At 41.6% G+C, this 72,089-nt stretch overlaps 1 protein-coding gene and 1 pseudogene across 2 annotated transcripts; one reads left to right on the top strand and one right to left on the bottom strand.

Moving 5' to 3' along the window:
- The first annotated feature begins 38,117 nt into the window (after nucleotides 1-38,117).
- Nucleotides 38,118-69,686, top strand: LOC147431388 (protein ROOT HAIR SPECIFIC 17-like). Of its 2 annotated transcripts, XM_086494008.1 has the most exons (11): nucleotides 38,118-38,869; nucleotides 38,958-39,371; nucleotides 39,462-39,518; nucleotides 39,610-39,700; nucleotides 39,819-39,895; nucleotides 40,308-40,396; nucleotides 60,388-60,574; nucleotides 60,674-60,855; nucleotides 66,946-67,048; nucleotides 67,261-67,592; nucleotides 68,456-69,686. In XM_086494008.1, exons 2-11 carry the CDS (start codon nucleotides 39,159-39,161, stop codon nucleotides 68,868-68,870), a joined length of 1,746 nt encoding a protein of 581 aa, XP_086350134.1. In that variant the 5' UTR covers nucleotides 38,118-38,869; nucleotides 38,958-39,158; the 3' UTR covers nucleotides 68,871-69,686. The 2 variants fall into 2 exon arrangements, with proteins under 2 accessions (XP_086350134.1, XP_086350133.1); XM_086494007.1 differs by having other exon boundaries at nucleotides 38,118-39,371.
- On the bottom strand, nucleotides 60,865-62,761 carry LOC147431389 (uncharacterized; annotated as a pseudogene).
- Nucleotides 69,687-72,089: the final 2,403 nt, after the last annotated feature.

The raw sequence follows: 72,089 nt of genomic DNA, 5'->3' as shown, positions 1-72,089 counted from the left end.
ATATGTTGAGTATGCACATTAGCACAAAGCAACCCAATTAAAAGGGTTATCTCTCTACTTGGAATTTACTTACTGAAAGACAAAGCATGTTGTGACTAAGTTTAGTCCCTTCATGTTTAAGACAGGTTCTCAACCTCAAAAACCAATATGGTAGGGTTGTTTACTCATGAGGAATGATAACAAGTCAAGGACTTAATCTTTGTTGATGACTTATGTCAACATGTTACTTTCATGGAAAGTGAGAAGAGATATTCTTTTAGACACCTCTTAAATGTGCTAACTCCTTTAAAATTCTCTAGTGAATTTTAAATAGATTTTACATACTATGTTGGATATAGACAGGGTTACACAAAATGGTTGCAAAGGGACAGCAATGTGAAAAATCAAGATATTATTCTTGATGTCATTGAACCTCCTATTGAATCGTGTTTTGGTCAAATAAACAGTTGGATCCATGAAGGATGCCACTGCAAAAAACATTAGTGTTCTTATGAAGATATAACCACTTCTGTTTTTTAGGACGAAAATTCTTCTCCAAGGGGGAGTAATGCCAGGCCTAGGGTAAGACCGGGCAGGCCAAGGGCCAAGACGGACATGCAATAAAGGGGGTCCTATTCTTAGCATGGTCAAAGGCCTATATAGGGCATGGTTGGGTGGTGAGTTGCATGTTCTAGTCCCCAACCCTCATAGTTAAACCTTAAGACATGTGCTAGAAAAGCTCTTGGGATGCAAGTATGCGTACACAATGAGCTCTATTTAAAGTAGCCTGAAAACTATGATCACATGCACAATGCTTGCATAGACCCAACTTGGTTCATAATCGTGCTTTGATACCAATGAAAGGCCTAGGTTCCTACTACATGCTCATCTCCACCCAGTCATACTCCTTTTATAGATCCTTGGCCCTCTTGCAAGAGACCCCTTCACATGCATGAGTAGTTTAAGGTCTTGCTCTCCCTAGTCCTACCATAGGCCTGACAACACACATGTCAAAGTGTATATGATGCACCATTGAGAAATGACATACATACATCTCCTACTCTTGCAATTTTAAAAGTCAAACCATTTGCCAAGTGCTCTCAACCAAGACTCCCACTAGAGAAAGTGTTAAACCACTCACAACATCACACAAACCACTCACAACATGGTGTGATGTGGAAGATTTCATCCTCATCGAGCAACCAATGGAAAGATATATAACATGTGCTAAACATATAAGCAAGAGGAGCGCTAGAGGTAGATGTGACATCATTGTCACTGGCATATGAAGCCACCGCTCTAGCATGTGTCAAAACCATCTTTGCATCTCGCATGCATCACTACCATTGCATCATATGTCGGAAGAAATGATGTCTAATGTGTCATGTGTGACTAAATGCCAACATCTTATAAATCAGTAATAATAAGACCGTCGTCTCACATGAGTTGTCACTATCAACTCATCTTATAAATTGGCAATAATGAGATCGTCGTCTCTCATGAGTTGTCACTATCGACTCATCACACATGACGTCAAATCATTGAATATGCATATGCATCAAAGTGTATGGTGATGAAATCAAAACTATGGCAAGAAATCCTGGGAAAATTTTGGCAAGATCTCCCCTATAAATTGAGCAAAATCTCACTCAAAATCTCAACCATAAAGCACATCAAAAATTCCAAAGTGGGAGATCACCTTGACCACTACACAGCCATAAACTTGATCAACACGTCAATCTAATGCTCACATATGAGACCTGTAGCTCAATGTATGGCTCTACCAAAAGGTAACAGAAGTAATAGGCCAAGTAGAAAACTGTGTGTAATGAAGCATCGAGTGTTAATGCAAGCATAACGAGTAGCAAAGACTCAAGATTGGGGTAAACAACTCTCACTTTATCATAAAATGAACGGCCATACACATAAGTAGATAGCAAGTGCAATGCTAACTATGCATCCCACAAATAGTATTGCATCCCACAAATAGTACTGCAAGATAATAGCAAAACAATTAAGTCCTAATATAATCAATGGGTGGTTCGTTATGGATGACACCAAAACTTTGAGTAGTGGTTATGTTGGATGGAATGAGTCAATAGTTGCTTGTGGTATGGCCACATGAAATGCATTGGTAAATGATAGATGAAAATTATAGTGCATCTACATAGTTTTACTTAAAAAACACTTTTCTCTAGTATGATACGTGTGGCCTTTTATTTTTCTCTGTACATTCTCTTTTCTCTAGTATGATACGTGTGGCCTTTTATTTTTCTCTTACAACACAAACTTGATCTCTGTCAATATGCTTAGCATCCCCATGTGACTCTATTTTGAAGGACTTCATCAATGTGCTTGACTCTCCAAAGACCCTCTACATGATAGGTAGGCTTTTGCTTTGCAAAAGAGCGCACACCATGTTAGTGGTACAGGAATTGTGTAGATAAATCCTACATTGAAACCCCTTCCTTTCCTAAGATCTTTCTATGGAGTGTTAGGGCCATCTACAATCTTGTCAACTAATTGGCTAAGCCAAAAATACATTGCAACTATATTCTTGTCCAAGTGATTTTCATTCGGCCGCCAATGTTGAATGTCAAAATTTGAGAAAAAAGATAGGGTGTGACCCAATACTAAATGGCCTTGTTTACTACGAGAGAGAGACACATAAATGTCAACACCCTCTCACAGTAAACAAGGCCAAAGCTCACTATGGCCTACATAAGGCTATTTAGAGGAATTCAGCAATAAAAGGCTTCTCTGTGAGAGAGGAAACAAGAAAGTGACACTAATATTTTAAACATTTGTTATCATAATAAAATATTATGTTTTTTGAAAAGAATTTTAACAAAGAACTATTTAGATTACAATGTATTTCAAAAGCTTAAAAGTTAATGATTGAAAATAAACAAATCAAGAGAAAGCAAGGTGAGAGTTCACTATGGCCTACATAAGGCTATTTTGGGAAATTTAATAATAAGAAACTTTTTTGTGAGAGGAAAAATAAGAAAGTAGCACTAATATTTTAAAACATTTGTTATCATAATAAAATATTACGTTTTTTGAAAACAAGTGTAACAATGAATTATTTAGATTATAATATATTCCAAAAGCATAAAAAATAATGACTAAGAAAACACTTGGAAGTTGAAATTTTGGAAGCATTGTAATAGATTGAGAAAAAACAAGGTAAAGTATTCACAGAGGCCTTCAAAAGGCAAAAAGGTGACTACGGAGGGGTCATGAGAGTTTAAAAAAAGGTGACTATTGAGGGGTCATGAGAGTTAAAATACCATTTTAAAAAGGTAAAAGCTCATAGTGATCTTCACCAAAGAGAGAGAGAGAGAGAGAGAGAGGGGGGGTACCGTTTAAAAGAAACCTTTTATTTAGTTCTTAACATAAAATTGTGGAATTTAATTTACTTCTTAAGCAGTGTTCGAAAAAACCCGGAGCTTAGTGTATTTTTAACCGGCTAGATTTGCAAAATCCTGGCTAGATTATGATATGGCCTTGACAAACACCTGTAAATATTTACAAGTTCTATTGTAAAAACTGACAAATCTTTAATATTTTGAGCTAAAAACCGGCAAACTTTCAAGTGTGCCCTTAATTGGTTAGGAAAAATGCTTTTGGCAAACCCTGCTCTTAAGATTAAAATGATTTATGGTATAAAAAAATCAAAAATTTTAAAAAATTTATTATGTTCAAATCATTTGTTGCACCCTTTCCAAAATAAAGTAAATGTAGCATTGGGAAAAATCATGTGAAAGGCTTTCTCTTCAATGCTCTTCAAAGCTTTCAAGACTTTTAATGCTCCTTTGAGGGACACTTGTCAAACACCAAGAATTGGACTACCTTCATCCATATGGATAATAAGGCCTTTAGAGGCCACAAAGGTGAAAAATGATGAGAAAGATTGTGATTTGTGTGTGACTTAAAAATCAATGCTCTTCTTAAAGAGAGAGGTACAAAAATGTCAACACCCTCTTACAATGGCCTTCAAAAAATAGGGAAAACAAAAGTTTGTTGCCATGTGGCACTAGTCACAAGCTTTATCTATTGGTCCACAATTGCACCCAAAATCCAACCCTTTACTAAGACATTATGTAGTCCAAGAATGTGAGGAATCATGAAGGTTTGCTAAAGTTAGGGGGAAAGAGAGTGATCGGGAGTAGGTCTTAATGAGTGCCTACAATCACATGACATTTTTGTTGTGTTTCAACATAAAATTATATTGTTCAAATACACACATAATCACAAATGCCTTGTATGTTAAGATGGGTCATTTAAACAACAAGGTGAAATGATCACATTGGCATTCTGAAATAAAATGAAAAAGAAATAAAATAAAAACAATAAAATAAAGAGGCTAGTTAACAAACTAAAGCAAGATAATATTTTAACGATTAATAAGAGAAGATAGGTCTAGTAAGCATAAGAAATTATCAAAAAAATTCCCATCACATTAAATGTGATATAATCTTTGTTTCCACTTTAGTGTTTTTTAATCACAATTGGATTAGATACAATATGACATTTTCTTCATTTTAGTATTTTAAAAGTTCTCTCCATATTGGTGCTAATGTCAGGCATTAAAATCATAAGATGTAGGAAAAGATGAAGCTTTTTGGTAACGTTTTCTATTTTTGTATGATGCTCTCTCTCTCTCTCTCTCTCTCTCTCTCTCTCTCACACACACACACACACACACACACTCAATTAAGAATTTCTTATCCACGATCACTTTCAGGTGCCTTATTCCTTGCTTGCATCCTTCTTGCACATGGAGTCTTTATAGAGGGTATTCCAAACTCCTCATGTAAACTCTGCTCGGAACCACTGTTGTCACCATCATCATGACATGTACACAAATTCAGCACCTTAAGGGCGTCGTCAACTTTTTCTTTTCCTTTTCTTGATACATTTGAAGAGCCACTACATGGATTCACACCATGACCTACACTAGGTGACCCTTGTGGCCCACTCAAAACCTGTGAATACACAACTGTATTTTTGCAGCCACATTCTCTCTTATACCAGTCCCTAAAGCATCCTTCACATCAGCATACCAACTTGCCATTGCATCAAAGAATACATCTTTGCTCATCCTAACTTTACTTGTGATAGGATTATTGTAACTTTTAATGCACTAGTAACTTGTGTGTAGCGGAAAATGATAACATAGTGAGCATTTCATTAAGAACAAGTTCCTAATGAGCATAGAGAGAGTACTTGTTTGGAGAAAGCAACATAGCAATTACACCTAGCTAGTTTGGCATAGACAGTACTTAAAAGAAAGAGAAATAGAACAATTGACAACAGTTGAGGACCGGATTTACATGGAGCTGGTCCCCCCTCCAAAAAGGCTTTGTATTATAGCTTCTCCCATCAAGGGATACTTTTGTACAATACAATCTTTGTGTTCCTTGACAAAACTTGTTGGTGCAATGAAGATGGAAGCTTCGTGCACCAATTTATGCTTGAAAAATACACCTGGTGGACCTAGCCTCAGTCCCAAGACCTCACATACCTTCAAAGATGGTGAGAGCTAGCAGGGAATGAGGAAAGATGAAGAGGAAGAAGATATATCTTACGATAAAGAAGTATTCTCCTCACATAATTACTCTTATAGTATAACTTAGCTTAGTAATTAGCATGATAGAAGAGATGAGCATGCCATTGAAGCTTGGCTCTTGGTTGGATTTGCATTCCAAAGCCAAGAGTTGTTGGTGTAGGCCTCTACTTCTCAATGCTTAGAGAAGGAGATGAAGTTCTTGCTCCACACATGAGTTGTGTGTGTGTAGAGTAAATTAGCTAGCCTAAAAATGCCAACTCTCTCTCTTCTTGGTCGATGTTAAGGCGGTTACGCCGCTAGCAGAAGCTAAATAGCGAGAACTCAACCAACAACAGAATTTGTCAGACGAGGACGGAGCTTGACCCGCAGGCGCATGGAAACAACTAGGTGGGTGTCAAATCACCTACTCGACCTTCTAATGACAATCACTACTAAGGAAATCAAATCTAAGCTCTAGAATACGCAAGTGACTGAAATCCGTACTACGAACGAATGCTATACGAAACAGGATCTAGAATCATTGAATCGATCTAAAACTCAAGGGGAAGTCTATACACTAGGTAAGAACAACACCCTAAAGACTTGAACTGTAACATCAACCTATAACCACTCCGTGCGGTAAACGCGTATGAAGACAGGCCGAAAAATACAGGTGATCGAAACTTGACCCCGATGGTACCAATGTGTAGCTCTACTCGTTGTGGTTCTATAGATATGCTGCACGCTCCATTCCGACACACGAGTTGGAAGAAAACTCACACCGAAGCTCGTAGGAACTTACCACACATAGAAGCCGATAGCGCGCACTCTTGGTATCTGTGCGTAGCTCTCGCCGTTGCTAACACAATGGCGGTGTCGCTTCTCCAATGGCGGCTCCGTAGCTCGCGTAGCAAGTAGATAAGACTCTCTCTCTCTCTCTCTCACTCTCTCTCAGACACAGTCACGGCGCTCAAAAAACTCACTTTGATTAATAATCTGAATCTCCTTAGGTTACAAAAACTTTGACTTATATACCTCAGCCTTGGAGGTGAGAACATCTCTAACTAATTACATCAGCAAGTGAAATTACTTCGGGATTACAAGCTGGAAACTCAATTGAGTCCCGTTACTTAATGAATGGCTCAAATCAAAATTAATGTCGGAAAGACATTTATTACAATCAATGGTTACAAAATGATGAGTGTGAGCAAAAATGTGGGTGTGATCCTCTGCTGGCTCAACACTCCCCCCCTCCGCGTTCATGTCGTCCCTGACATGACTTTTATGCTTGGTCAATAAAGTCCTATCGTCTTGAGCATCTGCAAATGTGATTCGTATCGTAGGTTGCCGATGGTCAAGGTTGGGCCGAATATTTTGCTTTTGTGGGTGAAAAAGCCGGTGTAGAAAGCTTCTTCGAATGTTTGCATGTGGAAGCTAGGCAAAAACATAATCCTTTGGTATAGGAGATGTAACACTGCAATGAGCTGTGGAGTGATCTGTACTTCTACTTTCTCTCCATCCATGGCTGTCAATGTGGCTTTTCCATCCTTCTGAATGGATGTTGCCAACTCGTACACTCTTCTTGTATCCACACCTGATGGTCTCGAGGTAAAGAAACTGTGCAAGTCTGCCCTTTCCAGGTACCTGCTAATGTCTCCTGACCTGCTATAATCTACCAATTCCTGTGGGATCATCGGTACATCCACCGCTTGCCCTTGAGGATCTCTGAAAGTCCCCTGGTAGATCTTTATTCCCTCTTTCTCCAATACTGCTTCCTCCACCCAAGATTTGGTTGGCTTGAGGGTTTCTGCTGGAATGTCAAATGGTTTCGCTTCTGCAATAGCATCTTTGATTGTCGGTCTTTTTCTCTTCGTTGCCGATGACTTGGTGGACTCAATGGATCCTGTAACTCCAATTTCAGAAGTTAGCGTCTTTTTAGTACTGAAAGCCGAAATGAAGCTTTTAACTATCCAAATGACTTGAAAATTGAAACATGAGCTATTCAGGGCCTAAGGATGCAAGGTAGGTAAAAAAATATGCAAAATGGGCTCAAAATCATGCTGGAGACATCATACGCGTATGATGTCTTTTGTGTCAAAATGACTTCATATTGGTTGTGCTTGTAGCTGATAGTGTATACATGAGTATCATATGCTTGGATTTGAGTTTGGATACCATTTGGTCAAGTTTTGGCCAGTTTAGTCCAGTTCCGGCTCTTGGCAAAATTTTGAAAGGGATTTGGATTTTATGATCCAAATTGGATAAAACTTGGTGGTTCACTTTCAAATGGCATGTAGATCACTTCTGTTTGGTGGTTGAAGCCCTGAGGTGCCAAAATCACATAGTGAGACATCATACGCGTATGATGTCTTTTAGTGTATTTTTGGACCAAATTTCTCTATAAGCTTGGATTTGGCTTTAGATAGGCTTATTCACTGGATTTATGAAGTTTGGATAGATTTTGGGCTAAAAATGGATCTGGAGACATCATACGCGTATGATGTCTTTTTCATCAATTTTGCATGGGATTGGTTCTGTGGACTCCCCATGTACTAGTGAAGGGCTGTTTCTACTCAAATCTTGGTTTGGACTTGAGTATGTTGGATTTGGGCCAAAAATAGGCTTTAGGTGAAGGATTTTCCCTCAATTGGGCTAATGGGGTGATCCTCTTGACCAAATGGTTCCAAATTTCATATGTAGCATGTATTAGATATATATAATGGATGTATGATGACAAATGAGCAGTTTTGGCTTTGTAAGTGCAAATAGACATCATACGCGTATGATGTCTTTTGTGTCAAAATGGTGCTTTTTGGTTCCAGATAACTTGTAGATGTGTTTAACAACAATCCTACAAAGTTTCAATGAGTTTGGAGTTACTTTGACAAAATTAGGACCAAAAATCAATTTTATGGCCTACTTTGCGTCTTTTTGGTTTTCCTTGGGTTTTCTAACTCCAATTATCATGATACTTGGTTCATAGGATGTGATTAACATGTGGAATGAGGCTATGCACCCAAATGTTGAAATGGATGTGAAATTCATGCTGTGAGACATTATACGCGTATGATGTCTTTTCTTGAAATGTTGGTCTTTTTGTGCAAAGAATGCTTTGTGCTAGTGCCCTGAGCCCTGCTAACTAGTTTTCAACTTAAAAAGTCATCAGTTTAGCTAAAAAGCCCCCTTATAGGCATTTCAGTCTCCGAAGTCGTCTTTTTGCCTTGGAGTTGAATTTCTTCAACTTTTCTTCTCGAGAGTTGCATTTCCAGCTCATTGGATATGTTGTGAAGCCATCTATTTGGATGAACTTGACTTTGGCTTTCCGTTCTCCATCTTTCTCCTTTTGGTTGCCCGAAAGCGTCTTTTTCACCATCGGTAAGTGAATCAGCTTTCTTTTGGGTTTTGCTTGCAAACATAAGTCATCCATGTATATTTGAAGCTGCTTGTGAAGTTTCATTTCATTCGGTCGTCAATTTCAACCGTTATGCCAACATGACGCTTTGTGTGTCCGCAGCCGAATCGGTTGTTCCGACCTACTTTTGGTGGTCCAAACCTAGAGATACTCTATGGTTGCATTGTCCTTGATGTGGTTGAACTTCCTGTGAAGTTTCGTGTCGTTTCGACAATTTTTTCCTGTCTGCCTCTTGCAGGCTCTGTTGACCTAGGGTTTTTCCAGTCGTTCTTTCTCGAGCTTTGAATGTTAGAAACCCATCTTCTATACTAGGGTAACCCACCTATAAGTTCTTGCAAGGTTTGGTTAGGCGGTTGTGCCACTACCTAGCATTCTACCGCATTCCCTGTCTGCTCTTGTTTCTTGGTTTTGGTCAGTTTTCGCGACAAAAGTTAATGATAAGCATCAAAAGCTTATGGCAACGAGTCTACCTCTCATGTCTGGTGTCCTCTGAGCTCTCGTAGCAGTCGTAGAAGGTTGTAGAAGGTTGGATGCTCCTGTGTGCTCTTTGCTCTCTCCAAGAAGGTAATAGTGGAAATGAGCTTGAAAGTGATGTGAAAAATACTTAACTTCGGACTTCCCGGATCACTTGTTACCAAATTTGACATGTGCTCCTATCTCGTCGTGAAATGCACTTTAGGATTTGAAATTTCTCGATTTGGACTCCGTTTGACCTGTTTCTGAGAAATCTGTCCACTTTGCCAAAATTCTGTCATTTCGGGCTTTCCGCAACTTTTCTCGAATTGTACTCAATTTAGCATGGGTTGCCCTTGTCATTAGGATCATCACCATCTATTCTTTTCTTTTTTCTGATCTCGTTTCACCTGCTTTTTTATTTTTCTTTTACTTTTATGAAGAAAATCATAAAAAATAAAGGAAAATAGCAAATTGAAGCCAAAAAATTTCCAAACATACACAATAAATAGCTGGTAACCCTGTGTATATGAATATACACTTATTTGTGATTTCTGGACTTGGATTACCACTTTTTTCCACTTTTTAGCTCCAAACACACTCTTATTTAGTGATATTTACACATCTAGAGACCCAAATTCATCATTTGATCTCTTCTTGTTGCAAAACAAGGTATATAAGGGCATAAATATTATCAATATCCGCAATCAAACATAAAAATTGCAAAATCATGCAAGACACTGCCCTTGTAATATAATTTTTGTTTTTCTTTGTTTTTTTTCGCTTGTAGCTGCTTTGTAGCTCCTGTATACCTATATACCTTGTAGCTCCTGTATACCTATATACCTCCCCCCCTCCTAGTCTGAGTTCTCCTGGACGACTATGAAATGTCTGTGGGCGAAGCATTGTAGTTGTTTTGGTCATAAGTTCACAATGCAATTGTAGAGCGATGATACAACAGTCTTTCCAATAAAGCTGCTCTTTGTTTGATTGAAGGATTGGTGGTCGGGTTTTGGGTTGGTTTTGGCACTTCGGTAGTAGAATCAGTAGATGGATTCTTCTTTACCTTGTTGTTCTTTTTCACAATCCAAATCTGCTTCCGCTTCGCTTGTGCTTGCCACAAACTCTTTGCGACCCAAACCTGGTTTGTTCTTTGTGTTGATTTCCTCGCCTTGCAATACCTAGGAGTTTCCGTGGATTGTACTGAAGGGAGTTCCTGTTTACAAATCCTTGGGATCCAAATTTGCTTGCTATAGCTTTGCGCCATCATGAACTTCTTTGGAATCCAGATCTGTTTCACTGTCCTTGATTGTCTGGAATCACTCTGCTGTCTGGTATTGAAGACTCTGTTTTCCACCTTTGTGTTCTCTGGCACAACCTTTTTTGGTCTCCATACCAACGTTGACTCTGTTTTTTTCCAAGGTTGAGCCGTTATATTATTGCTTGTCTTCCTTATCCAATGTTGAGAGTTCCTCGTCGAAGAGCAATCCAGTTGTATAGAAACTTTTGGTTGCCATTGCTTCTTCTTTTTCTCTGGTTGTTGTTTACCTTTGTTCTTGGATTCTTCCTTTGAAGTTGGCTCTGCTCCTTTGGTGAACTTAACTGATTGACTTTCACCTTCGTATTTGATAAGCACTGATTTAGAACTCCAGTCAATCATTGCATTGTATTGCTTATGCCATGGTTGTCCTAGCAATAATGGATGTTGTGTAGCTTGGTCTTCAACCACGTAAAACATATGAGGATACACATACTGGTTAATCTGTATATGTAAAACTGTGCATCCGACAGTTTTGATTGAATTCTCAGATTAACTCTTTAACTCTTGCTTGGCAGTTTTTAATTTAGTGTCATTTGTCAATTGTCTATACAAACTGAGTGAAAGTAGGTTAGTTTGAGCTCCTGAATCCAATAGTGCTCTGGCTTTGATTTGGTTGGTTCCTACTTTGCATTCAATGATGGGTTCTTCTTTGTCATTATCCATTTCTGTTATACTGACTGTGTTTATTCGTATTGCTCCTTCATTGCGTTGTTTCTGACGCAGTAGTCTTCTTTTCTCCATTCTTTCCTTTGCCTCAGCTTGCGCTTTCTCCACAATCTTTTTCTTTTTCTGGACACGCAGCTTTTCTTGATGTATTTTGAGAAGCATGTCTTGGGTTAGCGGCAAAAGATACTTTTTCACTCTGCATCTACTAATCCAATTAGGCATTTCTTCTCCATCTAATGTAGCAAGCTTGACGGCTCCACTTGGTGATAGATCTTTAATCACCAGAGGTCCCATCCCTCGCTTTTTAAGCTTCTTAGCATGTTGTTTCAGAGTGTAAACTAGGACATAGTCCCCAACCTTAAACTCTTTAGTCCGCACATGCTTATCAAAAAATTCCTTTTGTCGCCTTTTTTGAGCGTAGATAGAAGCTACTGCTTTTAGGCGAAGCTCGTCTAGCTTTTCCAGGTCATCTATTCTATCAGAAAGCTCGTGCCCTGTCCACTCTAGATCCTTAGCCACCCTTAAGGTTGAAATCAAGAATTCTATTGGTAAGATAGCATTTAGCCCAAAAACCATGTTATATGGGGTCGTTCCTATTGATGTTTTATATGCTACCCTATATGCCCATAATATTGAATGCAACTTCTGATCCCAGTCAGTTCTCAATTCAGATACAATCTTCGTAAGGACCGTGCATATGGTTTTGTTTGTTGCTTCAGCTTGTCCGTTTGCTTGTGGATGATACGGTGCTGATTTCCTATGGATTACCATGAATTCATCTAGAAGGATCTCTATCACTTCATTTATAAAATGTGTGCCTCGATCACTCACAATTTCTATTGGCAATCCATATCGTACAAAGACGTATTCATATAGAAATTGTGCCGTGGTCCTGGCATCTACTTTTTGAGTTGCCTTTGCTTCGACCCACTTTGTTAGATAGTCTGTAGCCACAACGATGTATTGTGCATGAGTCTTATATGCAGGAGGTGAAATGGGTCCGACATAATCAATCCCCCATTTTGCAAAAGCTCTTGCCCCCATCATTGGTCTAAGCGGCATATCATCTCTTTTAAGTGGTACTTTGGTCCGCTGAAAGTCATCACACCGTTTAACGTATTCCTCAGCGTCCATATGTAATGTTGGCCACCATATTCCTGCGGCTAAGACAAGTTTTGTTGTCTTATCACCTGAGAAATGGCCTCCACCTACTCCTCCATGAGCTTGCTCCAGGATTATCACATACTCAGACTCTGATGCGCAAATCCTAAGCTGGTTGTCTTTACCTCTCTTATAGAGTTGATCTCCTATTAAAGCGTAATCTCTAGCTTCTGTCTCTACAGATTTCTGACGAGCTTTTGACGTTCCTTCTGGGAAAGTTCTATTTGTGAGATATTCAACAATATACTGACTCCATTCCGGAGCGATCATTATCTGATATAATGTCGAATACTCTGCTGGCGGTTTTGATGAACATACAATACATACAGTGACATATTCATGTACGCTTTCTTTCATTCCTGGCCAATAGACTCCCAATTGTAACAAATTCCTATATGTGTTCCTTCTTGAACAATGAAATGCACATTCCTGAACATGTGCTTCGCACATATATATATTATATTCCTCAGGATTGATGCATAGTCGTAAAACATGATCATTTCCCAATTGATACAACCTTCCTACAACCAATTGAAGATTCTTGGATTGCTGAATAGCAATATGTTTCTGGTTGTATTCTCTTCTATCAAACTCTCCTCCATAGGTTAATAAGCTAACGACATTTTGAGACCACTTTGGTATCATTTCTATGTTGAACAAGTACGCGTCTGGCATGTCGTCATCTACTCCTATAGGGTCTTCTCCATTCGTCAATCGCGAAAGATGATCAGCTCTAAGATGTGTTTTTCCTTTCTTTACTACTACCATGAAGTCGAATTCCAGTAAGATAATGAACCATCTCACTATTCTCCCGGTATTGCATGGTTTATTCACTAGGTAGAGCAAGGCTTGGTGATCCGTAAAAAACACAAACTTGTTGGCTAGAAGATAATGCCAAAATTTCTTCACAGCATATATCATTCCTAATCCCTCTCGCTTTGTTGTGGTGTAATTCTTCTCTGCATTGTTGAGCTGTCAACTGGCGTAACAGATAGGAAAATCCATGTTTCCTTCTTCTGGCTGAGCCTGAATGCATCCTATTGCATATGCCGAAGCATCTATATGCACATGGAATATCTTCTCCCAATCTGGTGATTTCAAGACTGGAGCAGTAATGAGTGCCTCTTTCAATTTCTTGAATGATTCCTCACACTCCTCTGTCCATTCAAAGTTCACTATTAGCCTGTAAAGTGGTTGGCCTATTATAGCGTACATGTAAATGAATCGTCTATAATATCCGCAATGTCCCATAAAGCTCTGTACTTGTTTCGCATTGGTTGGTCTAGGCATATCCACTATAACTTTTATCTTCTCTAAATCCGTGGATATTCCGTTTTGTGAGACAATATATCCCAGAATTCTGCCCTGTCGGACCATAAACACACATTTCTCAGGATTGAGACAAATGCGATATGTCCTACATTTCTCAAATACTTTTCTTAGGTGTTCTAGATGCTCATCTCTCAGAAGAGAATGTACACATAAGTCATCCATGTATATTTCTAGAAACAACCTTAAGTATTCTTTGAAAGCATGCGTCATCAGCCTCTGGAAGGTTGCGGGAGCATTGGTTAGACCAAAAGGCATAACCCGATAAGCATAAATTCCCCACTCCGTTGCAAAAGCTGTTTTATGTTGATCTGTCGGTGCTATGGCTAGCTGGTTATATCCTGAAAAACCATCAAGAAAGGAGTATGCTATTTTCCCTGATACACGCTCTAGAACATGATCAGTTATCGGCAGGGGATAATTGTACCTGATTGTTGCAGCATTCACTTTCTTTAAGTTGACACACACTCGGAGTTTTTCCGTTCTTCTTGGTTACCACCATCAACGGAGATGTTATCCAATCGGTGTGTTCAATCTCGTATATGAATTCAGCTTCCATTAGCTTATCTATCTCTTCTTTGATTCGCTTAGCAAACGTATCATTATATGTGTATGGTCTCTGTCTGCTAGGCTTTGCATCTTGTTTTAGTGGGATTGTGTGTTGGCATATCGATGGGTCAACTCCCTTTAAGTCCTTATAAGACCATGCAAACACATCCCTATACTCTCTGAGAAGACTCAAAAGTCTCTCTTCCTCGCCTGGAGACAAATCTGTGGCTATGTACACCGGTCTAGGGGTCTCACCTGGAGCTGCTAAATCCACTTTTTTTGCATCCTCCGGTCCGTCATAAGATTCGTTCTCCCTTCTCTCTCGAATAGGTTGGGTTAATACCACCTTCCTATCCTCTATTGTGAATTTCCTGTAGTGAGAGGGAACATCCATGTTCTCCTTGATTTTGGCGTTTTCGTCCTCTCCACTCTCAATTTCTGTCGTTCAAACTTCTTTCAGAGTTTTCTTGAGCTCTCTGTACTTGTTTCTACGTTCTAACTTGGACTCCGTGTGTTCTCTGTTGCGCTTGTTCTTTTCTGATTTTTCTGTTTCAGTTTTCGTTTCATTCCTTTGAACTTGATTTCTTGAGCTTCTTTTGTCTTTTCGTAAGCTCTTTTGATCATTGCCTCTCATTCTTCCAAATCTTGTCCTTAACACAATCTTCCGCCTTTTACTAGCATTAGGAATTGATTTTTTTCTTATTTAGGCATCGGATTGGTTCTACCCCCTTTGTTTTTCTCTTTGCTCTATAGCGTTTCTGGCGTTGTTTAGTTTGGTTCGGAAATCATAAAATCGGACATCCGTTATAGTTTCTTCGTTTCCGCTTGAATTGTCCGTTGACTCGTTGTCTGCTTCATTTCCCCACTCTGGATGATCGGGAATGTCGTGAAACACCTCTTCTTCATCTTCCTTTTCCAGTGTATCGTTCTTTTCAGTTTCTTTTTCGAGTATAGTTCTCAGCATGAAGTACGGAACCACGTCGTACCCGTCCTTGTCGCAAAATTTCGTTGTGGGACCATCCGGAATTGCACAAACATCTAGGGTTGCTAGAATGTGTGTCCATTCTAATGGTTCAAGCGTGTCCTCTGGAAAGGGTTCTCCTATATAAGTTTCGTCTTCGATAGCCCTTTCTAAAACATATTCTTCTCGCCTCAGACTTCCACATTTTGAGGCTCCACACATCCATAACTCCTTGGGCTTACCTAACCAAGCTGGAAATTCGGATCCCGCCAAAGTAGCTGAATCAAACTCCTCTACCGGGTGTTCGGTTCACATCTTTGTAGCTATGGTCTTTCAGGTTCACACGTGTAGTGGTTTCCATATTTCTCAGGTATATGTGATCGTAGCCCCAATCCTGGACCATTTTCAATTGTCTCATGAATGGTCTTCCCAGTATGATATCATAGTTATTCTCCTTGCCAAAATCGACAATAGCAAAAGTATGTTCGTATTCAATGCCGCAAGAAGTCACTACGACTTTCTCTAATAACCCCATAGGTTTCTCCATGTGTCCATCTGCTAATTGGAGTTTCAACCTAGTCTTCCTTATTGCTGGTTTCCCCCTTTTTCCAGATTTCTTTTGTAGCAATGGCTACCCCAGCTCGCTGTCTAGTATTGCCATCGTGTTCACTCCTTGGAATTCAACTGGTAAGGTTGTATTCCCCTCTTCACCTTCGCAATACTCTCCGACCTTGTTTAAGGGTACAGGCTTAGCGTTCTTTTGTGGTTGCTCAGCTCTTGTATACCCTCTTGCAGTCTCGATGTTGGGTCTTTTATCCCAAATTTCTCCAAACATTTTCCTACAGTGGTCCACATATGTGGTCTTAGCCTCAAAAGCTCAGCTAGAGTGATAGTGCATGTCACTGGTGTTGACAAGATCTCTATCAATCCTTGCGAGTCCATGACTTTTTCTGATGAAATTCTTCATGAGGGAAGTGCTCTAATCTCGGATTTTGCTTCATACTCTCCTAAGTATGAAGGTAAGGTATTTAGTGAATGAGGTTTGCTCTCCATTGTTCTAATAGAGCCCCCATCTCCCCAGTAAGATTGCAGATCCAAGTCCACTTGAGATCCTGCCTCAAATTCCACTATGGGAGGATTCCTAATGTCCTTTTCCCAATTTGTTTGATTAGCTTGGCAACTTAGCTCGTTTGCAAAGTTTGCCTCTCTCACTTGTTTCCAAAATTCATTGTAATCCTCATCTCTTCCGTAAATCCTCTGTATGACTGGATGAAAACTCTCTATCTCCTGATCGGTTGTGTTCAATACTATGCGGTCATCCTTGTGTGTATTTTCAGACTTTTGTGCACTGTGAGTCTTTTCAGCTACCCGTGAAATGATAGTCTCTTGCTGAATTGGGTTTTCCGTTCCACAATTCATTGTTTCTCTTGGTGGTTCTAATAAAGCTTGTGCAGTCTCGATCATTCTCTGGCACATTTCAAGTCTCTGCTTTTCCAATTCCGCGTTTGGGTATGTCATCCACCTCTGTTCTTGTGTTTGGTTGTTCTTTAACCTAGCTTCGTAAGCTCCCATCAGTGCGTCCAATGGTTCGTGTACTTTGTCGACTAGCACTGATCCCCTTGAGCTTAAGCTCGTTGTTTCTTTGATACTCTTTTGTTTCGTTCTTTCCGGGTTCATCTCTCATTTCCCGTTTTGACTCTCAAGTTTTTCTAATCTATCTTTAGTTCACTTTAGTTCCTCAGCTAGAATAGCGTCTTCACTTCTTTTCTCAACTTCATGCGTGCTTTTCTAGCTTTCCATGTGTTTCTCTGCTCCTCCGCGGTCCTTGACTAACCACTTCAGTCGCTAACTTTCCATTCTCAGGTTCTCTAGTGGTTTTCTTAGCTTGAGCTCTAGTAACAACTTGCGTTGGTATCAGAGTTTCATTTTCAGACCCACTGCTGGTAGGAATAGTTTCTAGCATATTCAATGTCGTCTTTTGCACTTTGTTTGGATTCTTTGAACAATCCTCAATGAAGTGAGTAACCCCACACTCAGTGCAATAAGCGTTAATTCTAATGATTTCCGTATGTGGACAAACATTCATCAGATGGTCACCTCCACACTTGTAACAGGGTCCTAGTGCTGGTCTTGGTCCCACTTGATTCGTCCTTTGTGGATAGGATGGTCTTTGTCCTGTTAACCCTCCATGAGCTATGAACATCAATGTTCTTGCGTCCAAATTGTATCTCTCTTCATCAGAAGCACTTGTAACTGTTGGTGTTCCAACATTCCCAATCATGCCCCATGGTTCTGGTTGTTTGGGTTCTTCTGGTGGGTAATACACAGTTGGAGACATGTGTGCACCAGATTCTTCATAATAGGCTTGAACAGGCACTAAGGCTTGTTCTTCCTGATTCTCTAAGGTTGGTGCATATCTAATGCCCACTGGTCTTGCTCCTGGTAAAGGTGGTTGTTGTCCCAATACCGGTTGCGGTCTTTCTATCCCCATAGGTCCTGGTACATTTCCTGTTGGGTATCGAGGTACTGGATGTACCTGAGGTGGTGCTAATTGAGCAGGAGGTGCATACTGACGCTCCCTTACATACCCTTTGTTGTAATAGCACTCCTCTGTTGGATGGTTTGTCCATTTTTGTTCAATAGCACACCATTTCAGTGGTTTTGGCAATGGTTTTTGGTATGGTGCCATCCTTTTTAGAGCATCTTCTATCATTTGCTCTACATTTGGCATGGTTGTTGTTTGAACATTCTTTTTAGTGGTAGTCTCGCTCGCGGAGGAAGAGCTACTGGATGCAAAATCTGTATCCGCTGACACCTCTCCATAAACCGTACAGTTATCCACTAAGTACAATGCTTCTCTCGTTACTTGCTCGAAACTTGTACAAGCTTTCAAGTGCAAGTCCTTCTTGAGAGTGTCGTTTCTCAATCCTTCAATAAAGAGAACAGATAGTCTGTCATCTTGTGGTCGTTCACGTACTGGACATCTCTCAATGTATTGTTTGAAGCGAAGTGAAGCTTCCTTCACTTTTTCGTGTTCTCTCTGTTTAAAAGCATATATTTGTGAGACCGTATTGTGCTTAATCCCTCATTTTGAGAATTCCTCAGCAAACTCTCTTAGCAAATGGTCAATGTCATGGAATCCCCCTCTGTTCAGTGGTTGAAACCATGTCAATGCCGTACCTTCTAGAGTAAGACCAAATCCCTCGTATTGTGTATGGAAATCTGTTATCTGCTCAGCTCTTAAGACTTGCTTAAAGAGTGACACATGTGCATACGGATCTCCTGAACCACCATACTTCTTTGGCATACACTTGGCTACTTGAGATGGTCTCATACGTCTATGGTCTGCTACCAATCTCATTGCTCATGTGTCCCGGCTAAAGCTTTCTCTAGCATCATGGACTTCATGGGTTACCCTTGTCGGTTCCCCTGCCCTGAATCTACTACTAGGAGGTAAATGTGATGGTTCCGCTTCAAACCTTGGACCTGGAGTGGTATATGTGGGGATTGGAACTGCACTACCTCGATTCGTATCCATTGACTCTCTGGAATGTAATGATCCCATTGGTCCGGGCTTCGAGTACTGAGGTTGACTGAAAGAGTCAGCAACCTGAGTTCTTTGTCCTCCTGTTGTCATTGGGTTTTGCACTCCATTTGTTGGTGCTGGTCTTTGTGAGCTAGAAGTAACATAATACTGATGTAGTGGTCTCCCAAAGTATGTATATCCTTCTAATTCTTTCTTGCCCATTGTTGAGTATTGCCTCCCATACTTGTCGTAAGCGGCAATTTTCACTTTCGATCCCTCTGTGTAGGTAAAGACATAAAGTCTTTTTTGGTCTGTCAACTCTCCGGTGTAGGGTTCTTCACATCTATAATAGAGATCTTGCTCCCCATTATTATATTTGTATAGCCCCACATAGATGTTATCAGTGTTGATCCTTGTAGTTTCATTCTCTCTTCTTAACCTCGCATCAGGGAAGTTCATTATTGGTGCTTTCTCCTCAAGTTCTTCATCTACTTTGGCTTTGGTGCCCATCAATCCCCACTTGTCCACAATGTTAGGGTTTAGGACTACCAAGTACATGGTACCCTCGTCATCTAGATATCTATCTCCGCTATAGCTCACAGGCACTAAGTCCTTGAACTCACTAGGTCTATCTTCTATCTTTACACAATAGCGGTCCATTCCATCTTTGTAGATCTTGGCACCTTGCTCATTGTCGTACTGGTATTTTATGAACAATAGCTTCATTGTGGCGGAAGGGTTTGATGATCCTGCTGCCATATTTTCTATGTTGTTTAGGTTCAAGTGTTCCAAGTGTTCGGTGAAAATCTCGTAAGATCTCTCCGAAGAAGTATCAGAAACACTTCCTTCAAAGATCGGCTCTAATGGTTGCACCCAACTTTGGTTCACACTTCCCTCGGTTGATATGACACTTGCTTGTTCCCCTTGTTTTGGTTGGTTATTCTGGAGATTCCTGCCCGATCTCAAATTCATCAATTCCCCTAAAGGACTTTAACTTTTCCGTCTCGGCAATTTGTTTTCCCAAGTTTTTGTGGTCAGAATTGATCCGAACTGATTGATACTTGGTCAATTGTTTAATCTTGTCAGTTGGAAAACTTCTGTTTCATCAAGTGAGAATTTTGTTGCAGTTATGCTGAAAAAGACATTATACGCGTATGATGTCTTTTTTCACAGATTTGGACTATTTTGGTTATGCTCACTCTCAGTAGCCCCCTTATGCTCTGTCCACTCACAAATTCAGTTTGAACTCTGTTTGAGCAAGTTATGGCTAATTTAGGCTTTTCTTGGCAATTTTCCGCTTTTGACTTGTTTTGGGTCAATTGTGATCCAAATGGGATGAAACTTGAAATATAACCTCTAGATAGCTATTACAATGGATCTGTGTTGGCAAAGTATCAAAATATGTCCAAACTTAGGTCAAAGACATCATACGCGTATGATGTCTTTTTCATCAATTTGGGTCAAGACTTAATATTTATGCTTTTTACAGTGTTTGTAACAATCTTGTCAGGTCAGATATCAAAAATAAGCAATGGATGTGCTAAAAGACATTATATGCGTATGATGTCTTTTGTCCCAGATTTTGACTATTCTTGGTTTTAAGCCTTCTCCAATGTTTATAATTGAGTTTCAAGTGTTTTTGTCAGGTTTGAATGTAAAATCAAGATCTGAATCCAAAATTTCCTGTTCTTTGCGTTTCTTGGGCTCCGACTTGTCTTTTTGGGTTTCTTTGAGTGTTAATGCTCTTGTTTTAAGTTGAGATTAGGGTATAACCCCCCTTTTGAACACTCTGGTAAAGTCAAAATTTCTATTTTGGTCTCTGTTTGGTCATTTAGACATCATACGCGTATGATGTCTAAAGTTGCAGATTTCCAGTTTTTTGGTACAGAATCCTTCCTAAAGCTTTCTCAAGTGCTCAGCAGCTCCCAGATACACAGAAAATTTCTCTGACTTTTGTTTATTGCAAGTTTCACTACTAACTCGATGGTTTAGTGATCTAACATGCAATCAACCATATCAAGCAAATACTCCAATGATTACTAGCTCCAGATCAGGATCAAATGAAGTCCTACCTAAGCTATTCCTAATCATAAAATGGGTTTGGTAATTGTGATTTTAAAGAGATCCACTGTCACTCACGGACTAACAAATTCTTCTTCTATCAACAACTACTCAACACCAACAAAACAACAAACAAATCTAAGCTAAACTAAAAATACTGTCAACACGGAAGACCCAGGAATACCCCACTTTCTAGTATCTCTCGAGATCTTCGGAGTCCACCACTCCTAGATCTTTTCTAACTAAAGTATACAAAGTAGTTTATACGACTCACCTCGTAGGATTAGTCTAAGGTCACCTACTTAGGGCTCTCGTCCCCTCTAAGGTCACCTACTTAGGGCTCTCGTCCCCGACAGTGGCGCCAAATGTTAAGGCGGTTACGCCGCTAGCGGAAGCTAAATAGCGAGAACTCAACCAACAACAGAATTTGTCAGACGAGGGCGGAGCTTGACCCGCAGGCGCATGGAAACAACTAGGTGGGTGTCAAATCACCTACTCGACCTTCTAATGACAATCACTACTAAGGAAATCAAATCTAAGCTCTAGAATACGCAAGTGACTAAAATCCATACTACGAACGAATGCTATACGAAACAGGATCTAGAATCATTGAATCGATCTAAAACTCAAGGGGAAGTCTATACACTAGGTAAGAACAACACTCTAAAGACTTGAACTGCAACATCAACCTATAACCACTCCGTGCGATAAACGCGTATGAAGACAGGCCGAAAAATACAGGTGATCGAAACTTGACCCCGATGGTACCAACGTGTAGCTCTACTCGTTGTGGTTCTATAGATATGTTGCACGCTCCATTCCGACACACGAGTTGGAAGAAAACTCACACCGAAGCTCGTAGGAACTTACCACACATAGAAGCCGATAGCGCGCACTCTTGGTATCTGTGCGTAGCTCTCGCCGTTGCTAACACAATGGCGGTGTCGCTTCTCCAATGGCGGCTCCGTAGCTCGCGTAGCAAGTAGATAAGACTCTCTCTCTCTCACACACACACTCTCTCTCAGACACAGTCACGGCGCTCAAAAAACTCACTTTGATTAATAATCTGAATCTCCTTAGGTTACAAAAACTTTGGCTTATATACCTCAGCCTTGGAGGTGAGAACATCTCTAACTAATTACATCAGCAAGTGAAATTACTTCGGGATTACAAGCTGGAAACTCAATTGAGTCCCGTTACTTAATGAATGGCTCAAATCGAAATTAATGTCGGAAAGACATTTATTACAATCAATGGTTACAAAATGATGAGTGTGAGCAAAAATGTGGGTGTGATCCTCTGCTGGCTCAACAGTCGACCCCTCTTCCTATTTGCTCTTTCTGGCTTTCCATTGGCTCATGTAGAGCTTAGCTAATAGCAATTAAGAAGCATAGTTGATAGTCTTGTGACAAGTGTCCCTCTTTTCCCTTTTGTGAGAGCTTTAGGTAATTAAAATAATTTATTTAAACTCTCATTGTACCTTTTAGTCTTCTGGCCAATAGGAATCAAGCAAGCCATTGGGCTGCTGGATGCTCATTGGACCCCTTGGTAGACTGTCCAATAGTCTTCTAGGGAGCACAATTTCTATTGGTTCTTTTATCAAGAATTTTTTAATTGATTAGATTAATTTTACTCTAGCCTAATTCTCATTGGTCCACCTCTATGGCCATCAAATAGGATTTGAGGGGAGATTGGGGGCATCTGGGCTAGGAGCCTGCCATGTGTCCATTATTCCCTTTGTGTAAAGGGAGAGCTTGGGAGTGTGTGTGTATTTCTCTCTCTTACCCTACATTTAGGGCTCACCCCCTCCTTCCTAGGGATGTGGGAGGACTTTTTAGTCTTCCCATAACCATCCAATATTCCTCACTTTTGGCCATTGGACTTTTTAATTAAATTTTGGAACCTTAGTTTATGGAAGTCTTAATGGAGCTGAACCTTAGGTCTTTTAAGCTCTATTGATGCACATTGCTCTTTTGCAGATTGTCCCCCTTTGGATCCCTACTGAGCTGGTCTGGTAGCCTTACCAATATTCTAGCTTTTACTCCCCTGGTACCTCCCCACATTAAATGATCAGTTTAACATGAGAAAATCATTTGGAAGAATTAGATATTAGTTTTTATGACATTACCTCTCACTTGAAATCATAGTCGTCCTCGACTATGAGGTAAAGAAGATAAATCCTAGTCATTAGTCCGTTTGCTAGCGGGTAGAGGATCCCTATTTTACCATACGACACCGTTCCAGAATGGATGACTAGTCCATTTGGTGATTGAGAGCAAGCATGTATGCACATTATTCCATATCAATATTCCATAATAGAGTGACAAGATCTACTTGGTGTTCGGAAGACGTCGTCTCGACAAACATGATGCATACTTATTAACATTTGTACATAATAAAGAAAAAGAGAGTCTTATAAGACAAAAACTTTGTTCATTTATACATATTTACATTTGCTTACTCTAGGGAATCATTGTAAGCATTGACAAGGTTTAGGTTATTCTTTAATTGTATGCCGTGCATCCATCTAGCATCTTCAAAAGGATAATTTTTAAACTTGATAACATATCGCCCGATAGTCTTACCACCTTTCAATACCTTGTCTTCATGTCGGAGAATGGACTTGGCTGCAGCACCTCTTCTTGGTCATCGATCTCCGGTGGGCCTTCAATGGTTGATTTTTGAGGTGGCTCTCCTTTCTGAGGCTTTAGTAGGCTCACATGGAATGCATTGTGTATGAGCCAATGGTTGGGAAACTTGAGCTGATAGGCCATCTCATTGATCGGGATAAGAATTTGAAAGAGACCATAGTACCATAGTACCTTTTTGCTAACTTAGCATAGTACTTTTGGTGTCCTGTAGGATTCTTGCCCGTCGTCTGCCTTAATCGAGCCTTGGAAAACTTAAGCAAGACCCAATCATTTTGTTTAAAGTCTAGAGCTCCTCTGTGCTTATCAGCAAAGCAGCCTTTTGTCTTTGTTGAGAGATGGATATAGCATCCTTAATCTTTTGGAAAGATTCTTGCAGGTCTCGGCTATATTCATCTGCAGCGAAGATCTTCCCATGTACCTAGTAGGGGACTTTTTTATCTTCCCTCTATTACCTCAAAAGGTGCTTTTCCTGTGGAAGTATGTACAGTGTTATTGTAAGCATACTCCACTAAAGGTAAGTACTTCTCCCATTGGGACTTGTGATCTACTTCTGTGACATAAGCTTTTAGTAGATCAAGAATTTTTAGGTTAGCTATTTCACTTTGGCCATCTGTTTGCGGGTGATAGGCCGAAGAGAAGTTTAGCCTTGTACCTAAATTCTCAAAGAGACCCTTCCATAAATTACTGGTCATTCTAGGATCTCTATCCGACATTATGGATATTGGCAAGCCGTGGTACTTGAAGATTTGCGATATAAAGAGGGTTGCCATTTGATGGGCCTTGATAGTATTTTTGACAGGTATGAAATGCGCTTGTTTACTAAACTTGTCCACTATCGTCCATATTCCTGTATTCCCATGGATAGACTTGGGCAATCCAAAGATAAAATCCAGGGATATGCTCTCCCATGGTGAATTAGGGATTGGTAAAGGTTGAAGCAATCCAGGTTTCTTCCCTCTATCAAACTTACCACACATTTTGAAACATACTCTTGTATGTTTGCTTTCATGGCAGGCCAATAGAAGTATGTTTCTATCCCTTTTAGGGTAGATTGAATCCCTCTATGCCTTGCATAAGGAGGAACATGAGATTCATACATTACTTTGTTACATAGTGAGTTAGTAACACATAGCCTGTTGCCATAGAGAAGATAACCATCTTGTAAGGTAAATGGTTCTTCCTTCTTCCCTAGTGCAAGGGCTGAAATCGCATCTTTAAAATGGGATTGATAGCATACTCATCTATCATAGAAGATAGATCATTGTGAGTTGCTATGGATACCGCATTCACTCTCGGTCGTCTTGAGAGTGCATCGGCTACTTGATTATGCTTGCCACCAACAATGTGAGCAGTATGAAAATGGAATTGCGAAAGGAAATTTGCCCACCTCATTTGTTTGTCGGAGAGCTTGGTCTGCGTCATGAAGTACTTAAGGTTTTGGTGATCCATTTGCAGAATGAAAGGAGTCCCCAATAAATAGTGCTTCCACAAGTCTAGAGCATGTAGAACTGCTAAGAGTTCCTTCTCATATATACCTAGAGCTTGCTCAATAGGGTCGAGCCTTCGACTTTCATAGGCTATGGCGTGCCCTTCTTAGAGCAAAATAGCTCAAGGGCAATCACCACAGGCATTGCATTGGACCTCAAATGGCTCTAAGAGATCCAGCAGTGTAAGCACATGTTGAGAGATAAGCTTCTCTTTAAGCTTTTTGTAAGCATTATTCTCCTTAGTGGACCATATATACCTAACATTTTTCTTTGTTAGGTCATGTAATGGTCTTGCAATTTGTGAGAATTTTTCTATGAAGCGTCTATAGTATGCACACATACCTACAAAGCTTCTTAGTTCATGCAGATTCCTTGGATTGGGCCATCCTTTTATGACCTCTAACTTTGATGGATCCATCTGGATGCCATCTTGAGAGATAATGTGACCTAAATATTGAATCTCTTGTAAGAAAAAATCACTTTTCTTTTGATTTATATAAAGTCTATTCTCTCGTAAAACTTGAAATATTACTTGGAGGTGTTGTTTGTGTTTGTCTAATGAATTAGAGTAGATGATTATATCATCAAAGAACACTCCAGTAAAGCTTCGGTGAGGCCTGAATAGCTTTTCCATCAGACGATTGAATGTGGCTGGTGCATTGGTCAAGCCAAAAGGCATGACAATGTACTCGTAAAGACCAAATGTAGTGCAAAATGCGGTCTTTACAATGTCTCAATCAACTATCCTTATTTGATGATAGCCGCTTTTTAGGTCAATCATACCGAAGTAGGTTGACCCCTGTAGCTTATCAAATAGGTCTTCTACCGGTTGAACGGGAAACCTATTTTTGATAGTGATCCTATTTAGTGCTCTATAGTCGACACACATACGATACGTGCCATCTTTCTTTTGCACTAATAAAACAGGTGAACACAATGGAGATAAGCTAGGCCTAACCATGCCTTTCTCAACCAACTCATGCAATTGCTGCATAATCTCCTCTTGTTGAGCTTGAGAAACTTGATAAGGAGGTTTTTTAGGCGGTGAGCTTCTTGGAAGAAGCTCAATTGCTCGTCATCCCCTCATTTGGGAGGTAGCTCACAAGGGATGTCGTCAATAAAAAAATCTTGGAATTCATTTAAGAAATTGGATAACTCTAATTCCTTTTGATTCCCTATATCTTCTTTTGCTAAAACATTAGGTTCATTTTGAGAGTCTTTAACAAAATCATGTACACGAAAATAGATCTCTTTATTGACTTATTGAAAGCTTGCTTATGTACAATGGGTATGGTGCTACCTGACTCCTTAACATCTATGTACATATCTTTTTTCCTGTACCTAAAGTAGATTTGTCTTTCAGGGAATTTAACATTGGCAGCCATGCATCAAACCATGGTGCCCCTAGAATTACATCCTCATGCTTGAGAGGAGAGATGAATAAATCCTCCTTGTCCACATAGCTTTGGACATGGAGCCTCAATTTCCCAATTAAGGGAGTGACTTTGGCTTCTTGTCCCTTGAAAGCACCATCGGCAGGTAGGACATCTCCCATCTCATAGGCTTGGATGCCTAGCTTGGTGGCCAACTCCGTGGATATGAAATTGTGAGTAGGATGATGCAACACGTTCTTGTGTTAAAGGGAATTTGGAACATTGTGCAGGGCATTGATGTACGTCAGGGTTCTGAGGATACATGCAATGTTGAGGATGTTGCATGTCTTGCTGCAAGGATTTTTGTTGTTAGAGTTGTTTTGCCTACGGCTGAGCAAGCTCGTTGGGATGTAAAGGATGCATAGGCTCATGCATTGATTGCATTTTCTATGAAGCACACCATGACTCCTCACATTCATTCAACAAAATCTGTAAAACAAGCTTGGGATATTCTGGCTGGTCTTTATGCAAGTCGCAATGAGGCTAAATTTGCATTACTGCGTAAAGAGCTAGAGTTGAAGATTATACATGAGGAAGATGATATGGACACTTTCCTTGCTACTGCTATCAAGAAAATCAATGAGCAACTTATTTTTGCAGGTGAAGTCATTTCAGGCACTTCCCTTGTGTAGACTATTCTTGATGCCTTGCTAGATTCTTACTAGACTTTTGCTAGTACTTGGAGACTTATGACCCAAGGAAATTGTGAAGTTGTCAAGTTTGATGCATTTTGCACATTGCTGTTGCAAGAGTCACTTTCCAAAAAAAACAGGACTAGATAGTGTGCAGTTGAACATGCCTTTATTGATGGTCAAAGAAAAGGTGGTAATAGTAATGCAACCACTTCTCATGGTTCTTCTACGAGTGGTAATTCACCTGTTTCTAATACTTTTACTGGCAGCAATTCGTCTGGAAATTCTGGTGGTAAGGACAAAAAGAAGATGCATTGCCATTATTGTAAAGCTAATGATCACTCGATCAAGCAGTGTCCTAAGTTGAAGACCAAAGAGGAAAAGAAGAAAGAGGGTGCTTCCACTGCAAATGTTGGTTCCACTACAAATGCTGCTATTGTTGAGTCTTTTGTGAAAGGAGACTATGATGTTGATGTTGATGTAGAATGGGCTTTTAGTGCAAAGTGTACCTATAATCCTGCTGTCCATGATGCATGCATGTCAGTTGCTGCAGATTTACATGTGTGGTAGTTTGACAGTGGTGCTACAAAGCACATTACCTCACGTCGTGATTTGTTCACCTCTCTGAAGTCTATCCCTCATGGGAATTCAGTCACTTGTGCCAACAATGCCTCTTATCCGGTTCAGGGAGTTGAAAAGATTGTGCTTACTACTGCAAATGGTAGTTCTTTCACACTTGTTTATGCACTTTATGTACCTGGGATCAAGAAGAGTCTTTTGTCTATTTCTGCACTTGCTAGACTTGGACTTATAATAGAATTTGTGGATGACAGATTTACGATACATGAACTCAGTTTCGGTGATGAAATTGTTGCATCTGGCATATTATGTCGTGGGTTGTCTAAGATCATTTTGTACGACAAGTGTGGGAAAAATTTGCAAATGCAATTGTGGATTCTAAGGCTATTTCAGATGCAAAACTTTGGCATGCATGTTTTGGGCATCTGAATTTTTCTAGTTTGCTGCATTTGCAAAAATATGATATGGTTGCTTCTTTGCCGCCTCTTGAAGCACCAGTCAAACATGTTTGTGAAGGCTTTATTTTAGGTAAGATGCAACATTCAAAGTTTCCAAAGGATGGTTCAGTTAGGGCCACATGCAGGTTGTAGCTTGTGCATAGTGATGTTTGTGGGCCCATGTAAACTCGGTCCTTGGGCAATTACCTTTACTTCATTACTTTCATTGATGATTACTTCAAGAATGCATTGGTGTATCCCCTGAATGTGAAGTTTGAAGTTTTTATGTGCTTCAAACAAATTTTGGCTATGATTGAAAATGTCTCGAAATATACTATGGGAACCCTCTGTTCCGATCGAGGGGGAAGTATATGTCTCATGAATTTAATGCATTTTTGGCTAGTCGTGGGATAAAACACCAATGTAGAGTGCCTTATACGCCTTGAAAAAATGGTGTTTTGAGAGAAAAAACAGGTCACTTACGAAAATGGCACGATGTATGGTCAAAAGTTAAGCTTTGCCACATTTGTTTTGGCTTGAGGCCACCATGTGTGCCACCTATGTACTAAACAAATATCCTACGAAAGCTTTGCTGTCTATTCTTGGGGGGTGCACTATGTAATCATGTTAATGTATAACGTGAGTTCGAAAGGAGGCGTTTTAAAAGACAAAAAATTTAGGCAATTTAAAAAGAAAAATTTCCTAAAATAAGGGGTCATTTTATTCATTCAGACATATTAAAAGAGGGGTTTCTTTAATATCCCGTGAACACACGTTATATAGAGGGGTAGTGGATGGTGAACCCCCTGAGAGTCTATTACTCCATACGAAGCATGGCATGATAGAAATCCTTCTATTGAGCACATGCGTGTTTTTGGCCACTTGGCATATGCTTTGGTGCCACAAACACAACGCATACAATTGGATGATAAGGCTGTCAAGTGTATTTTTGTTGGTTATAGTGCTGAAAGCAAAGGTTATAGGCTGTATCATCCACAAACAAAGTGTATTCTGGTTTCAAGGGATGTTGTATTTGTGGAAGATTGTGTTAAGCCCTTGTTGTCATGTAATAGAGACAATAATGTAAGTTCACATGACATTTATGACACTTTTTTGCCTCTTTTTAGTGGTGGAAATTAGAATGGAAATTCCAATGAGGCAAATGTACAGTCTATGGGGGTTTTTGAAAATGTTATAGATCAGCCTATTTACTGATGCGGATGTACATGATTTACTTGATAAGGAAAGGGATGAAAATGAGCAGGCTAGAGGTATGCCAAAATGGCTGGTGCATACATTGTGTGATAGTAAATTGAATGCACCTTTGTCTAGTCACACTCGTTCAGGCTCTTGCTATGCATCTTATGCATTAGATTTGGTTGTGTCTAGCTTACATGATGTTAAGGAACCTTTGTCTTTTGATGCAGCACGGGATTCAAAAAAATGGATGGCTGCCATGCAATCATGATATGATGCACTTATAGAAAATAACATATGGAATTTATGTGATCTGCCTCCTGGCAAAAAGGCCATTGGTATGAAGTGGGTTTACAAGTTGAAATGCAAGCCGGATGGTGAGATTGTGGCTGCTAAGGCTCGACTTGTTGCAAAGGGTTATGCACAACAAAAAGGCATCCCTTATGAAGAGAGTTTTGCTCCCACTTGTCGTATGAATATTGTGCATTTTCTATGTGCATTGGAAGCTCATTTTGGTTGAGATGTACATCAATCAGACATTGTTACTTCTTTCTTGAATGGTGACATATTTGAGGAAGTTTATGTAACGCAGCCTCGCAGTTTTGTCAAGAAAGGACAAGAGGATAAGGTGTGCAAATGCAACAAAGCTTTGTATGGGTTGAAGCAATCTCCTCGTCCTTGGTATGAGAAGGTTGACACTCATTTGGTCAAACGAGGCTTTTGTAACAGTCCAATAGAAAGCACATTGTATGTAAAGCATGAGGGTGATGTACTTCCCATTCTGGTTCTTTAAGTGGATGATCACTGGACCAAATGAGATACATATTTTTGAATTTAAGGCTGATTTGAATGCTACTTTCAAGATGAAATATTTGGGGCTATTGCATCATTACTTGGGTATACAATTTAAGCAGTGTGATGGTGGTATTGCCTTGTGTCAGAAAAGTTATATAGAGACATTGCTATGTAAGTTTGGACTTGAGGATTTCAAACCTATTGTCACTCCCATGGAAATATGTTTGAAATTGAGTCTTCATGATGCTAGTGATCCTCCATATTTCACTCTTTACCAAACTGCTGTTGGATGCCTCATTTATGTATACAACACGAGGCTGGATATTCAATTTGCAGTCTCACAGGTCAGTAGATTTATGCATAGCCCACGGTCTAAGCATTGGTAGGCTGTCAAGATGATTTTTTGCTACTTGAGTGACACTTTACATCTTGAATTATTTTATCCCAAGGGGGGATCATTGCCGCTAGACTTGCATGCTTTTTTGGACTCAGATTGGGCTGGTTGTTTTGACATGAGAGTGCCCACAAGTGGTTTCTATTTCATGCTTGGAAGTTCATGCATATCATGGTTAAGCAAGAAGCAACCTACTGTGGCCACTTCTAGTTGTTAGGCTAAGTACATGGCAGTCTTCACAACTACGGTTGAGTGTGTATGGCTCAAACACCTTATGGCTAATTTGGGTGTTGGACAAGACACTGTCAACACTATCAACACTGACAACCAGAGCGCATTGGCAGTTGCAAGAAAGCCAATTTTTCATGCTTGCACAAAGCACATTGAGGTGCATTACCACTATGTCAGGGAGAGACTCTCAACAAGAGAGATTAGCTTGGCTTATGTGCCAACATAGGACAACCTTGCAGATCTTTTCACAAAGGAGTTTTCTTGTGAGAAGTTTGAAGCTTTCAGCAAAAGCTTTGGGCTTACTCCCCTTTGTGGACTTATCATGTCCTCAGGGCATGGCACTTCCCTTTGCTCTATGTGCCAACTCTCATTCATCGCATCACTCTAGGGGGGATTTGTTACCATATACATGTGGTAGTGATGCGTGTTGTCATAATAATCAATATCTAATTCTCCTAAATGATTTTCTCATATTAAACTGATCATTTAATGTGGGGAAGTGCCAGGGGAGAAAAAGCTAGAATATTGGTTAAGCTAGCAGACCGGCCACAGTAGGGATCCAAAGGATGGAAAATAGGGATCCAAAAGGGGGGCCATCTGCAAAAGAGCCATGTGCAACAATGGGCTAAAAAGACCCTAAGTTTCAGCCCATTAAGACTTCCAAAATGCTAAGGTTCCAAAATTCAAAGGTTATGTCCAAAGGTCAACCCTAGGGAAATTGGATGCTTTGTGTGTGACCAAAAAAGTCTTTGAATATCCCTACATAGGAGGGGGCGAGCCTAGCAAGTAGGGGATGAGAGAGAAGGCCACACACACACACACACACACACACACACACACACACAAGATCCCTTTACACAAAGGGAATGAGGGACACATGTCAGCTCCCTAGGCCAAATGCCCACAAGGTGTACCCAATTCCTATTGGATGACCCTTGAAGTGGACCAATGAGAATTAGGCTAGAGTAAATTTAGCTTAATTAATTTTAAAACACTTAATAAAACGAACCAATGAAAATTAAGTCTCCTGGATGATTATTGGACAGCTTGTGAAGGGGTCCAATAGGAATTGAGCAGCCTTATGGGCTACTTAATTCCTATTGGTTAGAATGGGGAAAGGTCCAATGGGGATTTAATTCATTTAAATCAATTAAGTTTAATTGATTAAGCTCTCACAAAAGGGGAAAGGGGAACACATGTCAGAAGGCTATCACTTATGCTGCTTAATAGCCATTGGCTTGACTTGGGGAGGTCCAATGGGGAGCCTGCAAGAGCAAATAGCAAGAGGGCTCGCCCACGAGAGAGAGGGGGGGCTGATTTTTGCAAGGATTATCACACACACACACTCACACAATCTCATGTGTGAAGAAAGAGAAGACTATCTCTTCCCAAGCTTTAATGGAGAGCTCATCACCTACTCCAAGCTTGTGAGATAGAAGCCTACATTGACACACTCTTGGCTTGTGGATGCAAATCCAACCAAGAGCCAAGCTTCAATGCATGCTCATCTCCTCTACCAAGCTAATTACTAAGATAAATCTATGCTAATATGAGTGATTATGTGAAGAGATGTACATCTTTCTCGTAAGATACTCCTTTTTCCTCTCAATCTACTCTCATACCCTGCTAGCTCTCACCATCTTCAAAGGTGTGTGAGGTCTTGGGTCTGAGAACGGGGATAATTAAAGTTGTGTTTACTAAGTGTTTTGCTTAGTGCATGAAGCTTTCATCTTCATTGCACTAGCTAGTCTTGAAGGAACACAAAGAATTGTATTGTACAATGTCTCTCTTGATGGGAGAAACCATAATACAAAGCCTTTTGGAGGGGGGACCGGCTCCATGCAAATCCGGTCCTCAACTGTTGTCAATAGCTTAATTTCTCTCTCTTTTGAAGTATTCTTGATGCTATCTAACTAGGTGTTATGCTTTTTGTTGCTCTCTCCACCCAAGCACTCTTGTAATTCTCATTAGGAATCTATTCTAATGAAATGCCCACTATGTTCATGCTAATTTCCGCTACACACAAGTTATTAGGCCATTAAATGTTACATGTGTGAACACAAATAGGACCGTCGAGGCATTTTTTCCCTCTTAAGGAGGGTTTTTTCCCCGTGCATTGTATATACGCCCATCATTCTAGGGCTATCTATCTTTCCATTGCACACTAAGTAATACACTCTCTATTGTGTGCCTTGAGCTTCCTTCGTCTTCTCCAACTGTGTGTGTTTTTCCGCAACCCTAATTCCAACAATATGGTCAGTTTGCTAGTGTTAATCTAGCGCTAAAGAAATGCTAAGACTATACATTAGGGAGAAGTTATCCAATTGGAAAGATTATTCTCTCTATTTTAGAGTTTGGCTATAATAGTGCAAAGTAGGTTACAAGACCAAATTTAGTCCTTTCATGCTTATGTATGGTTTAGAACCTAGATCACCAATTGCAGTGGGGTTGGAAACTAAAAAACTTCGATAGGTGAAGGATTTTCTCTAAGATCATATGATATGTTGAAACTTGCTCGTCAAAACGTTTGACAAGCACAAGATAGATACAAAAAGTATGATGATGAGAAACATTGGCAAGCAACCTTCTCAGAAGGAGAAGATGTATTTTTACGTGTGCCAAAACATTTAAAAAGTCTAAGAATTGAGTTGACACCTAATTTATCTATGAGATATTGTGGGGTTTTTAATATACTCAAGCGAGTTGGAGATATGGCTTACACACTATCTTTACATGCACTTTCTTGTATTCATCCGGTTTTTCATGTATGTCGTTTAAATAAACACTTGCATAGGGGCAACAATGTAATTGACCAATAGATTTTGGTCGATTTAATTGAATCTCAAATTGAGCCGCATGAAACCAAGCGTAGGTAATGTAAGGCCATGGGCCAGTATGAAATGAAGCTCGAGGGTTTCCTATAAAAGAGGCATATGGCTAGGTGGAGAATGAGTTTTCATAGCCCTAGGCCTCAGAACCATATCTTATGCAAGCTCTCATAAATTGTTAGCACATTGAGAAGCAACTCCACAAAGAAGACTTTTGGGTTAGATGTACTGCTGTTACTAAAGAGAGACTACATTTATGAGAGTTGTGTCAACAACCAGGGATGCTTTGGGAGTGGACTTGGTTTATAAGACATTCTTAATTGTGTGTGTGTGTGTGTGTGTGTGTGTGAGAGAGAGAGAGAGAGAGAGCATCATACAAAACTAGAAAATGATGTGATTGTCACCCAAAAGCTTCATCTTTTCCTACATCTTATGATTTTAATGCCCGACATTTGCACCAATATGGAGAGACCTTCTAAAAACACTAAAATGAAGAAAATGTCACATTGTATCAAATCCAATGGTGATAAAAAACATTAAGTGCAAACAAAGGTTACATCACATTTAAGGTGATGGTGAAATTTTTGATAGTGAGAGGTTTGTATCTTTTCTCCACCACTCCTCTATGGTCTTCTTGGCCAAAAATTAATTTTATTAATTTCTATACTTATTAAATCTATCTTTTCTTGTAACTAAACATTAAAACAAAATTTTTGTTTTGATTTTTAATGTGTCTTTTTATTTTATTGTTTTTATTTTACTTCTTCTTTATTTTAATTTGTTTCAAAATGCTATGTGCAATGTGTACTTTATTGTTGAAGCTCATGAGACCTTTCGTAATAAAGAAAACGTTTATTATTATGTGTGTATAATAGATAATATAATTTTAAATTAAAACACAACAGAAGTTCTATGTGATTGTAGGCACTTATTTAATTTAATTTCCTTTATCCCCCCCTTAACTTAGCAGGCCTTCATGCCTCTTCACCTTGTTTTTTCTGCTTTTGAAATATTTTATAATTTAAAATAGTTCATTGTTACATTTGTTCTAAAAAGAATTTATTTTATAAAAAATGTTTCAAATAGTAATGTCACTTTCTTGTTTTCTCTCTCACCAAAAGGCCTCTATTATTAAATTTTTCTCAATTGCTTTAGTAGGCCATATAGAACTTTCACCTTGTTTTCTTGACATCCAATGTAAATGTCTTTAAGAAAGCTACCCTAAATTTCCATTAGACTCGAACAATTAGAGTTGAGAATTAAACTTTGACCATCAAAAATATTTGTTGTATTTTTAGAAAATATCTACAATGTCAAAATTTTCTCATAATTATCTCAATGTCAGAATTTTCTCATAATTAGATAGTTATATTTCTTTTAGTGGCTTTTGTAAAGCCTTCAAAAGCCATCGATGTGGCATCTTTTCTAGTGAATTGAAGTTTGGAAAAGTGAAACTTTAATTCACTGTGGCATAAAGATCTTCAAAACAAAAATTTCATGTAATTGCATGCTCCTTCTAGCAAGTGCGCGCTCACACACACATCCCTCGAATATAAAGGCATTAGTTATAGACATGGTGAGATACCATATATTAGATGAGTAACATGTAGCATGTGGAGAATGACAATATCTTGGAGATAGATGTGTGTCTTTTGACTAGGGGCATTCCTTGAAACTATTAGTACTAGCAACCGACATGTAAAATAAAAGTCCGTACTAGCAAAGGGAAACCTTGTTTTGAGTGAAAAATCATATTTCATTGCAAGATTCTTTGGTCATGCAACTACATAGTGAGAACATTCTGCAAGAAATTGTACTCTAGATTTGTTACGGCGATTAAAACTTAACACAAAGACACTTGTATCCAACCTTTATTTCGTGATAGCTACATTGCATATCCTAGGTGCATTGCATGTCATTAGTAGCAGAAAAATTTAAAGACAATCGCCCAAATAGAGTTTAAAGTTCACAACATGTTTTTAACTTTAGGAATTTGAAACGTTTCAACGTGCAATGTGCCGTGTCAAAGATGAATCGTGCTTACAACAACACATGGTTACCAAAAACCTTGGGGGGTTCACTATGTGTAAAACTATCATATAAAGTGCGTTCAAAACATGTTTGTAAAACCTCTTATCTGTGAATTTTGCTAGGAATAAAATGTACCTTTAAAAAATAAAATCTATAAGTTGTTTTCAAAGTTCAAAAAAAAAACCCTTCTGTATATATATTTCTGTAAGTTTCAAGAACTTTAAATACTCTTCTATTGAACTCACGTGATAAGTTACATTTTTATTAAGTGACCTCTGGAGGCCAAAAACATTCTTGTCAAGCAATGGAACTTGGGGTGTACTCTCTGTGGGTTGGGAATTTGACCTTTGACATTCGATACTTGACACATGGCATATGTGATAATTGAGGATTGGAAATTATGATAGTCTATCTACTCCACAAAACTAAAACTCTCTCTGCTTTTTTTTTTGCACATATACGTGTTTTTTGTCTTAGTTTAGCCTTGAAAAAATACCAATTCTTTAGTAACCTCTTCTATTCACCTCCCATACACAACCTTCAACTTCTTTGTACGTTTGAAGGTCGTTTAAGGTCAAAAGTGTCTTTCATTCTACAAGTTTGAAAAGGCCACATTTAATGCAATTTGGGTGGTTTGGAATGTGGTTGAGATATTAAAGTTGAGGTCGAAAATGAAACTCAACTTTATTTTTCAAGATTCACCTATGAAGGGAAAAACAATGTTGCCAAAAAATTATCCATTTCACAAGTTAATTTTAAATTCTAGTGCATTAAGCTTTACCGAACTAAAATTAGGGGACCTATTTGAATATTTTTTATTTTTGATTTTTTTTGTGCAAAAAACTCACAAATTGTGAGTGGTTTGTGAATTAGAAACCAAAAAATTTACATCGATAGCCATGCTTATATTGAGCCATGGCATCACACCATCAACCCACCACAAACTCGCAATTGACATACGATCTTACTTTCTCGTGAAGGGCAAGTCTTTCCACCTTCTTTCCAATGTAAAGATGTCTACAAAAGGAACCAAAGGCTTCAAAAACTAGCCTTGTAAGGGCACTAGGAAAAATATGTAGGCTCAATGTGTGCTTTTTTAGCTTTTCAATAAGAAGTTTATGCTATTTTTGTACCAAAATACATTTTTCAAAAGTGCATCATTTGTTTTTCATACACCAGATAGAACTTGCACACTCACATGAGCAACCACACTTCGGTTGTGGTCAATAAAAACCATGTAACTTGAGGAATTTTGAACCCTCAAACTTGATTGAAGACACTGTTCAAGCACCTTACCAACTAAGCTACAGTTTGGTGTCTTTTCAACAATTTGCTAACTAATGTGGGCCTAACTGATGAGGCCACATTAATAAAGAAGGTATATATGCACAAAAGCAAGCTTTCACTATTAGAAACTAACACATGAAGATTCACACTACTCCAATGGCTGGTTTTGTTTACTGTTTCATGTAGAATTTTCCTTTTCACTATCAAAGGGCGACATTGTTCCTCTTTAAGAGCTACTAGTGGCCCCATTATGACATGCAACAAGTGGCAATAGATTTATGCTACAATGGCCTAACAAATCTTCTACCTTTACTACTGTGTGAAGGATTGGACTAGGACTCTTGAATGAATAATGTGAGCCATTAAAATCTCCTTTTTGAAGACACCCCCCCCCCCCCCCCCCGACTTCCCCCTGCCCTCTTTCAGCTTTTTGCTTTCTCCAAATAAAAATAATAACAAGAAGAAAAGAAGCTCTCCATGGTTAGACTTCTTCTAAACAGATGGGTGGACACCAATTCATTTAGCCTTTTATTGCACATAATAGGGGAGGATGAACAAGGGCACTCAACCAATGTCCTCTTGATGTACGCTTCAAGTGATCCTCTCGAGGAAAAAAATAAGGGCCTCAATAACACAATCTTACATCTCCAAGTTTTGGAGCATTTGCGAGAAGTTTTTGAGACTTTGCAACATGAAAGGTCGGTCGTCAATGGGAAGAAAAGTGAGTTCTTTATAGAGGAGATTTGGACATATTGGCTATTTTTCAAGGGTCCTTAACAACATTTTACCATAACCATTTTTCAAAAGATTGCCCAAAATAAGATTTTGCCAAAAATCCTAGTGTAAACTTCCATTTCAAGTCAAAAGATGGAAGATTGCCCCCAAGTTTTACAGAGGGTTATGGATTAGATGTAATCACTGACCATCTAAACTTATAGTTTGCTGCCCATGTCTTTCTCTTCGCTCCCTTAATCGACAAAAACCTTCGACTGCAATGTCACACTTCAGATTGCATACGGCGTGTGACATAGCGGCATCTATTTCACTAATGTGAAAGTGAAAGAAATGACTGTGTTGAAATCATGCTAGATGCTTAGAGCCAATTACCCTGTCGTGAGAACGATTGTCATTAGAAAGAAATACGACGTGAAAAGAAAGCCCGACGTTGAAGTGCCATGTCTGAAAAACAGACTATAAGCCAATCCCGCCCACTCGTGTAGGGAGCAGCTTAGCTCGTGCGCAAGCGTGGCAGCTCTTCAGAACGTGCGGAAGCTCGCTTTGACTTAACAGTCGGCAACCCAGATCTCCTCTCAGCAGCCACACACCCACGAGAGAGAGAGAGAGAGAGAGAGAGAGAGAGAGAGAGAGAGAGAGAGACTCTGTCGTAGATTTCTAACCTCTGCGACAAATGCACCTCGAATGCAACTCAGCTCTGTTCAATGTGCGCGCAACATGTGACTATGCAGCATTCCCCTCAATGACATGCTGCATATGCAAAGCTTTATGTCAACAGGGTCGACAATCAACATAAGCAATTTTGCGGCTTTCTATAGTGCCTACACCAGCTCTTATGAGATAAATTTTGCTTCAATTCTTCTACAAGCGACCAATGTGGATTGGCAAACTAATGCAGTCAGTCTTAGGGTACAGGATGAGAAAGAATCTGCGGCTTTAAGAGATCATCTGGTTGTGCACTTTAGTTTGTCCAGGGAAGGCACAACTAAATTTGTACAATAAAAATGGGTGTCAACAATACATAACAGATTGAAGTACAAAGTGGGCAGGATAGCGAGTGGCACTTCTTGTTTCGGCAGCTGGTGTGCAACAAAGGATGCTCTCAGCGGAAGGGTTCTGATCAGATCATAATTTCCCTCTCTGGATTCTGAACTTACACTGGTTGAAAGGACATTGCAATGTATATATGATATGTTTGATTTGCCCACACAGGATTCTACACATTGCCTACAAAATTTGTAAACATGCAACGTCTGTTTGTGTATCAGTTGTGAGGAGTTTGGTTGCGAATTGAGCAAAGGGAGGTGCATGCTGCAGAGGTTACCAACGCGCGTCAAGGTCATTGTTGTAAACTTGTAAAGTGCAGTGAAAAAATTGGTGAATTTAGAGGAAGCTTGACACACTTGATAAGAGTGAACCTGCTGGAGGCCAGGAAGGGCAGGTCATGGACCTGCAAGCTAAGGGGGTGTATGGCATTCCATCCCCATCATCACCATGCTTTAACCCACCATGGGTCAGTTCGAATCAGGTTCGTGCTGGCGCCGTCTACTATGCCCCTCTTCTTCTGTGGAGCCATGCTCTTTATGCTCGCTCTTGTCTCCATGATTATTGGCCCCCTCCTTGACATCGATCTTCCTCTTCGGCATCGTGAGCATCATCACCTTGTACAACTAGTGCCTTTGGTGGTTCCTATCACTTTCTTCCTTTTCCACATGGTTTGATCTTCTCATATAAATTTCTGACTAATTTCTGTGCATGTATTCTTTCTTCAGCCTAATCAAAGTGTTGTTACAAACAATGTATCCCATCTTTATCTCTCGAATGTGTCGGTACGCTATGATGGGCATTAGCATCTTTTGCTTTCTTATGATATGGAAACACTACAGTGTTATTTAGGGTTACATTGCTGTTCTTGTATAGGCTGTGGTGGATATACTTCCAGATACCATTTGGGCTTCTCCACTAGCAAACTATTATCATGGCTGTAGTGCACCAAGCAAGTCGTTTCCAGGTAATTGATTTAGTTTTTGCTGCTTCAATCTGTCAAAAATAATGAATTTAATGTAAGTTTGCAACCAAGGTTTGATGGGTATGTCTTGGCTAGTTGCTAACCTTTTTTGGGATTGTAGGGCGAGTATCAAGTTTCCATTCAAATGGCTATATATATGTGGAAACAAGTGGAGGTTTGAATCAACAGCGAATCGGTGTAAGTTTTTGCTGATGTGTACCGTTCACGTGAAGTGCACTCTGTTGGGAAATGTGATACTTCTTGTGTTGTGTACTGGGTGATAGGTGATTTTGAACATGACTTTGTCATGTTTTAACTTGTTGGTAAGCAGATTTTAAACTTGTGAACGATTTGCGGCTGTATGAGAGTTTTATGTCTTGACATGGAATGTGGGCTATATTTTGGAGATCTGTTCTGAATAGTAACATCATTTGGCAAAGGCAAGTTTTGTAGGTCTTTTGGGAGTTGTAAAGGTCAATTGTGGGGATCCTTGAATTTTAGTGGTGTTATAAAACCTTGGCTATGGGGAATCGTTGCAAATTTACACTTGTGGCGTAAGTGGTAAAGCATCTTGCTAGTGTGCTCACTGTAAGTTTCTTTCAAGGTGCAGATCATAGATGCTGTGGTAGTTGCCCGTCTTTTGAATGCAACACTGATCATACCGTTCCTGGACCATGGATCTTTCTGGAGAGACAACAGGTTGAAACTGAAGACTTGTCAAACATTTTTTGTGTTGAATTTCATCCTGTTTCTAATGTTCCATTGCTTGGTCTATCCGTTTCACCAATTGATTGAGCTTATATACTATGGGGCGAGAAAGAGAGAAGGGGCAGAAATAGACATAGTGATATGAGAGCGATCTGCAAGGGAGACCTAGCTCCCCCCATACACCAATCACCACCACCAAAAAAAAGAACTCCTCCCGAAAAGAAAAAGTCCACTGACTCCCTTAATTTTGGCTTCTTTCAGTTTACTGCATGCATGGTTTGCATTGTGTGTGTGGGGGGATATGGGTGTGTGTGTGTGTGTTTGGGAGGGGGTAGGCTGGCTAACCTGTGTGAACTCTAAAACTGCACAAACCCTAAAAACAGCAACCAAGAACCTGAACGACTCAAAACATTCACTGGGTACCGTTTGAATCCTAAACATTTGTGAAAATGGACTTGCACGGACAGATGACTTTGCAGGAACCCTCCAATATTTGCATACCCCTGAGCCCCTCGCTGTTTTCTGTTCCTGTGGGCATGCATGTGTGTTTCTGTGTTTGTGTTGAGGGAGGGGGAGGCTGGAGCAGGCTGTCGAGAGAAAGTCTTTTACCATCATACTCCCTTGCATGAACGCGTCAGTACTATACATTCAAGAAACAAAGATTGCTTGTTCCGGGCCCTTACTGCGCTTGGCACACATTCTGGTCATGTGGCATTTCAGAATTGCCGTTCTGAGCACATGCCATTTCAAATAAGGAACACATTTTTACCCCTCTGGAATGTGTTCCGGTATTGTTCCCATTGTGAAAAGCTTGTTCAAAGATTAGAAAGTGGCCAACAAAGATTTACAGGTTTTGTAGGTAATAATTATCCAGAGTTACAAGAAATGGCCCCTGGAACATGGGAACGTATTCCAGCATTGCTGGGAACGAATATCTCAAGAATTGGTGCCAAAGATTGCATATTTGAGTGTTTTAATGCCTCTCATTCAGTGTTGTTTCCATTCTGTACCTTTTGTCCCCTTTGCGTTCCGGATCCTCCTCGTTTTACATTCCTTTCTATTTTTCATGCAATGACATCTGGACTATTGTGGATAGATTTAGCAGGAGGCTCATTTTGTACCAGAGAAGAAGACGGCTAAGGCCGACCACTTGCTAAATCGTTCATTGCACAAATCATCATATTTCATGGGATGCCAAAGTCTATCGTGTTAGACAGGGACCCAAGGTTCATGAGTTTGTTTTGGAGAGCAGTGTGAAAGTTTGGTATGACACTTAGGTTTTCTTCATCGTTTCATCCATAGACTGATAGGTGGTTAGAGATTATTAACTCAATGGTGTTAGACTTGTTGAAGTGCTATATCTTTGATCCGAACACTTTGTGTGACAAATATCTGCCATTGGTGCAATTTGCTAACAACAACATTGCTCACAGGTGTACTGGGAAGGCACCATTTGAGATAGTTGAGGTGGGCAAGAAGGTTTAACCTATCTTGTGCACCAAGGACAAGATCTTTCAAGCAAATCACTTCGTTGAGGATCTAACGATATCTTTTGCTTTTCACTCTCTAGAATTCGACTTTTTTTTTCCCACTGCTCTTGCTTTTGCTTCTTTGAAAAGCATTTGAATTTTGCTTTTCTCAAAAAAGCACTTGTTTGCATTCATTTTTAGAATCTGGCTTTGCTTCAAAGCACGTGCATGGGCTGAAAAAGTGCAATGGTTTTTTGTTCCACCTGTTGAAGCGCATAGCCTTATAATAGTTCTTGGAAGACGGAGCACTTCAAATCGGCTTTTTAGCCTACACACACACACACTTTTTTTTGTGTGTGAAAATCTTTGGGATTAATTTACAAGTGGGAAAAATCAAGGCGAGCAAAACCCACGGAAAGGATCATATTCAAAAAAAAGAAGACAAAAGTGTTCGGCTGTGAAAGAGGGCTAAACGCATTCATAGGAAAGCTGAAGTATACTTGGAGTAAAATCACCAACTTCCATGGCAAAGCAAAATGATTGACGAAGAGTAAGCTTGAAAAACTGAAAAGGATCCGCATCAGAGCAATGGAACATACAGCCATTGCGTTTGCGCCGCAGGGTCCAATAAGCGCAAAATCTTTTCACATAAAGAAGACCATAAATCATTGTATAGAAGGCGAGAGAATGCTAAAAGCCCAAAACCGTTTGTAATAGACAATGGAGGGGAAACGGAGCGGCATACAAGCTGATATGTGGCAAAAAAAACTCTAGTAATGCAGCAATTCCAAAGCAGGTGATGTCACAAACTGCTGACGTGTCAAGCCATTGAAGAACGGAGCCGATTTGCAGGTCCCGGCCAAAGGGCCTAAACCCTAAGAAGAGCAAGCAACAGCAGAAGAAGAAGTCCTACCAACTTATGGGACCCCGTCCAATGGGGCCCAAGTGAGAAAGGAATTAAAATAAAGCTGGACCCTCACACACACACAAAAGACTTGCGTAGAAACTGATGACGTGGCAGTTGTACGGATAGCCCGGATTTTTCGTTGATAGTGCTGACGTGGTGGATTTCCGCAAAACGTGTTGACAGTGCTGACGTGGCAGTTGTACGGATTTCCGCAAAACGTGCTGGCAGATTTTGGCGCTAAGACTTTTTGGGCCAGTTGCTTTTGAGTTTGAAGGCTTTTCATGTAAACTGCTTTTCATAGGCCAAGGGCCATTAAATGAGTGCAAAGGGCTTAGTCTTTGGCACACTTCAGTGAGAAGGTGCATTGTTGATATGCGTTTTTGGTGGCGAGCATCATCTGCTGCAACCTCTGCTCTCGCCCTCCCTCCCTCTGCTTCATCGCCACCACCTGACCTCTCCTCTGCCTTAGCGTTTTTTTCATCTAGATCTGGATCAGCGTTTTTGCAGGACGGCAGCAGGTTGATCTGCATTTTTCAGCCCTAATCCCTAGCGTTTTTGGGCAGGACAGCAGCCAGCATTCCTAGCGTTTTTTGTGGCAGTCAGGACACCATTGGACCAGCGTTTTTTTAACCTCCAATTCAGTGTTTTCGTCTTGCAGATCTTGGACAGCCGGAGCCCCGCTCCTTGCCCCTTGGTCTTCCTGCTTGGAAGTTGAACAATTGTGACTATTTCTGGCGATTTCCCGACCTCTCCATTGCTGATTTTCAGCCTGTTTTGGTGTATTTACAGTCCTCACGTTACCTTCTCGGCATCTGGTGTTCCATCACCTAGCGTTTTAGCTTAAACCCCTGTGTTCTCGCGGTGTTTCAAGCTCCCTTTTGCTGCGATTTCAGGTTTGGACAGCACCTCGTTTTTGCTTCATCTTTGGGTTTCCCTTGCCTCTCCCGTCACTTACCCCCTACTTCGTGGTCTTCTTGCGTTTAATCCAGCATGGTTTTCCGATCCTATCCTCACCTTTGCTTCTGATTTTACACACGAGACTTCTCTGTTGATTTTTTGTTTGTATCTATGGCAACACTCCCAGTCATGCCCATCTTTCCTCCCAGCGAAAAGCTTGATGGTTCCAACTTTGTCGTCTGGAAGATGAAGATCATGGTGATGCTTATGCAGTTTGACCTTTGGAACCGACTAACCGATTTTGCCAATGCCGTGTGTCCCGGCCTTGCTCCTGCATTTGGTGCTCCTACATCGACATTATCAGCTACCACTTCTTCTGTAGTTACACGTGCTGGCTCCTTATCTACTTCTTCTCATGGTACTGCTTCTGGCGCATCAGGTACTGTGGTTACACAGGCTATGGTGGATCAATGGAATCTGAACCATCGCAGAGTTTACTCTTTCTTACTCATCAACTGTACGGATAGCGTGTTGACGTCTTTACGCTCTCACACCACTGCACATGAGGTATGGGGTTTTCTTTGCAACATGTACGAGGTGAAGACACCCGGAAGGATCCTCGCTTTGGAGAAGACTTTGATGGACTTACAGGTCTCGTCATTTTCGACTATCTAGGACTTCATTTCCACATGCTTCTGCTACGTGATGAGCTACCAGCTTGTGGACACCAGATCTCTTCCGAGGGCATGGCAACTCGGTTGCTACTCAAGCTTCCCGACACTTATGATTCCTTGTTCCAGTCACTTACTTACCTCCACGTGCCCTACTCCTATCACTTGGGAGGAGCTCTTACCCAGTGTGGAGCAGATAGCTTCGCGCATTCAGGAGAGAGCCACCTCAGACGCCTCTGCGGGTTCTACTGCATTGGTTTCTACATCCAATAGGGGTAGTAGTGCTCACTGACAGTCTTGACTTGGTTGTATAGCTTCTCGCTCTGACATTACTTGTACCTATTGTGGAAAGAAAGTTCATTATGCAGAAAAATGTTATAAACGACAGCGGGACCGCAAGAAGGATTCGGATCCTGAGGATGGGACGGCTTCTCGACAGACGTTTGCCACTGCCATCTCTAGCCCTTCACAGGCCGATGTCTTCACCCTCTAGTTTCATCCACCTTCTTCCCTCTTATGATCGAAATCACTTTTTGGCTTGGAGTTTCTCGGGTTTACCACCTTGGCCTTCTATCCTTTTGTGTCAGAGTGCTCTGCTTCAGGGGGGGTTCTCTCTCTTCTGTCTCTCTCTTTTGCGGACCTCCACCGATGAGCTCCCTGCTCGTCTTCCATCTTTCCCTCATATATCCTCTTGAGCGACTTGTTCTGTTGTTAGCCTCTCCATCAGCTTCCTTGTGCGACTTGATCAGCCTGACCTAGCTTTGATCATCATCACATTGGTGCTGGACGGTTCGTCATTTTTTGTTTGGCTGGCGCTTCTTCTTTCCACACTCCAGATTTGCCAGGCGTGTTCCATCTTCTTCCTCAGCGACTCCCCATCTGTCGTTGAGAGGGGGTGTTAGATTCTTCATCTCCAGATGCTTCACACCCTGCCTTGAGGCTTCACACACATCATGTGCACTGGCCTTGGTTGTGGGTTGGCCGCCCGTACACCTGCTGGACAGGGATCTTCAGGCACATTTAGGGTTATGCTCAGCACTTTGCCTGGCCGTTCTGGTCCTTTTCCATTTTTTCCTCATTTATGGGTTATTTTGTGCATTGTCGTTGAGGTTTCTTCTCTACCCTACCTACTCCCTATTCTTCTATATATAGGAGGGGAGGATGCACTATCCCATTCATAGCTTGCCATTTTATCTTGTACATAGCAGTTTATGCCATCTGGAATTATTGGGGCTTGCTAGCCTTTTCCATCTGTCTCTTGTGTGTCCATCACCATTCTCTCTCTCTCTCTCTCTCTCTCTCTCTCTCTCTCTCTCTCTCTCTCCACCTTCCATTGCTCACTCTGACACAAATTAGCAAGAAAACATAGTCGACTTGAGAATGGAGATCAAAGGAGATACCGTATCCCATCAGGTGGACCATCAAGAATGGTTGATGCCTCTATTTCCTTGTTCTCCTATGTCTTCCATGAGAAGATTGAGGCAATGGGAGGCACAAGGGGTGCATACAATGTTCTTGTATTCGGCCTCAAGTAGTCAGCTCATGCTAGTGCAATTGGATGCATTATCGGTGATCACTTGCACCACATTTTCAGGCCCGACCTACATTAAAGAGAAAACAATTTAGAACACTTATCAAGAGGGCAAAAAGTAGTAAGTACATATTACACAATGCACATTGCACAAGAAGAGGGGACAACTTAAACTCTCACTTCTTCTTGCACTCTTCCAAAATGTCGTCGGGTATATTGGGACATGGACCAGCTTCACCTCCCATCTTCATCAAGTGGATGATGAGTGGAGTGGAGGAGGAGGTCATGATCTTGGGACAATACTTGCAAGTCCACCTACAAATGTTTCGTTTGTCCCTCACTCTCTCATAGGAACGACAATGCTTTTCAAAAGCTTCATGAAGAGAGGGAGGCATGATAGAACACTTGAAAGTTGAGAGACGTAGAGCTTGAAAGTTGAGAGGTTTACGCAATGGAGAGCTTGAGATTTTTTGGTAATGGAGAGAGGAGGTGTGAGAGAGGAAGACTCAAGAGGAAAGCTTCATGGAGGAATAGAGAGCTTGAGATGCTAGAGCAAATTGCAATCTCTCATGACTCGTGAGAGAGCTTGAGAAATTAGAATGACTCATGAGCTTGAGCCTTGAGTTGGAACATAATGGAGAAGAAGAGAAAGAGGGCATCCTTATATAGATTTAGAGTGTAGACACTTGCCCTTGAACGAGAGAGAGAGAGAGAGAGAGAGAGAGAGAGAGAGAGAGAGAGAGAGAGAGGCCTAATGGAATTTAAGGTTGAAGGACCAAAGCAATGAGAGAGAGAAATGAAATGAAATGTTATATTAACGTCTTCAAAAGGCCAAAATGACCTATGAGACCAGAGCGTTACAATGTGGTGAATCCGATACAAAGTCAGAGTAACAAAATGACAAAATGATAAAATAAAAGTACTATGGGATCCTAAACTGGTAAGTGTGAACTAAGCAGCTAGCTGGGATAGCTAAATCACAAGTCACAAAAGATCCAGCATCGATCGCTGGCGGATCTCATCAATCTCCTCCATGGTCAGCAGTCTGACCAAGCATCGTGCATGTCGGGCCAAAGTGATCCGAACCCTCTGATGTAGCCTCCGTTGTGATGCTGTGTAGTCCTCCACAGTCGTGGGCATCTGGATCTCCCCAGCTCAGTCACCCGATCGATGAGTGTGCCTTTGGTGTGAGGCGACAAGATCTGCTGTGGTAGTAGCTCCTCCGAGTTTCCAATGTCTGCTCTAGAGAAGCGTGTAATGTGTCTCTGAGGCTTGCTGGCCTGTCCTCTCACCAGGCTCTCTCTGTGTCTGCGCAGCTCGAGCAAAAACAAACCCAGGCATCTCCGATCCTCGTACCTCATGACCTTGGAGAGTGGTCCAAAGCCCTCTCTGAACAAGCAGTGGAAGCGGCCTCGTATCTCGTAGTAGACGGGGCAGTGGTATGTGTAGTGTAACTTTGTGTAACAGACTTGGACACTCCAAGTCAAGAATCTACCGCGACAACACCAAATAACCACTTCAAAACAGTACACAATTCACAATTTATTCGACACTGGCCCGGCGGAGTTCCGTGCCTAGAGATATTGGCCCCAAAGACTGGCGCCCCTTTCGGTATTTCTTTTTTTATTAATCTGAGTTCAAAGTACAGGAGTGCGGGCAGGTGCTAACACTCAGACTCTGCGTCCAGATGCTCTGAGTTGTGAGTGGCCTACCCACATATTTATAGAGTTTACAAGGGATACTAAAAGCAGAGCCCAAAAGTTGGAAATCAAAAGCCCAAAAATAAAGCAAAGGCTCTTTCTCTCTCTTGCTTATAAAATAAAGCAAGTTCCAAAAAGCTGTCCAATCAAAAACTTTTAAAATAAAGAAGAAGAGCTCTCTCTCTCTCTCTCTCTCTCTCTCTCTCTCTCTCTCTCTCTTTTCAATTTGCGTAGCCTAAAAAGCATGGCCAAAAGCTGCCAAAAAGCATAAACTGCTGCAGCCTGTTGCTTCCGCAAATTCCACCGCGATTCACGGGCTGCCACGTCAGCAGGCGTACGGATTTTCTGCAGCCAGCCAGCCACGTCACCATCTGTGTGCTGGGCAGCCACGTCAGCAATCTGCCAACAGAGAGTGTGTATGTGTGCTAGGGTTTGCCATGTCACCATTTTGTGACACTCTGTCTCGGGCTCCATGTCACACAAGGGGCATGTCCTGGCTACTACTGGTACTCCGCTGTATCTCTCAGTCTCGATCCGCAGCTGGTGTGAAGATGTGCGTATCTGGCCAATAGCACACCGTATCCCATGAGACAAGTGGGTGTCCATGTATCTGGGCCTCATCACAAAACCGTCCACCGTAAGCTGGAGAAGACGCTCTCTGTAGAAAGCCATCTTCGTGCGCAGCTCCTGCGTCGGTCGTATCCATGTCCTCCTGGTGTCTAGCTGAGTCAGGTCCTGGCGGATGAGCCTGGTGGATTGTGTAAGAGTCAGAGAGGGTGCATCCAATGAGTACTGGAAGGGAGGCATTCTGTCTATATTGAACCCATGCACCTGAAACCATGCTGTCATCTCCCCATACCAACATGCTGTATCTCCCTGTATGGCTAACTGTCGAGAGGACTAAGTGCAAGGTGGGCGTGTCTGTCTCTGGGAAGTTCCCACATGCGGTGTATGAAGGGGACTGTAACAAACTGCTGACGTGTCAAAGCCTAAAGAATGGAGCCAACTTACAGATGCCGGCCGAGGGGCCTAAACCCTAAGAAGAACAAGCAGTAGAAGAAGTGTCACAGAGTGAGGACGTACGTGGTTGCCCGAGTGCAGAAAACCCTAACCCTAATTTCTGCCAGAAACCCTAATTCTGGAAGCCCTAATTGCAGAAACCCTAACCCTAATTTTTGCCAAAACCCTAACTGCTGAAACCCTAATTCTGAAAACCCTAACCCTAAAACCTGCAAACCCTAATTTCAGCAAGAAACCCTAATTGCTGCAAACCCTAATTCTGAAAACCCTAACCCTAAAACCTGCAACCCTAATTTCTGCCAAAAACCCCAACCCTAACCCTAAGGCAGCAGACAAATTCCGAAAATTGCGCTGACATGATGACGTGGCAGGCTGTACGGATTTCCGTAAATTGCGCTGGCAGCTTTTGGCATTGCTTTTTGGACCATAAGCTTTTGAGTTTGAAAGTTTTTCATGTAAACTGCTTTTTGGACCAGAAGCTTTTGAGTTTTAAATGCTTTTTACTATAACTGCTTTTCAGGCCAAGGGCCTTTAAATATGAGGCTAGGGCTCATTCTCTGGCATGCTTCAGTACGAAGGTGCAGAGTCTGGAGTACCGGATTGTACTGTGTTGATGCAATATAAAGAAATACCGAAAGGGGCCCCAAGGTTTGGGGCCAATACTCTCTGGGGTGGAATTCCGCCACTCCGTGTCGCGTGTCGTCTCTCTCTCTCTCTCTCTCTCTCTCTCTCCATTTCAGTTCAGTTGTTATTTGAAGTGCTTAAAGTTGTTCAGTCTGTTCTTTTCTATTGGCACGTGGTGCCCGCATTTGTGACAGTGGTATCAGAGCATCAGGCGTGTGCTTTTCTGAAAGCATACCGGTCCTACAAAAGAGCAGACAGAGCTATTGGAATTGAATTATATTTGAGGTATCAGCCACTCCCACCCTTACTTCATCGCGCATCGGGCACGCTCCCGTCTTCACCGCTCATGTCTTACATGGCATAAGCCATGCAAGAGAAGGATCCAGATTTGTTTCAAGTCACTGTTTTTCTCACAAGCAGTGCCATGCAGATGTTGATGTCTATAGCTACCAAGCAGCATACTCCAAGTACTTGGCAAGCTTTCAAGAAAATTTTTGCCCGAAGTTATATGGTTTCTGACATCTTCCTTCGGAGTGCAACTTCTGGCAGAGTGGGGTATCCTGAAATGCTTGCCATGGAAACCCTAGCAGATTATAAATTGAAATTTCTCGACATCTCTCAGTAGATGTCTCTTCACGAGCAGATGACCTTGGAGGTTCAGTGTGATTGCTATCTCTTGGGACTACCATCGCCGCCAAAGAAACACTGTCTGTCCAAGAGCTGATGGACCATGTTGTGCTCGGCTACGACCTCATGGAAGGAACCTAACCCTAATTTTTGGTGCAGGTTTCAAGATGGAAAGTCAGTCGACTTTTCGAGCTCGATTGATGTCGAGATTGCTTTTTAAGTTTAAGTTCTGTTTGATCTTGTTTGGTGATCCTGTTTGGAATTTGTTTGAAATGGATGATATCTGTTTTGAACCTGTTTTGGTGGCGATTTGAATTGTTTGACTCTGGTTTGATACTGGTTTCAATGATTGGTGATTTTACTCCGGGGTGGAGAAGTGGTAAATACTGTTTTGGTATTGTTTAAACCTCCGAACGACGCAGGCCGATGCCTGGGGAGCGTTTGGTTGTATGCTTGTAAAATAATTGTTGTTGTGACTCCCGGCCCGGACCTGGATGGTTATGCGGGAGGAGTTTTAAGAAGTCTGAGCAGTGGTTACTCTCAGTACCTCCAAACGACGCAGGCTGCGGTCTGGGGGGCGTTTGGTTGTAAAAGGCCTCTATATCTCCCGGCCCAGACCTTTTTAGGTTATGCGGGAGGAGTGATGAGGGAGTCGTTGAATATCTCCCGGCCCGGACCTTGTTAGGTTATGCGGGAGGAGTGTTCCTCGGCGGCTTTATGTTTCTATGTCTTGTAACATGCATATGTGAGCATTTGTGTTGCATTGTGATGTGCCAAACAGTGAATATTCCTAATTGGATGAGATTGCCTGGGTATGTAATTTTAGTACATCAAGACACCCGAGGAAGGTCAGTATACGGTCTGGGTGTGATGGCTAATTTTACTATGCCTGAATATCAAGAGTTTCGATCTGGACGAAAGGAGAAGCTAACTCCTTGATCAAAACAGCCGAAAGGAGAAGCTAACTCCTTGATCAAAACAGCCGATAGGAGGAGCTAACTCCTTGATCAAAAGAGCAGAAAGGAGAAGCTAACTCCTTAATAAAAAGAGCAAACTGATTGTCCCTCGGAAATTTTTGAGCTAACTTGAGTTGTTTTGCAGATATGCTGTAATCGCGGACGATTACTCTCTTTCAAGAAGGGGAGATGTAACAAACTGCTGACGTGTCAAAGCTTAAAGAATGGAGCCAAATTACAGATGCCGGCCGAGGGGCCTAAACCCTAAGAAGAACAAGCAGTAGAAGAAGTGTCACAGAGTGAGGACGTGGTTGCCCGAGTGCAAAAAACCCTAACCCTAATTTCTGCCAGAAACCCTAATTGCAGAAACCCTAACCCTAATTTTTGCCAAAACCCTAACTGCTGAAACCCTAATTCTGAAAACCCTAAGCCTAAAACCTGCAAACCCTAATTTCAGCAAGAAACCCTAATTGCTGCAAACCCTAATTCTGAAAACCCTAACCATAAAACCTGCAACCCTAATTTTTGCCAAAAACCCTAACCCTAACCCTAAGGCAACAGACAAATTCCGAAAATTGCGCTGACATGATGACGTGGCAGGCTGTACGGATTTCCGTAAATTGCGCTGGCAGCTTTTGGCATTGCTTTTTGGACCATAAGCTTTTGAGTTTGGAAGTTTTTCATGTAAACTGCTTTTTGGACCAGAAGCTTTTGAGTTTTAAATGCTTTTTACTATAACTGCTTTTCAGGCCAAGGGCCTTTAAATATGAGGCTAGGGCTCATTCTCTGGCATGCTTCAGTACGAAGGTGCAGAGTCTGGAGTACCGGATTGTACTGTGTTGATGCAATATAAAGAAATACCGAAAGGGGCGCCAAGGTTTGGGGCCAATACTCTCTGGGGTGGAATTCCGCCACTCCGTGTCGCGTGTCGTCTCTCTCTCTCTCTCTCTCTCCATTTCAGTTCAGTTGTTATTTGAAGTGCTTAAAGTTGTTCAGTTTGTTCTTTTCTATTGGCACGTGGTGCCCGCATTTGTGAGAGTGGTATCAGAGCATCAGGCGTGTGCTTTTCTGAAAGCATACCGGTCCTACAAAAGAGCAGACAGAGCTATTGGAATTGAATTATATTTGAGGTATCAGCCACTCCCACCCTTACTTCATCGCGCATCGGGCACGCTCCCGTCTTCACCGCTCATGTCTTACATGGCATAAGCCATGCAAGAGAAGGATCCAGATTTGTTTCAAGTCACTGTTTTTCTCACAAGCAGTGCCATGCAGATGTTGATGTCTATAGCTACCAAGCAGCATACTCCAAGTACTTGGCAAGCTTTCAAGAAAATTTTTGCCCGAAGTTATATGGTTTCTGACATCTTCCTTCGGAGTGCAACTTCTGGCAGAGTGGGGTATCCTGAAATGCTTGCCATGGAAACCCTAGCAGATTATAAATTGAAATTTCTCGACATCTCTCAGTAGATGTCTCTTCACGAGCAGATGACCTTGGAGGTTCAGTGTGATTGCTATCTCTTGGGACTACCATCGCCGCCAAAGAAACACTGTCTGTCCAAGAGCTGATGGACCATGTTGTGCTCGGCTACGACCTCATGGAAGGAACCTAACCCTAATTTTTGGTGCAGGTTTCAAGATGGAAAGTCAGTCGACTTTTCGAGCTCGATTGATGTCGAGATTGCTTTTTAAGTTTAAGTTCTGTTTGATCTTGTTTGGTGATCCTGTTTGGAATTTGTTTGAAATGGATGATATCTGTTTTGAACCTGTTTTGGTGGCGATTTGAATTGTTTGACTCTGGTTTGATACTGGTTTCGATGATTGGTGATTTTACTCCGGGGTGGAGAAGTGGTAAATACTGTTTTGGTATTGTTTAAACCTCCGAACGACGCAGGCCGATGCCTGGGGAGCGTTTGGTTGTATGCTTGTAAAATAATTGTTGTTGTGACTCCCGGCTTGGACCTGGATGGTTATGCGGGAGGAGTTTTAAGAAGTCTGAGCAGTGGTTACTCTCAGTACCTCCAAACGACGCAGGCTGCGGTCTGGGGGGCGTTTGGTTGTAAAAGGCCTCTATATCTCCCGGCCCGGACCTTTTTAGGTTATGCGGGAGGAGTGATGAGGGAGTCGTTGAATATCTCCCGGCCCGGACCTTGTTAGGTTATGCGGGAGGAGTGTTCCTCGGCGGCTTTATGTTTCTATGTCTTGTAACATGCATATGTGAGCATTTGTGTTGCATTGTGATGTGCCAAACAGTGAATATTCCTAATTGGATGAGATTGCCTGGGTATGTAATTTTAGTACATCAAGACACCCGAGGAAGATCAGTATACGGTCTGGGTGTGATGGCTAATTTTACTACGCCGGAATATCAAGATTTCCGATCTGGACGAAAGGAGAAGCTAACTCCTTGATCAAAACAGCCGAAAGGAGAAGCTAACTCCTTGATCAAAACAGCCGATAGGAGGAGCTAACTCCTTGATCAAAAGAGCAGAAAGGAGAAGCTAACTCCTTAATAAAAAGAGCAAACTGATTGTCCCTCGGAAATTTTTGAGCTAACTTGAGTTGTTTTGCAGATATGCTGTAATCGCGGACGATTACTCTCTTTCAAGAAGGGGAGATGTAACAAACTGCTGACGTGTCAAAGCCTAAAGAATGGAGCCAAATTACAGATGCCGGCCGAGGGGCCTAAACCCTAAGAAGAACAAGCAGTAGAAGAAGTGTCACAGAGTGAGGACGTGGTTGCCCGAGTGCAGAAAACCCTAACCCTAATTTCTGCCAGAAACCCTAATTGTAGAAACCCTAACCCTAATTTTTGCCAAAACCCTAACTGCTGAAACCCTAATTCTGAAAACCCTAACCCTAAAACCTGCAAACCCTAATTTCAGCAAGAAACCCTAATTGCTGCAAACCCTAATTCTGAAAACCCTAACCCTAAAACCTGCAACCCTAATTTCCGCCAAAATCCCTAACCCTAACCCTAAGGCAATAGACAAATTCCGAAAATTGCGCTGACATGATGATGTGGCAGGCTGTACGGATTTCCGTAAATTGCGCTGGCAGCTTTTGGCATTGCTTTTTGGACCATAAGCTTTTGAGTTTGAAAGTTTTTCATGTAAACTGCTTTTTGGACCAGAAGCTTTTGAGTTTTAAATGCTTTTTACTATAACTGCTTTTCAGGCCAAGGGCCTTTAAATATGAGGCTAGGGCTCATTCTCTGGCATGCTTCAGTACGAAGGTGCAGAGTCTGGAGTACCGGATTGTACTGTGTTGATGCAATATAAAGAAATACCGAAAGGGGCGCCAAGGTTTGGGGCCAATACTCTCTGGGGTGGAATTCCGCCACTCCGTGTCGCGTGTCGTCTCTCTCTCTCTCTCTCTCTCCATTTCAGTTCAGTTGTTATTTGAAGTGCTTAAAGTTGTTCAGTTTGTTCTTTTCTATTGGCACGTGGTGCCCGCCTTGTGACAGGGACAGATCTGGTGAGCGCCTCAACTACTAGTGGGGGGGCAGCTAGCTCTGCTCGGATAATGGCACGTGGTATTGAAGCGTTGGCTCTAATGAGCCGCGAGATCATAGAGACCAGAGGCTTCTCCATGTGCCCCCATCCATGAGTGCAACCCGTCCTCCCGTGATGATCCAATGAAGGCTCCCATATCTTAGCTCCATAGAGCAATGCAGAAGCCACCAAAGTGTCAAAGAGCCAGAGCTTCGTCCGAGGCTCGTGAAACTGAACCTATGAGCACATCCAATCTCCCCAATGCCGAATGGGCTTTGGTCAATCCAGTCTCTGCTGCTCTCCTCAAAGAAAATGTTGGTCCACTAAAAACCACTCCAAGGTAAGTGTAAGCATCTATATATTCCACTGTCTCCTGGCCATATGTGAATGCGAGCGTTGACCTCCTGATCCATCGTGGGGTGGTATTAAATACCATGACCTTGATTTTACCAAGGTTGACAGACAAGCCACTTTCATGGGCAAACCTATGCAAAGCATCCAAGTGACGTTGCATCCCCTCCGGAGAGTCGGAGATCAACACAATATCATCAACATATAACAATAGCAGAATCCATGTCCCTGCTAGAGGTGCACCTCTATCACCATCTCTCTCAATGTAGTCAGAAACCTCATCCACATACATACCAAATAGAGTAGGAGAGAGCGGGCAGCCCTACTTCACTTTAATAGTGAACCGGTGTAGATAGACCCGCTGAAGTGCGTACATGCCCTACTATTGATCTATACAATGCCATGATCCCCCAAATGAGTGGGTACTCCCATCTCTTGTAATCTGTGCATCAATCTAGCTCTGGGTACTGTGTCAAATGCTTTGCGGAAGTCCACAAAGCTACAATAAATGCGTCTCCCACGGGATCTGCCCTCCTCGATGATGGCCCTGAGTGTCAAGATATGGTCAAGAGTAGAAAAACCTCTCCTGAAACTTGCGTGCCCAGCTGCACGCATTCCCTCTCTGTGCCCATCTACTCAATTGCAGCTCAAGAATGGATGTGTACAACCGTGCCAATGTGTGTCCAATCATGATAATGCGATAATTCCCAGGCTCTTGATTTGAAGATAGGTACAATCGTAGATAGGCTTCAAGTATAAGGTAAAGCCCTCACACATGGCACTTTTAAACATGAATGCTAGAAGCTCTGCTAGTAGATCTCTGGCATGCATGAAATGCTCAGTCACTAAGCCATCATGATCATATGCTCTTCAAATCCTCATCTTGTCAATGGCCTTCTTCACCATCTCAGCGGTGAAAGAAGCACATGTGTGTGGGCATGGATCGGGGGGGTCGGGAAGGGGCTGCTGTCTAGAAACTATGTACAAAGATGATGCGTACTGGCCCCAAGTCTCTATAGAGGTAATGGTTGGGGGGGGGGGGGGGGGGACTCAGCCATGCCTCATGCGAGTCCTGACTCAAGAATAGCTGATATAATTCCTGCTCTAGTCGAGCCAAAAATGCCCTTTTCTTCCGCCGCACTACGCGTCAGAAGTCAATCTGTGACTGTCTCTGAGTGATGTCCCCGAAAAGCACTTCCCTCTGAAGTCTAGCTCTAGTCTGACGGCATTCCTCATCATCCCAGCTGTGCTGAGGCATGCTCCCAGAACGGCGTCTCTGCTCAGGCTCGGTGTGTGGGTATGCCTCTGCTACTGCATCATGTAACGTCTGTGTCAGTATAGTAGTAAGCTCATCCAGAGGTCGCCCTGGCTCCTCAATGGATAGGCGTTTGTAGATCCCGTCTATGTATACAGAATCCGTCTCCCGCGTGAAGGTGTAGCGAGTAGGGGCTGCCACCCGTGGACTGTGTGCTACACTGAACTGGAAAGAGATGGTTAGCGACACAATAGCATGATCCACTGCCACCCCAACAGGTCTGGGCCCAACTATGAGATCCTGGATACTAGAGATGAGGCTCGATTGTGCCATGACATAATCCACTGCTGGCTCTATGTCTGTGTGGAAAGCATGTGAAGCTTCCCGCAGCGGGAAATCTCTATAGGCCATTCTAGATGGTCAATCCATGTGCAGTCCCCATGTCTATCAAGTGCCGTCCATACTCAGTATGTTCCCCATCCTGTGATAGTCTAGATAGGCCCGTCTCTGCAACATCCAGCTCTCTCGGCATCTCCTCTGAAGTATCATAAAATACCGTCTGATGATGGGCAGTCCTAGCATTGAAGTCCCCTAGAATGATAATGTCACCATCTCTAGAGAATTCCCATATAGAGAAGGGGGATTGTCGTCTGGGTGATGCATATACTGACGTACTCGTGGGAAAGTAGCAAATAGCAATTTAAAGATATCTGCCAGTCTCTGCTCTCAATCTCACCCACATGTACCTAGCTTGCTCATCCCTACGAGCTATATGTATCAATGGCTGCAACTCCTCCCTGAATAACACTGCCACTCCTCCTGAGCCTTGCCCTCTGTGCTCTGATCGTGTCTCCTGTCTATAGACTGTCTCCCATCTGTATCTACTATCCACTAATGTGAGGCATAGACTGCCCAGGGGCGTGATGTGTCTCAGAGTAGAATATGACGTGTCTCCCGGTAAAACTCTCCTCAAAAGCACCCACATCAAGACGCATAGATCCATTACAATTCTAGGTAGCAACTTTGAGTGTGGTCCCATAGGCCTCACATCGTCATATGGAGCATGGCTCCAATATCAGCACTCTTCCATCTTGGTAAAAAGCAATCTTACCTTTTTCCCTTGCCGCTCTAATCTTTGGCATTACCTCCTGCATATGGGCGACATGTGAGAGGGTAAGGTCGATGCCCATCTTCTTAAGAGTTGGTCTCTTCTTCAAAAAGTCCTTCGCTTCCATGGAGGGAAAACGAAGGATGAGTGCCCTTTCTTTTGAGGTTTCCCCTTTGCTCCCATTTTTCTTGTTGCCCACTCTCCAAGCTCTTGAGTGCATCGGCTCATGAACCCCCATCAAAGCCATGAGTTCTTTTACCTCTTCTTCTACATTATCTTTGTCTTTAAGGCCGCAAATTCTCACATGGTAGAGAGCGTACACGTCTTCTTTGCTCCTCTTCTAGTGTCAGGTTGATGATGGTGGGTGTGGATGTTGTTTCCTAGCTTTTCCCTTTCTTGGCAACCTCAATCCATTTCTCAGCCTCGTCTGCTTTCTGTTGGGTCTTTGTAATAACGTTCACCCAAGAAGTCGTCATTTCTTTATGCTGCTCTCCCCCCTCTTTGATGGCTCGCACTTGCTCTTTGATTGTGTTGAGTTCTTCTATTACAGAAGGTTGCAATTCTCCCTCTTCAAGCGTGTTTCGTGATCGTGCCTCTTGAGTGACGCAATCTCTTCGTCTTGGGCCGTCACCCGATCTCCCATTGCCGTGATCTTACTTTCTTGGGCCAAAACGCGGTCTTCAAGGATTTTCATTGTTCCTAATAGGTGGCGGTTGATCTTGTTAATGGTCTCGGCCATTTCTTCTTTGCACTTTTGAATTGCATCTTCTAAGGGGTCGGACTTATCATTCTGCTTCCTCATGTTTGGTCGTTGCCAAAAACGAGAAAAAATTGACCAACACGTACAAGTGCTTCCACATTATGCATACATGTTCTCCCACACTAAGCATACATGGCGTGAATTTCCTGCAATTTCTGCAAAATACGACAAAAAACCCGCTTTATGCAAATTTTGCAATTTTCTACCAATTTTGCAATTTTTGAAATTTTCTAATTTCTGCAATTTCCTGAAAATCTGTAATTTACTGGAAATTCCCTGAAAATCCTGAAAATCTGCAATTTTTCTGATTTCCTGCAGTTTTTTAAATTTCCTGCGGGCTGGCTTCTACTGTACCTGTGGGGGCGTTGGGTTTACGGGTGCGGTCGAGAGGCGGGGGGGGGCCGCGGGTTGTAGGGGAAGTGCGAGGGGGGGGGGGGGGGGGGGAGGCGGGGTTGCAGAGAGAGAGAGAGAGAGAGAGAGAGAGAGAGAGAGAGAGAGAGGAGCCTAATGGAATCCAAGGTGAAGGACCAAAGCAATGAGAGAGAGAGAGAGAGGGAGAGAGAGAGGAGCCTATTGGAATCCAAGGTTGCAAGACCAAGGTCCAAAGCAATGCGAGAGAGAGAGAGAGAGAGAGAGAGAGAGAGAGAGAGAGAGAGAGAGAGAGAGAAAGAGAGAGAGAGATGAGGCTCAAGGCATGTGGAAGGTGAGGGGGGGATCCTAAGGCTAGGTGGGAGGGATCCTATGCCAAAAGGCAACCCAAAAACCTCCCAAAAAAAAGCGCAGTAAAAAATTCTCAAAACGGTCAAAGTGACCGTTGATTGGTCAAACGGACAAAAAAAGCCATCGGACGGATCGGACACCTTGACCGGACGGGGCATCACCGGATGCCACCGGATCCCTCATTCTGTCCGACGGACGAGAACAACCTTGGCTATTGGGCATATGGAGGTACAGACTTCAGGATTACTCTTTGAGGATTATTGAGGTTGATTTTTGAGATAGGTTTTCCATTGCAGATAACCACAATTTATCTGGACAACCAAAGTTGTATACTTTTGCAGGGAACCTAGTGTTTCATGCTTGGATGAAGCATATAGAGATATGGTATCATTTTGTTTGGGAGAAGACCCTGGATGGTACTACACGTCTTGAGTACTATTCACGTTAGGTAACCTTGCTGATATCTTCTCCAAACCTCTCTACACAGGCGACATTATCCCTTCATGCTAGCTCCTTTGGATTGGTTCCCCATCTAGGAGCTGAGAAGGGGTGTTCAGAGTTTCATCATGTCCGATGGCGGCTCCAATATCTCTCAGGAGCAGATTAGGGAGTGTGGGCTGTTTTGTGGCTAAGCCTAGATCTATTTGAGGTAGATGGAGGTGGTACGAGCCATATATGTGCCCCATATATGTGCCCACCAGGTATGCTGGCTTGAGACAATACCCTTGTTCCTAGGTTTCTTTGAATGGGTCTCTCTGTAGACTGCAGGTTTTCACCTATAGGTTACTTAGATGTTGTGGCATAAGTATGCCAAGCGGCCATTTCACGGTGATGTTGCATTTTTACCAGCCCCCCGCCCCCCCCCCCCCTTTGGGGGTCGTTGGGTATTTGGGTAGGTCGGGTAGATTGGAGTGGTCCCTATATAGTGACCAGCAGGCTGTCTAACTCAAGTCTGTGGCCGATTGACCTTACAAAGCCAAAAACAGGGGTAACAAAAACCTGTTATGGCATACAATGTTTCAGAATGTCTCTTAGATAACCGGGATGCATTTCCCAAATGGCACCTTGAAACAGGAGCCCGAACGACATGGACCGTGCCAAATGGTATTCCACCCTTCTTGTGTGGTGCCGCTGTAGGCTCATTCCACTAGTTCTCTTTTACTATGTGGACAAAGGCACAATGGAATTTGAGACCAAGAGCTACAACCATCACACATGTGATGTCTAGAATCAAATGTAAACAAAAAGATGAAAAAGTTCTTGCCAAATTGAGAGATAATGGAGCTAAATAGGCTTTTGGGATGTAGCAGGCGGTGGTTCGTGCGATGAGTGCTCCTCCCTCTATTATGTGTCTTGGGTAATAAATACTTGTACAGCTACAGACTCATGCTGTATTGTACCTTCATCATCATTTTAAAAAAAATGTAGTAGGTAAGGCAGTTTCATGTTGACCAAGAGGTCTTCCATTCAAACCTGTTTTCAGATGTTCAATAAACATACGCACATCATGAGTTAAGAGGTCTCCACATCATCGATATAAATTGTGGGATCTGATCCAAGGCTTTGACAAACCTTAGTCATAACCTAAAGATGACAAATATCTATGACATTTTAGGTAACTTAGCACCCAATACCTGTTCTGCATGATTCTCACTTGTGAGATAGTTATTTTCACATTCATAAAGTCGATTGTAACTTTCAAGGTGGTGTGGATGTGAATTGTAATCTCTCAGCAGAGACACAAGTCCTGGAAAAGTTCTGTGATTCTCCCTTTGTGACAGTTGTGATTTATGAACTATTAAGCCATATGCCCTCTGTGTTTGACAAAATCAATACTGTTTTACTCTCTTTCACAACTAGACTAAAAGACTTTCTTTCGATTCTCTCTGCAGCAACTTTAGTGATGTTTTTGATGCTGAATGGTTCATTGCCTCATTGGCTCCTGATGTGCGAATTCTTAAAGAGATACCAGCTAGATTAAGGATTACACGAGAGATGTTGTATTCCACCCGTGCACCAAGGAGGTCTGAACCCAATTTCTACATACGATATGTTCTGCCACTTCTGAAACGAAAGAGGGTTTGTATATCTATAACTTCATTCAAAGTTTGCTGTCTGTCATGTTTGACTAGAGCACTGCCCTGCTTCTGGTTATTGATCGCCTTTGATTTGTCATAGGCAATTCGTTTGACCAAATTCGATTTTCGACTCTCAAGTGGTCTTGAAGAAGGTCTGCAGAAGCTACGCTGTCGTGTTAGTTACAGTGCCTTGCGTTTTACCTCAGCTATCACAACCATGGGGCAAACCATTGTGAGAAGGTTGAGACAAAAGGGTGGTAGATACATTGCTCTGCACCTGAGGTATGTTTTTAGTAACTAGATCTGTCTTTGTTATTGAACTATGGAGTTTTTTAGACTCTTAATTTTTTTTCAAAAATACAAAGTTTTATATGATGGTGCACTGGTTGTGAAGGCGCCCTAGTATAGTCTTTTGGGACACTCTTTGGGATTTAGGCATGTGGGGTATACTCTAAACAAACGATTCTGTGGTACCTCTCTTAGGACTTACCACTCACAACGTAGCAAAGCTGATGGAGATAGTTGAAGGCACTTTATGCCATGATGTCCTGCTGTATATAGGATGTCTCTCTTTTTGGGAAAAGATTCTTATATTACATGGTTTAATTTACAATTTGCTCAAGATGAGCATACATGTTGGAAGTCCTTATCTCCCAAGGTCATTATATCTTTGAGCATCTTGCCTTTAAGGACCTGCGAGGGAATTTTACTGTGAGGTATTTGCTGGTTATTATAGAGCTGTACGTTTCACATGTTCGAGATGTAACATATGAACCAACCTCGAAAAGAGTGCAAACAAACTACCATGGCTGGGTCTTGTGTCTTGAAGAAGCCAAACATACATGTAAATTTAGTAAGTTTGATCGCCCATGCCTGATTCCTCCAATATTTGATCCATTGCCACCATTCCTTGACCTGTCCGCAATCCCAGAATGTATGTCGTATGGTTTCCGGTCTGTTGCACACACTACATTTCCCATTCCTTGAACCATTCCTAGCCATAAGTGTAGCTGAATGGATTGCACCCACTATTACTCTCCAAAGAAAGACCTTGAACTTGAATAAGATGTGAATTGTCCATATCGCTGCAAGCACATTAATCCACCAGGCATTGCCATACATAAGCGTCCATTGCTTATTACATCTGTCAGCAAGATGAGCTTGCGTTGTAACAACATTGTAAAACATATTGGTCTTACATGTCCACCAGGTAGTACCAGTTGTAGGTAGTTTCCAGTCCTATGTCTGTCTTCAATATTGATTATAGAAGTATGTGGCAAGGGGTGCGCCAAGGCAGGCAATTGGTTCCATGGTACTCTGAAACCATTACCCAATCTGAAAAGTTTTCTTGCTGTGAGAAACTGTCTAGGAAGCAGGTTGGAGTCAATAGTCTGGCTAATTTGCACTAAGCCTTTCCGATACATAGAGAGGGCTTTTTTCCCAATGAGCACTGCAGGAGGTGTACCAAAAACATGACTCCAAAAAACATTTTCTGCACCCAATGAGTTTCCGAAATATCTGATTTGACCAGCCCATTGCATTTTTGAAGCAATCAATTTCCAGGAAGTGATCAGCATCTGAGATATATTGAATCCTGTTTTCAGAGGTGCAACAGAAAAGAGTTTATCCCATGTAGTTAGGTTCCAAGCGCCATGCAAATATACAACTGAACAATCTATGATGCCATAGATAAAGGGCCCAGGGAGTATCCTGTGGGCATATGCTGTATTAGTGGACCTCGTCTAGCATGCGCATGGGCGGTCAAGTTCAGGAGTCCTAGACCTCCTTGGTTGATAGGCATAGCAATAGTATCTCAAGCAATAGGTGCTCCCGCCGCAGAGAAATCTCTACAACCCGTTTAGTCTCTCTCTCTCTCTCTCTCTCTCTCTCTCTCTCTCTCTCTCTCTCTCTCTCTCTCTCTCTCTGGGACCACACTAAAGATAGAAGCATGGAATTGTAATGGGTCACCTCGTCTTGATGTAGGGGCGTTTGAGGATAGCTTAATGGGGAGTGACATCGTCTTTTACTTAGAGACACACCAGGCACCGGGACAGCTTATGCCACATGTGACTAGATATTGGTGGTGGGCGACAGCTTGTCGAGCAGAGATGAGATCAGAGCACAGGGGCAAAGGGTCAGGAGGAGTAGGAGTCCTATTGAGAGAGGAGTTATAGCCGCTTGTGCACATTGGCCATACTTAATGGCCTGCAACAATTTCCTGCAGCAGTTGGATTTACTTGCTTCCCACATAGGCATGGGACCAACACAGTGGACCATGCCATGGCCCAACCGAGTTTCATCCTCTGCATTTAAGACTTCACATTACGACCAAGACCAGTGGGTGTAGCAGTGGATCATGCTCTTTTGACACTTTCAGTCTCCTCTCAGTACAATACAACTTAGGTGTCAAGAAGGAGGACACATACCCGCTATACATTTACACTAGAGACTGACTTTGTTTATATAGAATAGATCTATGATCGTCTGTACAAAAGCAAGACAAGGACTTAGTGGAGGAGATTATTATTTTACTGACTGAGACATTGCATGATGCAGCAGCAGAGACTAACCCATATAGTCAGCCTGATCAGAGATGCCGTCTTGGAGAATGCCTTAGAAGTTAGAACAGCTGGTATGACGATCAATGTAGAGAGGTGAGAGCACAACTTTAGAGGGATCTTCTCCTAGGGGTCATCAATCACAGAGAGTCTCGGATAGCCTTCGGCGCCTTGTGTGACAGAAGAAGCAAGTGTTCCTAGCACTCCCCTCCCCCAATGATTACTTACCTTGCTGTGTGGGGTCAGTGTGCAACATCCTTATATATGGTCCCTCTCGTGAGCCATGCCCATCTAGGAGTACCTTCTTTACCATTGAGATGGTAAAGATGGCCATTGACAGGATGAGGACCATGAGGGTATATAATCACGATGGCCTAGTAGCAAAACACTTTATACATGCTAGAGATGTTGACAGAGGTCCTTGCAGTTATGTTCAATCGTGTCATGTGTGAGGGTCTATGTGAGACTTGGAGACTGTCTACTATTGTGTCTATCTTGAAGGTAGGTGATCCTACGGAGAAACTACCATACTATTATGATTGGACACACATTGGCATGGTTGTCTGCATCTATCCTTGAGCAACAGTTGAGCAGATGGGTAGAGAGTGAGGGTGTATGGGCAGTGGGACAGGCCGGTTTCAATAGAGGCTTCTCCACTCTTGACCATATTTTGACACTCTGAGCCATCATTGAGGAGGGTAGGGCACATGGGAGACAAATCTATTGTAGCTTTGTGGATTTTTGCAAAGCATTTGACATGGTGCCCAAAGCTAGATTGATGTGCAAACTACTCGAGATGGGAGTGCCCAATGAGTTGATTTTGGGGGATCATGGCTCTATACAGATCAATGGTGGGACATGTACATATATGATTTAGTTCACTCCACTATTGAAGTGAAACAAGATTGTCCATTGTCCCCGACTCTATTTGATATGTATACAGATGAGGTGTTTGATTACATTGACAGAGAGGGTGACAGAGGTGCCCACTGGCAAGAACATGGATTACACATTGGCATGGTTGTCTGCATCTATCCTTGAGCAACAGTTGAGCAGATGGGCAGAGAGTGAGGCAGGATAGGCCCATTTCAAGAGAGGCTTCTCCACTCTTGACCGTATTTTGACACTCTGAGCCATCATTGAGGAGGGTAGGGCACATGGGAGACAGATCTATTGTAGCTTTGTGGATTTTTGCAAAGCATTTGACATGGTGCCCAAATCTAGATTGATGCGCAAACTACTCGAGATGGGAGTGCCCAATGAGTTGATTTGGGGGATCATACAAATCAATGGTGGGACATGTATGTATATGATTTAGTGCTCTCCACTATTGGAGTGAAACAAGGTCGTTCATTGTTCTCGACTCTATTTGATATGTATACAGATGAGGTGTTTGATTACATTGACAGAGAGGGTGACAGAGGTGCCCAGCTGGCAGGGACATGGATTCCATTGTTGTTATATATTCATAATATTGTGTTGATCTTTGACTCACGGGAGGGTATGCAACGACATTTGGATGCATTACATAGCTTTACGGAGGATAGTCGATTGTCTGTAAACCAGTGCGACATAAAAACGCATTTCATGTAGATGAAACCCCGAAACCTATGAAACGTTTTGCCGAAATGCATGAAACGGACAATCATTTTTTATGAAACGTTTAAAATTGGGGCTTTTTTCTAGAAACCCAACGCTGCCCGTAGCGAAGTGCGTATTGCTATTATGAGAGAGATGATGTCATCTGATGAGAGTGGTACTTCTTCTTCCAGTGGTCACACTGAGATGGATGCGACTTCAGACTCAGATTCTACATGATCCTAGTGATGACTTTATACTAGATAGTTAGCGAGTAGCTACTATGTTGGATGGCTTATGTATTAGAACTCAGTTTTCATTGGTCAGGATTGCTTATGGAGTCTGGACACATTTTGATGTGGTTTCATTGCTCGTTTTGATTTTAGGCTTCGGTTTTATGCATTGGTTTTTCATTAATGTTTGAGGTCTAGCTCCAGTTAACAGATGATTGTGGTCCCTAAAACTTATGGTTTGTGACATTGAATTAAGTTTGAACTTTGTTCAATAGAAGTACTTTGTAAATGAATCAATGATGCATCAGTTATGATTCATGAAACTAGTGGCTGTGTTTTAACTTTCATCAGTACCGAACATCTCTTTGATTGTGCTCGCTTGAAGTCCCTTCTAAGCAGTGAGCACAGAGTAGTGAGCACGTCTCTCTCTCTCTCTCTCTCTCTCTCTCTCTCTCTCTCTCTCTCTCTCTCTCTCTCTCTCTCTCTCTCTCTCTCTCTCTCTCGCGTGGACATTAAAGTCTAGAGTACATTGTATACATATTTATCATATTTTATTAATATATAATTTAGTGTCGTTTATGAAACTTGTTTCATGTTTTTGACGCTAAGAAACGAAACGTTTCAAAACCTCGAAACCCCGAAACGACCGAAACCACGAAACATTTCATGTCACACTGCTGTAAACCTTGGTCAAACCAATTGTTTAACACCACACCGTAGTGGATCAGGAGATGAGCACCTACATCCAGTTATGGTCAGGAGACTGTGGAGTACACAGATGCATACACTTTTCTTGGGGTAGTCTTCACTGGGCCAAGGTTTTCTTTGAAGAGAGCGACTAGAGTGACTAGAGCGTATGCGGCCTTGGGAGGATTGGAGAGGATGTGTTCGCAGTTTAAGGTCCAGGAACCCCGAACAAAACTCTGGCTCTTTGATACCTTGGTAGTTTCAGCTATGCTCTCTATGGGGTTCAGGTTTGGGGACCCAATGTGGGTGAGGATGGGTGGAGAGGTATGGAGAGGCCCTTGGTATCTATGATCTCTCGCCTGATTGGAGCCAAGGCCTCCGTGCCACATGAGATCATTAGAGCGGAGTTAGTAGCCACCCCCAATATGACGCAATTGGGATATCCTGGCTTCTGCTGGTACTCTCCTAAATCTGCTAGTCTAGCTGATGCGATGATGTGCACATCTGACCAATAGCACATTGTATCCCATAGGATAAATGAGTGTCAATATAGGCTGGTCTGATCACATATCCATCTTCTGTTAGTTGGAGAAGATGCTCTCTATAGAAAGCCATCTTCGTGCCCAACTCTTGTCCCGGCTGTATCCTTGTGCTTCTGGTATCTAGCTGATTCAAATTCTAACGTATAAGTCTAGTGATCTCTATATCCGTGTAAGAGAAAGGGAGGGTGCATCCAAGGAGTACTGGAATGGGGGCAGTCTGTCCATGCTGAAGCCATGTGACTGAGACCATGATGTCATCTGCCCATACCAGCATGTTGTGTCCCCCTGTAGCGCTAGCTGTCAGGTCTCGTCTCTCTGCATTCCTTGTCATACCTACTGTTCTGAGACATGCTCCCAGTACGGCGTCTCTGATCATTTCTTCCCTATCAATTAAAGATCAGGCGATCATTGCATTCCACTATCAGAACACTGGCATAGAACATAAGAATCATGATGTGCCATAATGTAATGTAACAGAAAGATAACTAAATATATTTAGTTAGCAACGCTAATTGTGAGTTGGCCCCACCCGCACCTTTTTTTTGAATGTATAGTCTTTTCCAGCTTTTATTTCTTTTCTTGTATAGCAGTTGAACATAAAGTCTACACAAACCAGAATTTTCTTGGAAAAACATTGAATTTTCACCTAGATATCTCATGTCAAATACACAGATTTTTTCTTTTAAACTCTGAATACATGATACATCCCATCTATGCTTCAGTTCTTTAGCATTTAAAGTATCCCAAGGTCTAAGCCTCAGCCCTTTCTTCTAGATTTGAGCCTGACATGCTGGCTTTTACTGGCTGTTACTACGGTGGAGGCGAGAAAGAAAGAAGAGAGTTGGGTCTACTGCGAAAACGATGGACAACCTTGTCGGTATGTCAAGTATCTCTGATTGGGTTTTTTTTTGTTAAACCATATGCTTGTGCATCCTTCTGCTCGTTTGTTGTGCCATCAGCATGAATGGAGGTAAGGTAATGTATTTTGCTGTTGCTTTTGCTTCAGTCCTTGAAGATGTTTAGCTGTCTTCAACTTTAGAGAATGTTTAGTCAAAATTACTACAGATATTTTTCATCTCCATTTTGCAGCCCTTGAGGTTGGAAAACGTACGTCGCAGTGGGAAATGCCCATTAACACCAGAGGAGGTTGGCTTGATGCTTCATGCTTTGGGTTTCAGCAGGGATACACACATATATATTGCATCAGGAGAAGTCTATGGCGGTGAAGCAAGCTTGGCTCCTCTGAAGGCTCTCTTCCCTCACTTCCACACCAAGGATACTTTAACAAGTTTGGATGAATTAGGGCCATTTGTTTCTTATACAAATCGTATGGCAGCAATTGACTACATAGTTTGCGAAGAAAGTGATGTGTTCATCACAAATTATAATGGAAACATGGTTAAGGTTCTTGCAGGCAGCAGGTAATGTCTTCTTCTTCGTTCTTCTTCTTTGTTTGCATTATTAAGCCTGTTCTTTTGGTAAGAAGAAGATTCAAATCTTAGAAGCACCAGAATCTGTCATAAGCTCAATTCAAAATAGAACTAGCGTTAACCTGTCTGAGTCAGCAATGAAGTTTTGTGAGCTTTGAAATCTAGGAATGCATTGCATTTAACCAATGGCCCAATATGAAAGTGTCGGTTTTAGGAATCAAGGTGTTGTTCAGTTGATGTTTTTGTTTCTTGATTGAAGACATTGAAGTTGCTTTAAACGGCTTGTGATTGGTTGCAGGCAATGATTGTGTTGGTCAGAATTCCTTGCCGGTTGTTTGTTTTTTTTGTGAAGTATGGTTTGATGGTAAGAAGTATGGTTTTTTCCATACGTTTCCACATGGCAAATGCATATGGGTATGATTCAAATATGTTTCAACTCTTAGAAGGTGAAACATATGTGGCCCTAATTCTATTGGGAAAAACAGAAACGATCGTACATGGTAACCACTCATAGCACCATAGAAATATAGATCGTTAGCTTGAATTTTCTTGCCAATTTTGGCCAAGTATGATATCATTATCCATAGGGGTATGGTTCAGCTAAAAATATGTCTACGGTTGCAACTATGGTAGGAAGATAGTGCTTGTTATAGCTATGCTACTATCAAGGATAAGTTCTGGGCAAGTGTGTTTATTTCTCTGGATATTTTTTGCTTTTTCCCCCCCTTTCCAAGTGGCAAGTTTTGTTAAAATCTTGCCCAAGTTCCTTTTGGGCTCCATCCTCTAAGTTGTAGAACTCTTGGATCTTACAGTCGTGTGCATTTATGCAAAGCTTCTATGTGTGACATTTGCAGGCGATATCATGGGCATAAGAGAACAATACAGCCCAATGTCAAGAAGCTTGGAAGCTTGTTTCTATCCAGGCCAAACATGACATGGAAAGCTTTCTCAACCAAGCTACGTCATGTTCAAAGAGGTTACATTGGGGAGCCTAATGAGCAACGACCAGGCGGGGACTTCTTTGAGTATCCGCAGTCTTGCATATGCAAAACACAGGAAGGAAACATAACTTTCTCACAAATGCTGCATCAGAAAAGTGATGTTGGAGAGCCAATGGAGTTTGACACTAATGATGAACAAGGCAATGAGGTAGAAGAGGAAGATATTCTTCACTTGCAGCATGCGGACTTGGCCAATGAAGCTAACGCAGGCAGTGGTGGCCAAGCTGTGAGCAGGGAAGGTGAAGAGATTTCGTGGCTTTCGGATTAGAAGAGGACTTAAGGAAACTTTCTTTACAGCGAAGCTGTCAAGAATGGTTTTAATTTAACCTCTGGGTAGCAGAGATACGGTGCAAACAGCATTCGGGGCGTCAAGTGCGCTTCCAATGGCATGCATTGAGGCATTTAACAGATACCTGAAAGAAGAAATTTTATGTGTGTAAAGCACCAGAGATGGCCTCATGGGTCGCTGTTGGACTGCTGCTGCAATGTACATTAATTTCAAAATCCTCACATCCCAAGGCTCCTTGCACCCAACCAAGTCTAATGATCTAGCAAGAAAATTATTCAACAGCTTATTGGTGTAGTAAGCACTAGTTATGGCTGTCACGGCTCTCTGTTCGACTGTTCCCACATTGTATATGAGCCTTACAAGCCCTGCGTCCCGAAGGCTCCTTGCACCCAACCAAGCTTAGCTTCTAATGATCGAGCACCATCTTTTGATGTCTGTGGCAAAAATATGGTTATGGTGCGTTGCTCTTTTTTCCTTGAGTTGGGTGATTGCATGCCTTCTAAATTCTTGTGGAGTTTGAAAGACTGGTAATTGATATATTCCAGAGCTCCATAAGCCTATTTGTGATGTCCTGGGATTTGAACCTGGGATGGGATAGATGCCCGAGGATTTGAACCTGGATCTCGCTGCACACAAACATTTATACATGCAGGGGATGTGATTTGCCTCTTTTGATAGTCATGTTGCCATCAATAAGAGCACACTTTGTTAAGCTCTTTGCTGAAGAAACAGAATTGAACTGATCTGCTTTTTCTTAAGCTTCCTAATGATGTAAGAAATTCTATTTTTTTTGTCAAGACTCAGACTTGTGTGTGAGTATTAAGTCTCGGGCAAATCTTCTTCTATGTAGATTTGCAAACAGGGTGCAAAGTGAGTTGTCCCTGCACAAGCCTAGTAGTAGGTCTCCACAATCTTAGAAAAGCAAAAAACCTTTGACATCTAAATGAAGGGTAGAATATTGTGCAGAATAGGAAAAGTCTCATGAAATTCTAAGTCAAAAACTTAGTACTCTTTGTTTATAAAGGGGTTGTCTAGGGTGTGTGCAATCAATCCAATGTGAGTGAGTCTTTTTACATTCTACTCTTCTTTTCTTTACCTTTAGAGCTTAGTCTGTTGTGCTTCTCACAAAACCTTTGGGAGAATTTAATTACTAAGAATCCATTAGGAGAGAGATATTAGCCATTAGCCTAGTGATGCTTGTTGCATTTGTCGATGAAATGTATCCATATTTATGTTTTCCATTAGCCTAGTGATGCTTGTTGTCTTTGTCAACGAAATGTATCCATATTTATGTTTTCCATTAGCCTAGTGATATTTGTTGCATTTATTGATGAAATATGTCCATATTTATATTAGCCATTAGCCTAGTGATATTTGTTGCATTTGTCGATGAAATATGTCCATATTTGACAATGCTTATTGATCACATGTGTGTTTTTGGTTGTTTGGTTGATGCTTTGGTGCCACAAATTTAACACACAAAATTGGATGATAAGGTTGTCAAATGCATTTTTTTTTTGTTTTAGTACTGAAAGCAAAGGTTACAGGTGGTTTCATAGGAGATGTGTTTGTGAAAGATTTTGATCATCCTTTATTGTCATGTACTAGAGATAGTAATGTAAGCTCACGAGACATTTATAACACTTTGTTGTTTTTTTAATGGTGGAAACTTGAATGTAAATTCCAATGAGGCAAATGTACAACCTATGGGGTTTTTAAAAATGTTACGGATCAGTTTATTATTGATACATATGTACATGACGAACTTGATGTGGAAAGGGTTGAGAATAAGCATGTTAGAGGTATGCCAAAATGGTTGGTCCATACTTTGCGTGATAATGAATTGGATGCACTTTTATCTAGTCGCACTCATTTAGGTTCTTCTTATACATCTTATGCGTCAAGTTGTTATGCTTTGCGTGTTTCTAGTTTATGTGTGGAGGAACCTCTTTTTTTTTTATGCATAGAATTCAGGAAATTGGATGGTTGTCATGTAATCAAAATATGATGCACTTATAGAAAATGACACGTAGACTTTATTTGTCTCCTTGCAAAAACGCCATTGTTACGAAGTGGGTTTACAAGTTGAAATGTAAGCCGGATGGTGAGATTGATCGCTACAAGGCTCGACTTATTGCAAAAGGTTATGTACAACAAAAAGACAGATTATGAAGAGACTTTTGCTCCCACTTGTCGTATGACTACTGTTTTTTTTCTATGTGCATTGACAACTCATTTTGGATGAGATGTACATCAATCAAACGTTGTTACTGCTTCCTTGAAAGGTGATATATTTGAGGAAGCTTTTGTAGCGTAGCCTCGCGGTTTTGTCATAAAGGACAAGAAGATAAAGTGTCCAAATGTAAGAAAGTTTTATATAGGTTGAAGCAGTCTTCTCGTACTACTTGACACTCATTTGATTTAACAAGGCTTTCATAACAGTGCTACAAAAACCACTTTATATATAAAAGCATGAGGGTGATGTACTTTTCATAATTGTTCTATATGTAGATGATCTGCTTATTATTGGTTTAAATGAGACACACATTGTTGAAGTTAAGACTGAATTGAATGCTATTTTCAATATGAAAGACTTCAAGCTTTTGCATCATTATTTGGGTATACAATTTAAGCAGTTTGATTGGTGGTATTGCCTTGTGTCAAACAAGCTACATAGAGACATTACTATGTAAGTTTGGACTTGAGGATTGTAAACCTATTGCTTCTCCCATGGACATGTTTGAAATTGAGTCTTCATGATGTTAGTGATCGTGTCGAGGTAACTCTTTATCAGTGGATACCTTATTTATGTATGCAATACGAGGCTCGATATTCAGTTTGCAGTCTCACAGATCAGCAGATTTATGTATAGCCCAGGGTTTAAGCATTGACAAGTTTTTAAGAGTATCTTTCACTACTTGAGTGGCACTTTACATCTTAGCTTGTTTTATTCCAAGCGGAGATCATTTTTGCCAGATTTACATGCTTTTTGGACTCAAATTGGGATGGTCGTTATGACACATGGGTGTCTTCAAGTGGTTTTTGTTTCATGCTCGGTATTCATGCATATCATGATTGAGCAAGAAGTATCCTACTATGGCCACTTCCAGTTGTGAGGCTAAGTATCAGACAATCTTCATTGCTACAGTTGAGTGTATATGGCTGAGTTGTCTCATGGCTAATTTGGGTGTTGGACAA

Source organism: Adiantum capillus-veneris, chromosome 21 (genome assembly GCF_014529385.1).
Source record: "Adiantum capillus-veneris isolate H3 chromosome 21, ASM1452938v2, whole genome shotgun sequence".
NCBI classification, from domain to species: domain Eukaryota; kingdom Viridiplantae; phylum Streptophyta; class Polypodiopsida; order Polypodiales; family Pteridaceae; genus Adiantum; species Adiantum capillus-veneris.
The sequence above is the reverse complement of the archived record's forward strand: the minus strand, read 5'-3'. Positions and strand labels throughout refer to the sequence as shown.

Bases quoted from the DNA above. Each gene is read 5' to 3' on its own strand.
- LOC147431388 (XM_086494008.1), top strand. From the start codon at position 39,159: ATGGCATTCCATCCCCATCATCACCATGCTTTAACCCACCATGGGTCA. The intron at 40,397-60,387 runs GTTGAAACTGAA...TTCTCTCTGCAG, and splicing joins TCTTTCTGGAGAGACAACAG to CAACTTTAGTGATGTTTTTG. The intron at 60,575-60,673 runs GTTTGTATATCT...GATTTGTCATAG, and splicing joins CACTTCTGAAACGAAAGAGG to GCAATTCGTTTGACCAAATT.